Genomic DNA, 72,089 nt, shown 5'->3' on the forward strand with positions numbered 1-72,089 from the left:
CAAGCGGGGTCTACGCCCTAATCCCCAGAACCTGTGAACATGCTAGGTTATGTGGTAAAGGGGAAATAAGTGAGCAGATGAGATTAAGATTGTTAATCAACTGACTTTAAAACAGGAGAATATCCTGGGCCCAGTTAATCACAAGGGTCCTCAAAGGAGAAAGAGGAGATAGTCGAGTCAGTGTCAGAATTACACAATGTGAGGAAGACTCAAATGGCCTTTGCTGGCTTTGAAAATGGAAGGGGCTGGAGCCAAGTAATGTGGGAATCGTTTAGAAGCTGGAAAAGGCAAAAAAAAACACATTCCCATCTAGGGCCTCCAGAAAGGAAGGCAGCCCCGCCCTCATTTTGACTGGAGTCCAGTGAGATCCATTGTGGAATTCTAACCTCTAGGAGTCTAAGAATCGGACGGTTAGATGATAAATTTGTATTGTTTTAAGCTACCAAATAAGGTAATTTGTTACAGCAGTCATAGAAAGCTAATATACATGACAATGGGATATAAAATCACCCAGGTTTGCAAACAATATTAAATAAGTTGGAGTTAAGGAAAATAATTGAATTTAGAAATTAACTTCTCAACAATTTCATGCCACACTTTCCAAAAGGAAATCAACAAATTCAGCTTCTAAAAGAACATAAACAGCATAAAGAGAAGCAGTATTACATGTCAAAATATATAAGGAATTCATCCATCTCAAGCAAAAAAAAAATAATCTGATTAAAATATGGGCAGAGAAACTGAATAGACATTTTTCTAAAGAAGATACAAATGGCCAACAGATGCATGAAATTGCTCACCTTCACTAATTACGTAAATGAGAAATCAAAGTCACGAGATATCACCTAACACCTATTAGAATGGCTATCATCAAAGAGCTAAGAGATAGCAAATGCTGGTGAGGATCTAAAGAAAAGGGAACCTTTGTGCACTGTTGGTGTGAATGCAAATTGGTGCTGCCACTATGGAAAACAGTGTGGGGGCTCCTCAGAAAACTAAAAGTAGAAGCTACCATGTAATCCAACAATCTTACTTCTGGGTCTATATCCAAAGAAAATGAAATTGGGGTCTCAAAGAGATATGTGCAACCCTATGTTAATTGCAGCATCATTCACAAGAGCCAAGATATGGAAACAACCTAAGTATCCATCTATGGGTTAATGGATAAAGGAGGTGTGAGATACACACACACACACACTCACACACACACAGTAGAATATCATTCAGCCATAAGAAAGTAAGAAATTCTGCCATTTGTGACAACATGAATGAACCTAGAGGGCATTATGCTAAGTGATATAAGCCAGACAGAGAAAGATAAATACCATATGCTCTCACATGTGGAATCTAAAAAAGCTGAACTCATAGAAACAGAATGGTGGTTGCCAGGGGGTGAGAGGTGAGGGAAATGGTAAGATGTCAGTCAAAGGGTACAAACTTACAGCTAGAAGGTAAGTTCTGAGGATCTAATGTAGAGCATGGTGACTATAACTATATAAGATGCCATAACAATACTGTATTGTATGTTTGAAAGTTTTAAAGAGAGTAGATCCTAAATGTTTGTAATTATATGAGATTATAGATGTGTTCACTAACAGTACTCTGGGGACCGTTTGGCAGTGCCTAAGTGTATCAGATCAACAGGCTGTACACCTTAAACTTACACAATGTTAAGTGTTAATTATATCTCAATAAAGCTAGTGGGGGGGAAACCCCTCTGAAATAGGTAGTATAACCATTTGTGTATTATAAGTGATAATACCAAGGCACAGAGAGATTAATAATTTGCCCGAGCACTGAATTAGTCAGTATACATCAGGTTTTAAACCCAGAAATCTGGCTCCATAGTCTTTGCTATATTAACTAAGTACTATGACCATGTCCAAAGTATTTGGGAAATGGAAATTTTAAAACAAAGAAGTATTCTCTGAAAATTCAAGTTGCATATTTATGGTTTGTTCATATTTCTGTATTGAAGTCTGTTATATTTCACGTTTTAAACATTTACTTTAAAAACCTACTGAAAAAAGAGCTATAGGGATTTTTATTGTGCTAGGTACAAGAGGAATATGAAAACTGGGCTGCTGACTTCTATCAGATTCTAAGCAATTAATACCTGAAACAATGAGGGAATAACAGATGGTTGCAGGTATGAAAGGAGACAGGCAAGATGAGAGTCAGAAGAGCAGTTTCTTAACCAGAAACCCTTTGTTCAAGATCAAAAGACTATATATATTTAAAGACAGAAGAGGAGCACTTGTGTATAAAGGAAGACAAACTTAAAAGCAAGGGTCCTCGTTATCTGGCAACAGATGAATCTAAATTACATATCAGGGTCTAGATCTGGGATTGGCAAACTTGGGCCCATGGGACACATTCATCCCACTGCCTATTTCTGTAAATACAGCTCTAGTGGAACACAGTAATGCCTAATTAATTTGTTGGGACAGAGACTGTATGTCTACCGAGCCCCAAATATTTACTATCTGGCCCTTTACAGGAAAAGTGTGGCAACTCCTGGTCTACAAAAAGAACCTAAAAATTTGAATAATCCATGTTTTTAAATAAAATTCTGTGAACTCAGATCCATCTAATTTTTTCTTTTTTTTAAGCCAGCATGGCTCTTTAAATGTTATCTCTAATCCCCCTAGTTCTTTGTGTGAATGCACAGGTGTGCGCTTAGTGGTAAATACACTTCAAAAGTCAAGGCCACTTACTGTTAAATTAGAATTGGAAGTATAAATATAAAATGCTCTAAATAAACTGGAGATTAATTAGGAATTCAAAGACATTAACATTACATGAATGGTCAATTAAATAACTAATTATGTTGAAAAATGAATTGCCTGCTCAAGTACAGACCACACCCCACCACATAGCCTTTCTCAGCTCACACAACTGTCCAATAACTCCTAGACTTCGAAAATGATTTGGCATTCGTATTTAATGGCCGGAATAGCCGGACACACATTTTTTAGCATTCAATTATCTATTCATTCAACAAGTATATAATGAATGACAATTTCGTGCCAGGAACTACGTTAGCATTGAGGAATATAGTGAAGAAAGATGGTCCCCAATGTCAAAAAACTTGCCTCTCCCTCCCTTTCTCCCTCCCTCTCTGTTTTATGGTTCACTCTAAAAGCTACACATCCCTATGGCATTTAGTTTTGATCTATAAGAGAATGGACAAAGAAAGAGAAGTTGCTACTGTTACAATGGATGTTGAAGGGAGACTGCATGGCTTGTAAGACATTTGTCTGGGCCCATTGGTTGTATGTCCCACGGCTGGTTCTGAAACTGGTGTGGAGGAGAGAAGCTGGAATTAAAACGAGCAAATTTATTCTGCATAACTAATTATCACCAATTTTTTATTCCAGCCGGTGACTTGGAAACTTTTCTCTAACATTCAGGAAATAGAGATGAGAGGTGGATTCTGATTAGTGTAAGAGTGAGCCCATCAATCTGTGAAAAGTTTGAGACCCAAAAAAATACGCAAGGAGTGCGTGATTTCCATACAGGTATGTCTGATCAAAGAAAGGAATTTCAGAATAACATCTGATATTCAAGTTTAGTTGGTCCCTTGTTCTGCACTATAATGAACTTCTACTGTTTCTAGATTTTCAGCTACCCAACACAGCAGCCTATGATTGTGATTCTTTCGGGAAACGAAGAGAAAATGTCTACTCTACCCTTAGGGTAAAGCCCTGAGAACCAGGAAGAAAGAGGCAGGGGTTGAAAAGTGATTCAGAATATAGCTGTAGTGGAAGATGCAAGCAGCCATCCTTGAGGAGATGGTCAGTGGCAGCAGGGATTCTTAGAAACACTAGAAATGACCTTGAACTCCTCACAGGGTGTGAGATAGGGTCATCAGTTGTTTTATCTGGAAATAAAAGAGAAAGTACCCAAGAAGCCTTGAAGAATTTCCGCTTATTATTATGATTTTTGCCTCAAGTTATACATATTTAAATCACACTGACCTCTCCCAATGGAATGAAAGCACATGTTGTATTTACCTTTATATTTCTCCTGTGCTTAGTGTATTGTGGAGCAGGAGCTCATTAAATTAAGGAGGGAACGGATTTCAGGAGCAGCAGGGAGACTGCATAAAAATGATCATCTTTGTTTCAACGTAAGAAGCAATACAGAATTGGCTGAGGGCTAAATAAATTACTTCTGTCTAGTTGAATTTCCCCAACTGCAAACAGTTTCTCTAAAGGTAAGAGTGGGGAAGGGTGGGAAGTATGTCAGAGTGGGTGTTCAGAATAATTGTGAACAGAGTTGGAAATGGAAAGTTTTTCTGTAGTAAAACTTCAAGCTGGAAGAAAAGAAATTTTTTTTAAAGGAGAGGATATATTTGCTGTTTACATAGAGAGAAAATAGGCGCTCCTAATGCTAATTTGACTTACTCTTCGGATTATATATGATACGAACCAGAGATTTCTAAACATGGCTGTATGATAACATCACTAGAAACAGATTTGTAGGTTTATTGAAAATATATGCTCAGTTTCAACCTCTGGAGATTCTGTTATTCTTGGTCTGAGTAGAGCTCTGAAATTTATATTTTTACTACATTTTCCAGAACACAGGGAGATCCTAGAGGAAAGCTTCTACTCCTATTATCTTTTTAACCCCAGGGCTGGCATGCTTACTGAATTAATAACGTGTTCACCAAGTAATATCTTTCCCTTGCCTTCATAAATTCAAAGTTTACCAATAAAATCAGTTTAATCTAATCTAATTTTCGCCTTGTGTTCCTTTAAATGAATCCCCACATTGCCAGTATTATAGATGCCTAATACACTCCTCACCTCGCCCAATATGCCAAAACTTAGGGAATGGCTAAAATAAGGCTCTCAGCTAAGAAAAACATCAGTAGCAAAAAAAAGAGTAAAGAATAAGTAACTTTTTTATTATGTCATTAATGGACAAGATGATATTAGTAACAGCAGCACATAGAACAGAAGAAATATTGTTTTTATGCTTCAGACTTTCAATCTGTAGCTGTGTTCCTGCATTCACCTTAAATACTATAGTAGATCAATCAATTTTTGGATTGATAGAGACAGGTAGAGATAAAAAATAGAGATAGAGATAGGAATCTTGAAATTTAAAACATGTCACACAAAAATGCCAGTTACAAAAAAGAAAGGGAAATACAGATTTTTCCATTGTCAAGTCTTCAATTGTGGTTTTACCTTAAAGGTAACAATGCCAATTTCAGGCACGTAATTATGTGGTTCCGGTTCCGATGACATAATAAGGGTTGCTTTAGTGCTGTCATTCCATCATCTAGTCATGAGATGCTAAGTTGTGTCATCAGCTTTATTTAGCAATTTAAACTGAGAGGGAATAAGACATTTTTAAAGAAAGCCAAGAATAGGAAAGTTGCTACGAAACTCATTTTCTGATAGGAGAGAGTGGGGAATTTTGGAGTTCACACAGTATCCATAATCGATGTGACACAGAGTTGCAATGATTTGACACTATTTAAGGAGAAAAAAGTCTATTTCTCCCAATTGAAAAAAACACAATCCCAGGATAGGTCTATTCATGTTACATCAAAGTTTTCAGAATTATCGGTATAGCACTATCCGCCTTGTTTCCTTAATTCCATGATGTATCCTTTTAATTTCACCCTCCCCTGCCCCTCACATACACCCCTTTCTGAAAGAGGATGCATTTTAGGATTGATGAGTTTATTTAACGTCGTTTCTTTTCCATGAGAAATAAGTCAGAGGTAGATTTTGCAACTGATGGCATGTTCACATTGAGACAGCACCGCACTCAAGTCCCAAATCTAGTTGTTGGGTTTTTTGCTTGAGACCTTGCTCCACTGATACTGTAAGCCTAGTCCTAAAGAAAGAAAATCCCTTAGAAGTCAAGAGAAGAACTGGGGCGGAGGTGGTGGTGGGGGAGTGGGGGGTTACTCAGGATGATTTCAACTGTGCACTTAGACCAGCTGCAATTCATTTAACAAGTCTTTGGGCAAGCCAGAGGTCACAACTGTTCCATTACTTCATTCAGTTCCCACACGGTCAGAAAGGTACCGCCCTATCCTTGCTAGGGCAACAAACACTGACCAGGACCAGAAAAGTAACTTGAAAGAAGAAAATGTGAACAATTTTAATTAGCCAAGGCAGGTCCCATATTCTCATTTTTTCAGAGAAAGAAATAAGTATTTTGTAGGTGTATTGGAACCTACTCTAATGGACTCCTCAAAGCTAATTGCTAAGTTTTCAGGAATTTTATGAGGCAGCTGTTAAATGGTTGGTAAGACCAGCCATAGTGGGAGTATCTACAACAGAGAAATCAAAAAATGCTATAAATCAGGGCCTTTGATCCCCCAGAGAGCCAATTTACCTGCACAGCACATGCAAAAACATGTTACAGTAGGATGTATGCATTTTAGAAAAATGTAAAAAACATCTTTTTTTTTTAAATCATTTGCTTTAAGACAACTGTTTCTCTTATCTCAAAATTTATAACTTTTCGTTTCCAATTTTAGGAATTATCTATAAAACACTTGAAATGCCATTATGGGACAGAACTAATTATCTTTAAAAGCAACATTTTAGATTAAAAAAAAACAAATTGACCTAGTTTTGATGTAGCCTCATCAACTCAATGTCATTTAAAAATATTTACTTATCACTGTTTCCAAAAACACATGGAGTCTTCTTACCCTAAGTGAAATAAAAACTATTGATCTAAATCAAAATTAAATTAAACACACACACACACACACACACTCTCACAGCTGACATGGGCCATACTGTTCCAATCCAAATACAGTGACTACCATGCACAAGGAAGACACCTCTTTGGGTGTCTGAATTTGCAGGGAAGACAACAGAGCTCCCAGCAGGCATAAGCCATCTAAACATGTCTCCCTGTAGATGCCCCGAAGTACAGAATAATATTCCCTCACTGTTGAAATCTGCCTGCCTGCTCCAATGAAAACACAGGCCTCTATAAACCCTGAAATGGGGATGAAAAAGAAAACGTCTGACTTTATCTAAGATTCCTATACTTTTTGTATGTGAATGCTTTCAGAAAAAGATTTAAAGTTGTTATTTTAACCAAAATGTTTTAAAACATTGAATTTAGTCCATATATGGAACTAAATGGGTCATGAATATCACAGCCTATTTTTATAATTTTCATATATATATATTGAAGACTATATTTCTTGGGAGCATAATAGTATTCAAGCAATTGTGTCTCGTGTTAAAAATGGACCTGGAGAAGTGACAAATCTTCCTTACAGAAGAATTCAGAATAATTTGGTGGAGCTTAAGTCCCTATTCTTGAGTGCGGGCTACACTTGCTGACTTTCTTCCCAAGAGTAGAGTTGAAAAAGGGAGAGAGGAGAAAGAGTACTAGAGTGAAGAAACCAGGCAATACTTCCTCAGTCAGGTGATCAAGGTTAACGTCACCAGTGGTGAGTCCTGTTGATAGCAAGAATACTTGATGTGATGAGAACGGCACTTCACCTCTGTGGCCTTCTTCCAAATGACATAACCCTCGTCTGATCGTGAGAAAAACCTCAGACAAACACAAACTGAAGGACAGTATATAAAATAGCTGACAAGTACTCCTCAAAACTGTCAAGGTCCTCAAATACAAGGAGAGTCCGAGAAACTGTCACACACAGTTAAGGAAGCATGACAACTCAATCTAATGGGCATCCTAAAACAGAAGAAGGACACTAGGGAAAAAATTAGTGAAATGTAAATAAAGTACGGAGCTCAGTTAATAATAATATCCTAATGGGAAAGGGGGGTCAACTGCATGGTGATGGGTAGTAACTAAATTTTGGGGGGTGATCACTTTGTAAACAGATGTCAAATTATCATGTTGTACACTTATATGTTTATATATGTATAAAAATGTATACAATTATAAAAAAAACCAATGGGGGAGGAAACAAGAATAAAACAAACAAATAAATAAAAATAATATACTAATGTTGGCTCTTTAGGCATGACAAATGGACCATACTCATGTAAAATGTTAACAGCCAGGGAAACTGGGAAATGAACGGGCATGAACTCTGTCCTACCTTTGCAACCCCTGTGTAAATCTAAAACCATTCTAAAATTAAATGTTTTAAAATACATTCAACCTCTTAGACAAAAAACGCAAAAGGATATCCTCCCATTCCTGACCAAGCACCCTTACCGGCCCCCACAACAACAAAAATAATGTTAAATGCACCCCATGGATGGTGGCTTACCTTGGATGAGTGGGGAGGACGCTATGGGTACGCATAAGAGAGAGGCTTCAACGTGTAATTACCTGGATGAAAGATGCTGGCTTTTCTAATTTCAGGAGTGGATAGGAGCCTCAAAATCTCTGAGCCCTGGAGTCACAGGGGTGCTTTCTTTCTCATGCATGAAAAAAGGCTCATTAAGCATTTTTGTCACTTGAGGTGAACATCCAGAAAGGGTTACTTTGGAGATGTTGGGAGTAGACTCCAAAAGAGGGGAACTCTGGGAGCAGGAAACCACAGGAAAATAATTACTAGAGAACCCTCACGGGTCCAGGGCAGAAAAGCTTGTCTGCTCAGTGGAACGGGACTCTGAGGGAAAGATTCCTGATTTAGGGAGACCAAGCCCCAAAAACACTGTCCCACAGTGAGTGGCTCAGTATGCGAGCCTTGGGGGAAAGGCTCTTTCATAATTTTACACAGTTTGTAATCTCCCCTTCAAAGCAGGACCTCCAAGGGGACCTGAATATAACCGCTAATTCCACTTGGTCGCACAGGCAGCATGTGGCCTTGTAGACCTGAGGTTTACAGGGGCTTGTTGGTGTTAATTAAATCTTTCTCTCTCAAACCCATATTAAAAAATTAAAAACTGTTTTCCTGTTAGGATATATTTTTGTCCCCTGTGGGACAAGTCAGTGAGCTTTTATCCTCTCCTAATGTAAATCTGCGATCTGTGTCACTCAAATCTTGAATATGAGGAATCAGGTCTAAGTCTCCATTTGAGAGAAGCCTAAACAAGGAAGTGAGGACTCTAGGAAACAGCATGATGAGGCGTGCATTCAATTTTTGCCTTGATTATTTTGTATCTCTTGTCATAGCTACAGTGATACGGCACAAAGAAGAAATGGAAAAGTAAAGGTTGGGTTGAATATGAGAACTGTCCTTCTGAAAAACGACCAAAAGGACACACACACACACACACACACACACACACACACACACACACACACACACACACACACACTTCAGGCAAAATAAAAACAATATATATTCGGTTGGGTTCTGGTCACTTACTGTCCTTATAGATGATTGCCTTCCCTGGTGTAATAATTTATTGCCTATTAGATCACTCTTTTGCAGGCCCACTTTTCTTTCTTTGGCTGCATGGGTGACTCTATCAGTGGTAATGAACTGTGTCGTGGGTAATCACACCATCAAGGCCCATCTACCTTAAGGCCCAAAGCTTGAAACCTTCCCAGCACTCAGTCCTGCATAGAGAAAAAGAGCAATGACCTGCAAAAAAAAACAAAAACAGAGACCTGGGAACCTCTGGAGATATTAGGTTTAAGCTGAACAGTGAGTCATTAATAAGTAAGATGCAGTATAATTATCAATATGAACCACATTTAATAATTAATACCTTGCAAACAAAAGAGAAATGAGATACCAAGTGGAATGAGACAGAGGTTGTTATATTCAGTTCCCCTTGAAGATCCTGCTTTGAAGGGGAAATCACCAACTGTTGAAAATTATGAAAAAGCCTTTCTCCCAAAGCTCCCATAGTGAGCCACTTAGCAAACGGGATTCTTAACACTCAGCCATCTGTGCCCTTCCAGGCTTTACCCATGCTTAATTCTAAAAGCACAACTCCTCCTGTTTAATGATAACTTTTCACCCTTCGGTGAAGTATCAAAAGATTTTGGCGGAAGTGTGTGATTTATAAAAATGAGTGGCAAAAGTAGTTAAAGATAGCCTCTTTCATATGTCATTCTTATTACCTAGGACTCTTAGGCTAGAATTGGCTGGCAGTAACCTCCAGTTTCTGCTGACAATCCCAATTTTTCATGACCTATACTTTGTTGAGTAGGAGAAGGGAAGTAATAATTACTGCACATTCCCCGAGGTGGGTGGACTGTCGCCTTGGTTATCGCATGTAGTTCTCTAAACAAGCCTATGAGTTCAGGCTTATTAACGTCAATTAACAGTCCAGAAGTTTCGGGCTAACAGAGGTCAACCACTTACCCAAGAGCAAAAGCAGTGGATGGGGAATTTGGTTCCTGATCTTTACAGCCTTTAAAGCCTGCCAGTTTTCAATTCTGGTCCTAAATATTCCTGTCAGTAGAATACAAAGGTCTTCTTGATGCTTTGAAATGATTGTTATCTAAAGTAATGTTATGGTTATTTACATAACATTATATCAATGCCCCGTAATATTCAGCAGCTTGTCATGAGTTGGGAGAACAAAGAAAAATAGCACTTTCCAAGTCAGTGATTGAGAAGGGGGTCCAGTCACTGTCCAGCACTACTGGTGGATGGAGTCTGTAATGAAGGGAGAGAAACAGGATTTCGCCATCACACAGAAACTTCACCACTCCACCCACCCCTCCCTGCTGCGCCAGCCACTCAGTTCTACCTGGGGGCTGGAGGGAAGGGCTACAATTTCTTTCTGTAATTTTTCACTTATCAGAAGCAATTCTAACCCTCATTATGAACTATGTTCACTTGAGGCTACAATAAAAATCACAGGTGCCTCCGAATATGCTAGAGAGTATCCAAAGGGGATGAGTTTCTTTTTTCATCATCTTGTGCTTGAAGACCAAACACTAAACAAGATCTGAGATTTTCTTAGGAATGGAATGTTAGTTTAGTCATGAAGCTACGCCCTTACCACTTGTGGTTTCGGTGACCCCAATCTCACTTTCTCCTACAGGGCATCTCCCGGCTGCTGTGAGCACAGTAGGTATTTCATGCTTTTTAAATTGAATATGTGTGCTTGTATGTCAGAGTCAGTTGAAAATACCCATCACACTCTGTTCACCTTGCCTAAATCTTATAGTCAAATTTTACTGAAAACACATTTTTAAAATAATAAGGACAAAAATAATAAATAATAATAGTAAAACAAATATTCTGTCTTAAACAAGTTTTATTACTTAGGCTTTAATGCTTACCTACTTATCATAATCAATGATTTCTCTCTTGCTGAGTTGAAAAATACAAGGCATAAAATGACTTCCAGGGCCGGCTGAGTGGCACGATTGTTAAGCACTGGCTTGGGACGCCAGAGGGCCCCGGTTTGGATCCCATATATGAGGGCCAGTGACACTGCCCTCCGCAGCTAAGATGCTGAACAACAGCTCAACCTGGAGCTGGGCTGCCATGAGTCGCCGGCGACGGCGTAGGCTGCAGCCCCTGTGGCACTGGGTTGCCATGGGCTACCTTATATAGCCAGGAGCCAGCGTGAGCGGCCAGCTGCCACAGTGAGTGGCCATCCAGAAGCCGGCGACTGATCTGCCTCACCTGGGAAGAGCGCAATGATGGTGCCAACTTGGGCCAGGGAAGCAACGTCCTCCACAACTAGACTGAAGAACAAAAAACGACAGCAACTTGTCTGTTCCCCTTCCCCCAATTCCCCAGCACTGTTCCCATCCCCCCAATTCCCCAATAAAAATCTTTAAAAAAAAAAAATGACTTCCAAAAGAATTCAGTTCGGATCCTCTATATATGCAATCTCCCATAAGATAGCTGCCTAATAATAAATTTACCTAATTTCAAGAAATGACCTCCCTGCTCTGTGACCGACTGAAGCTCCAGCCATCTTTCAAAGCTCGGGTCATCACATTTCCTTGCAGAAACCATGGCTCTCACTCTGGTTCTTTCTCCGTTTCCCAAACTATTAAATGTCAGGTTGCGCCACACAAATTAACATGTGGCACAAGTTTATATTCTGTTGTAAGATGATACAAATGTCTTCAAATATCATTCTCATCTCATGCACAAGAACGCGATCCTCTGAAATGCAGAAATGGTTCCCATATTCCTCCACCGCAGCTAGCAATGAGCTGGGCACGTGTTGCCTCCAATCGGTGCTCATGGACTGAATGTCAGTTCTCTGGTTTTCTATGGAGTGTTCTGCTTTTGGCATGTTTTCATCTTCCATTATTTTGTTAGAAGTTTTTTTTATTTCCTTTTGATTTATTTGCTGACCCTGACACACAAATGCTCTTTCCCTTCCTTTTGATCACTCCAAATGCTCTATCTCGTTAAAAATCTATCCTTAAATCCGACCTCTTCCAGGAAGCCTCTCTAATGGCCTTTGTGTAGCCATCTTTCCTTTAGCAGCTGTAATTTAAATGGTGCGATCATGTTCTTAACACCCTATTACTTTATGCTGTTCTTCAGCGTTTTTCATTGTACATCTAATTTCCCCAAGTAGATGATAAGATCCCTTGGCTCAGAAGACGTACCTTCTACATTCTTTGTGTTCTCCACAAAAATAAAGCACATGAAATCTAAGGAAATACAGATTGATCTGATTTCTAATTTATATGCTCTGTCACATTTTGTAGTTTCCTCTGTTCTCAATTAGCTGATCCATCATACACTCCCCTCCCCCCAAAAAAAACCAGTGATTTTTTTTTTAACTTCATAACCTAGCCATACAAGGATTTTATTAATAACTCAGACTTCTTAATAGGTGCCAGCTATTTCTCTTGGATTTCCAATAAGGTGCTTTTAAGAAGCTTCCCAATTCCTCAAGATTTTAAAGCTTCTTTTAAACTTCTCATTTTAATTTTTCCTAATATTTGGCCACAGTTCCGTTTTCTAAAATTAAGTAACCAAATAATAGACTTTTCCCCCATGATAGCGAGACTATTTAGATGAATTCAGTTCTGTTGTGATAATTAAATAAAGGCCTTCCCCATGAATTACTGTATCATTTCCTTTCTGCTCCTGTTCATTCACTGTATTTGTCCTTGTGGGGTCGAAAGTCATGTCCAGACACATAGCCCTCTTACCACGTCATGGAGTCGCACAGAAAAGCCTTATGTTAAGTAAGGTTCCATTTTCGCCCACTTGAGAAATCTGTAGATACATTATTACAGCAAATATGTTTTTATTGTTAAATTAACAGTGTGCTTATATAGAAAAGCAGAAACTATTTTTACTTTCTAAGAATTATTAAAATTGGGGTAACATCTAAAAGTTTTTGTTTTATCTAAAAGAGGTCTCTAAAAAAAGTACATTAGTCAAAAATAGTTAATGCTCATGTGTAAAGCAAAGGAAGAAAAAATAGTGTATAAATGTTAGTGGATATGAATTTGACGGAGATAGAGTTACACTTTTACTATCATCTGTATTTAATATTTTAACATCTTCAATAAGGAATTTGGCTGAGAAATACATATATAACTATCAATCACTGAACGTAGACAATTGAACTTTTATTTGTTAAATGAAGACGTGATGATAAAAAAAAAAACCTCTTCCAATTGCTTTATTGGTTAAAACAGTGTATTCTTTTACTATCAATCTCAGTGATTTACTGATTTATGAGGTTCTCTCCATAGTAATGGTACTTGCTCTATAAATAATATATGCTTTCTTCACAGTAATTTTCCCTCTAAAAGAGAAAAGTGTGAACTTATTTTTAAAAAACACAGAGGAAATAGAATTTTGAAGAAGATAATAGTGAGAAGAATAGTTACTGAAAATAAAATTTTTCATAATTAACTATATAAAATGTGCCTCGAAGGCTTGAGTGCCTATGCTCATTTTTTTAAATGGAGGCACATGCACAGACCATGCGCTGTATCAGGTAAACGTGTCAGGTAAACCCGTCTGCCCACGTTTCAGTTCTCTGCAAGTCTCTTCCCCCCTTCAGCATCAGCTCTCTTTCGCCCCCTCCCTCAACTTCTTATCTCTCAGTTCCTTGCTTTACAATTAATTTGATAAGAATAAAAAATTATGTCCTGACCAATAAAGCAATTGAAAGAGGCAGATATCATTAGAACTTAATTTAACAAATGAACGTTCAACTGTCCCGACGCCAAGCAAGGAACACTCCCGAGCATGGTAACATGCCGTCTGAATTCTGACGGTGTCTGCTGTAGCTCACAGGAAGGACGGCTGCTTATTGTTCTCTTTCAAACTGCTCTTCACTGGCACCCCTCACTGTGCACCATAGGCCTTAGGTTTCCACAATGCTGAGGTGAGTTGGAAAAACAGCATTTCCACAAAGCCTTATGAATAAGCTAAAGACGGACTATCATGTCTCTGTCTCTCAACTGGCGCCATGCTGTTTTTATGCCCCAGGTTCCTTCCCTTCTTTGGTCATCCTTCCCCTTCCTTCTTATTTCTTCCCTTCCTCCTACTTCTCCACCAGCACTCAGCTGAAGCACCCCCTTTTCCAGGGAGTCTTAGCCGACCCTCCCTGGCCACATTCAATCCTCCCTCTTTCAGCCCCTGTGTCCCCATGCGTTCATCTTTTGTGGTGCTCACTACTGCTCTGTGATGGCCTGTTTACATGCCTACATTTCAATCCATCCCGCCACCCACACTGAGAGCTCCCTCTGATGGGCGCTGTGTCTTTAACCTCTGTGCCTCTGCTAGCTGTCCATCGTGGTGCCTGGATTATACATTTGAATAAATGAATGATTGAATGGCTGTATTCATGAATAGCTCTCTTCTTCTCACAGGATAGTCTAGACTTGTTAGCCTGATCCCATATTTGTCCCCTTCTACCTTTCCCTCTTCATCTCCTGTAACTTCCCTCAAGTTGTCTGGTCACCCAAATGGTCCAGTCAGTCAAGACTTATCCCTTCTCACACTGGCTGTGCAGTTTTATACCACAGGACTATGATGGTCTTTCTAATTAAAATACTTTCTGTCTGTAGGCAGAGAGAATCAAGATTGGTCTTGAATGTTCCTACCTGACGCTCCTCAAATTCTGTGTTCCTAGAGTAGCACGAGTTACACTGTACCGTAGCTGGTGGTACAGCTATCCATCTTCCCCTCCGCCCTGAACTCTTTCATGAGAAAGCGCTGTTTGGAGCATCTTTGTACCTTCAGAGAGTCTAAGTGATTTGCCCAAGTACACAAAGCCGGCAAAAATCTGGAAGTCCAGCACTCTTAAAATATTTCTCTGAACTTCCCTTTGTTTTTCACACCTGCTCACTGCTCAGGGACTTTATCACTTTTAATAATAATAACAATAATACCACACACACACACACACACACACATTTTGTATCTCCTTATATATGTCTCAAATTACTCTAGAAACCAACATGAATGCAGGTGCAAAATGTAAAGGCCCTTCTTGGGAAGAATTCTGAACGAAAGCTAGACACCAGCATATAATCCTAAAGGTATGGCAAAGTCTGTTGACATTATCTGTCATTATCACGCAGCTTCCTTTGCTCCTAAATTGTTAAGAGTTCTGACGCACAAGATGAAGACTAGTGAAGGTGGGCTAAATTGTTTTAATAGCGCTACATAGGAAAAACAACAACAACCACCTTGTAATGTCCCTGTTTAAAAACCAGTCTGGGAGGAGAAACTGCCTGTTAAGCTACAAGGAAGCCCAACTACAAACAGCCAATGTCTGGTATATTTTCTAGACTGTCTGTAGACCTCTTTCACATTTGCTGACAAGAATTAAAACTCGTTGGAGGGCTCTGGGGGCAGGAGGGAAGGAAGAGGGCTTTTTTAAGTAGGCCAAGTTAGTGTGAAGTATGGGCGGCCTGAGCTCAGGTCAGGAGTCCACGGCTTTTGCCGTAATCCTAGCTCAGACACTGATCCCTCCTGCAACCTAGGATGAATTACTCAACCTTTTCCCCTTGGTTTCCAGATCCTCTAAATAGGGATAATAATCCTGACCTCAGAAGGCTAGCATATGAATTAAACATCTGAGAGGCCTGATCTCACAGACAGGCCAAATGAAGCACGCTCTTCCTTACAGATATGGCAACTCATTCAACTCGAGTTACCAAGAACAATTTCTGCTAAAGGGGCAAAACATGGCCACTTCTTCTATCCGGGTTCCCTGACTGTTGATGCAGCCTCAAAAGAAAGCCAAACTCAAAAGCAAAAGACACATGGGCTGAAAACAGAAAATAAGAAAAATGTTGACCACCCGAACACCCAGCACCAACAGTTCAAGCGCAAGGCTCTTTGATTTCTGGGAGTTCTAACAAAAGTGTCCTTTTTGATTATACAGAACAATAAGATTCTGTAATCTTAGAAATACAGTTGAAATATATAGAATTGAGTCACTTCAGAGTGACGGGATGTTTTAGAGTGTTTCAGAGCATCACACCTAATTACAGACTCACTCAATTCAAGAGCAATTTACCCAGAAGAATAAATGGAAAGGTTGACTCCAAAGCCAGTATAATGCAATTTTGCTTTCATGCTGGCTTTTGCTTTTCTCAGCATTCTCTCTCGTATCTCACAGTCTCCTACATTCACAATAAAACAGAACGTGGTGGTTATCTGTCCACTGAATGAATTACCTATTGCTGCATCACTAATGATCCCAAAACTTAGTGGCTCGAAAACAACAGTACTTATTACCTCAGATTTCTGTCTGTCAGGAATCTGGGCGGGGCTTCCCAGGGTCTCTGCCCCAGGGTCTCTCACAGCCAAGATGTAATCAAGGTGCCAAGAGGACTGCAGTCACCTCAGGGCTCAGCTGGGGAAGGACCTGCTTCCCTGAGGCCTTGGAACAGGGTGGTGGCAGGATGCCGGAAGGCGCGCCTCACTTCCTCCCTGGCTTCTGTCCAGAGTTTACTCTCAGTTCCTTGCCGCATGGGCCTCTCCATAGGGTAGCTCATAACATGGCTGCTTGCTTCATCAAAATAGGCAAGCAAGAGGAGCTGGAGAGGGAGATTAAGACAGAGAGGGACAGACAGAGAGAGGGAGATTAAGGCAGAGAGAGGCAGAGGCAGACAAAGAGAGAGAGAGAGAGAGAGAGAGAGAGAGAGAGAGAGAGAGAGAGAGAGAGAGAAAGAGAGAGAGAGAGAGAGAGCGCAAGAGAAGTCAGTCTTCTGTAATAATTTTGAAGTGACATCTTATCTCTTTTGCTATATTCTATTCTATAGAAGTTAGTAGCGAGGTCCAGCCCACATCCAAGGGGCTGTGAATACTACAAGCTGGGGCTCACTGGCAGTCATCTTAGAAGACCACCTGCCACATATTTTAAAGATGGCATTACTCTGTGACGACAGCACCAACGCAGTTTACAATGCATTTAAATGTCCTTTCATGTAATGGCTCTCAACGCAATTCTTGAAAATTTGACAACGTAAAGCTTATATCTGCATTAGTTCATGCTCATAATTGAGGCTTTATTAGCATACCATGTCACATTATTTCAAATTTGTATAAAATACACCCACTCTTTATGTCTCTGTGTGTGAACATGTGAATATGCTTGTAACAATAGGTCCTGTATTCCATAAATGTTTCTATATGGGATGTCTTTGAAATCTAATCAGTTAGCTCATTTGGACCACTAATTCAAAGTCATATGCTTGATACTCATGAAAGTAACCTATTAGTTTTGCAAGAGAAAAAAGAATTGTTGCTGGAAGTGTTACCCAATCTTTGTGTTGGTGGGCAGATAGACCGGTAGATACAAAAATTGTGTAACATATATTTGTGGTTGTATAAAGAATGTGGACAGATTAGAGGGAAAAATGTATTATTGCCTTTATTAAAACAATCCAAGTTACATTATCTACCAAGAAAGGATAAACATCATGATTTATATATTCCTTCTCAGCAATAATCATTTGCTTGGAAAGATAATACTTCCTTAAGAATACCCAGTCAGCTTTCAAGCTACTATTACTAAATACATATTTAACTAGAATGCTACCACCATTAATATGCTCATTGAAAGAGCCCTGCTATAGTTGTGGCAGATACTTTTGTTCACTACCCATTCCTTTTACAAAACTGTCTTCCTTTATTCTCAAATGTTTTATATTTGTTATTTACAAACACATCGTTATTTAGATCATCCTCAGTTTAGTGGTCTGAGGCAGATTACAAAAGACATATTTCCAGTCTGTGTCATCAAAGAGAAAAGATGGAGAAAAATAGTAATTTTTTTTCTCAAGCTTTGTATCTATGATAAATTAGCTGCTAACTTTGTGAAGGAAGATTCCTTTCCTCAAGGGGTTCAAAGCACTATTTGTGTGTGAGTCTAAAAAGCAGATGCTCACTGTCAATCAATAGTTTTAGCTGTTAAAATTCAGTGCAACTTGGACTGTGTTAATTGAGGAAAAGGAACTAGAAAAAAGAAAAAAATTAAACTAATGATTCCGCTCTTCTATTCACAAGTCAGACCATGTCTGAAATAAACTGTTTATAGTTTTAGCATCGAATTTCAAGTGGGATATTGATACATTAGAATGACTGTTCAAAGGCCACAAGGATAACCGTGTTCTAAAAGATGGTTGTATTAGTTGGCTAGGGATGCCATACCAAAGTGCCACCGCACACTGGTGGTTAAAACAATAGAAATGTATTTCCTCAGTTCTGGAAGCAAATTCCTGAAATCACGGTGCTGTCAGGGTTGGTTGTAGAGAAAAGATTTGTTCCAGGCCTCTCTCCGTGGCTTGTAGATGGCGTCCTCCTTCTATGCTCACATCACCTGCCATGTAGGCATGTTTCTGTGTCCAAATTCTCCTTTTTATAAGGACATCAGTTACATTGGATTAGTGTCCACTTTAACTAGATTACTTCTTCTATAAACACCCTATCACCAAATAAGGTCACATTCTGAGGTACTTGGGATTTAGGACTTCAACACATCCATTTTGGAGGGACATAATTCAAACCATAACAGATGTCTAAGTTTAGTGAGAAAAGTGTTAGGAGGTATATAATAACTTTTTTCAAATTTCTGAAGGATGGGGCTGAAAATGAGGAATGAGATTTCTCCGGACTGCTCTAAAGAATCAAATGGAAATGGAATATATGAAGTTAGGGAAATTAAGGAATTTTAATATAAGGAAATTCATTCTTTGAGGGGCTATATAACGTCCTACAAGAAGGGCTTTGGATCTTATAGTCATTCAGGCAAGAATGTGAAATCTCATTACTAGTAACGGTTAGCTATGGACCTTAGACTTGTTTTTTTAATTTCTCTCTGCCTTAGCTTTTACCCTTTAGTAAAATGGAGATAATAACACCTACTTTATGTGGTTGCAGTGAAAACGAAATGAGATGATGTATATTCAACATCCAGCACAGCACTCAGAACAGATGAGAACCTCAGGTAGGGTAGCTATTAATATCATTATTATTTCTATTTGGAGTTTTCTAATGATCGGAAGGTGACGAGATAGTTCTAAAGAATTAAAATTGTGGCTAGAGGGCCACTTTTCACAGATATCATTACAAGAATTCTTACACTGATTAGAAGTTGTATAATGGACTTTTAAGGTCACTTATAAATTATTATTTTATAGTTCTAGAAGGTAGATAAGTTGGAAGTAGGTTCAGCAGCCCCAGTTTTACATTGTCACCCCTGAACAAAAACTAGAGTTGTTATGGCTTACTTTGGTTATAACATTCCTCGACCACTTAATTTCATAACTTATAGCAATAGTGTTCCTTGTCCTGTGTTTAATTAACATTTAAAAATATCTATACAAACACCAACATCAAGTTTAATGTAATCTTCGATGTCAAATACTGTCACAAAAAGCAACACTGAATAGTCTACGGATGCAGCTCCCTGGAACTGAACGTAGTTCTCTAAATGCAAGTCCATTGTGGGTTTACTAAAACAAGTACAAATTAACCTCATCATTGTCTGCTCATTTTTTGATTCCTAAGTCACCGATATATACTCTGGTACCCTGTTGTATGCCGAGAGGCTTTCCTAGGCACTGAGAATACAAAAGTAACAAAATAGGGATTCTCTCCATCTTCAGAGAGTTTTCAGATCAGTGGTAATAACATCTAAATAGGCACTTAATTTTTGCACTGATGCTAGGTGAGGTACAGATGATTGACGGGGTAGAGAGGATGGACACCTAAGCACAATTTTGATGGTCCAGAAGGACTTGGCATTGGAAGAGTGTCTATGCTTAGACCTACAGGGTTAGTAGGAGTCCACAAGTGAAAAGGAGGGGAAAATAGGATTCTAAAAAAGAAAAAAAGTGTGCGTATCAGTGCTCAGAGTCAAGAAAGGTCATACAGCAAAGGAAGAACTCCAAAATGCACCAGAGGTGAGAAGGAACATGGGTGGTGGAAAATAGCCCTAAGCCGAGAGTTGGAAGACCTAAGCTGGTCATTAAGAGGCAGTGCCCTGAACTCCCACCCATGAATGCTGGATGTACTCCCCTTAACAAAAATGCCAGCCTGTTTTAAGGTCCATACATTATTTAAGATCTTTTATGCAAACAAATACATTTTAAAAGATCACGGTATACTCTTACCATGAGATATGGAAACAATTGTGGATTACTTAGATGTTGATCTTCTAAAAGCCAAGTCTCTTTTCCTCATCTTTATAATAACTCATGATGCCTGGCACTGTGAAATTGTACAGAATTGGCCCAAGAGATGCCTCTCTCTTCTGCTCTTAAGTAGAAAGTCCCACACCCTCAAAACTATCATGTATGACATCCAAAAGCTTCCAAAAACAGACTAGGAGTGATGAAAATACTATTATTCACCCCAATTATTTTTAGTTCCCTTCCTAAAAGAGGATTATATGTCCCTAACTTTTGCCATGTGACTTGCAGTGCTTCTCTTTGGGAAAGCCATAGTCCACTGCCACCTCATTTACATTTCACTTGACCATGTAACTTACCAAGGCCAATACAATGTCAGTAAAGGTCATATATGCATCACCAGGGCAGATGCTTCAAGTGCCATGACATGGCTCTGCTGCTCTTTCTCCTGCCACAAGCCTGAAATCAGGCCTTTTCCTTTAGTCTGGATCCCAAATGAAGAAGATACGTAATGAGTTTATGGTGCCAGGTGGGTACGAGACTTACCAGTGGCAGGATCACTTTGTAAATTATATTAATGTCTAACCACTATGCTGGACACCTGAAACTAATATAATGTTGAATGTCAATCGTAATTGAAAAATTAAAAAAAACTTTAATTTTTTTAATTAAAAAAAAAAAAGATACATGGAGAGGACACAGCTCTCCTAGAATCTACATGGACAGATTGAGACATAAACTGTCAGTGCTGTAAACCACTGAGATCTCGAACTTATTTTTTATTGGAACATAACATAAAGATTTCAGATCCAAGGAGATAAAGGATTTGTTTTCATTTCCTTCCTTAAGACAAAATATGGGTAGGCATGGTGGCATAAATGCAAAACGTAATTGCCCTGCCCCCAAGGTGGTGTAGTAAGTGCACCTGGCAATGCCCAGACCCAGTGTGTGCACCAGTCACAGGCCTGCCTCCCTCGGGCACAGCTCCCCAGCCTGCACTGGCTCGAGGACAATAACAACAACTCCAATCTGTCTTCAAAACACTGCAAGGAGGGCCATTTGCCCTGCTCCTCTCACACTCATACACACTTTGGGCAAGAAAGAATACCACTGGGCACATTGCCTTTATATACACAATCTGATTTCTTCAAGGCTTTTCCTGTTTGATTTTCCAAATTCACCTTCTCATCTTCCATGGCAACAGGACAAGACAAAATGGTTCTGTTTAATATTCAAGAACTGTTGCTCCCAGACAACGCAGTGCTGTTCAGCAGAAAAGCCGTATTCAGCATACAAAAAAAATCACTTTAACTCTTCCCTTTTCACCTCTTTTGAATTAAATATACCCTGACCAATACCTTTGCCAAACCCCCGATTTCATCTTCCTGACAGCCTAGGTTACAAACACACATCGGGATGAAAAATAAAGTGTATGGCTAAACCATTTACTAGCTACTCATTTCTTTCTATAAATCAACAAAATAGCAGGATTCTGAACTAGATATATAACTTGCTTGATAAATACCATTTGGAGCTAGAGTCCTATACATGGAAAGGAACTCCAAGAAGCTAACTTTCTTTAGCTTCTTGTCTTGTGAAGTAAATAAACACATCATGCAAATTTTTAAGAAGAAGAATTCTAAAAGATGCTGGAAACAAGTATAATACTGAAACAATGTGCTGAAAATATACATACAGGTTTACTCTGTACCCGGGTGACAAATAAGACATGGAATTTTATTAAACAAATTATCACATGCCATTTGTGACCCATGGTTAGTCTGGCATCCTTACGTAGTATAAAGCAAATGTCTTTGTTTGATAATAAAAAGCCACCCATTTTTTCCAAGTGTGATTTTTAGAGTCATGCCATTTGGCACAATGTGTTTGAAGATGGTGTCTGGCTATGCTCAAAGCCCAAAGACTTATCAAAAATAATTTTTCAAGTGTGCTTGAAGATGCTAACATAAGCTAGAGCCCTTAGTTCCCAATACACTGTTTCAATCTAAAGAAGAGATGCTTCCATAAGGAACAGAGCTGTTCAGGAGTCAAAATCCATCACCAAGGAGAATCAAATGTCCCTTTGCTCTAAGGCTAAAGCCAACTGAAGCAAAGGTAATGACAGGAGAAGCCTCTCTCATTACCTGGCTTAGAAGCCCCTGCGGCTGCTGCACTATTTATATTTAACTCTTACCAGGATCCCAGAATACTCCAGGAGTTTCTGAGGCTGTGAGTCAAGACTGGGAAAACAAGAGTTCCTAAATGCCACCAACACTACCTCTGTTGGGACAGTTCTGGGCCAAGATAACCAGTGGAAATCAGACAAGTTATTTATTCTTTCCCCTTCCTTCCCTAACAACAAGAAACCAAGACACTCTAACCGGTCTAAGAGCCATTCTGTTGGCCCAGCACTTCCTGGAATACCTCAGATGACCCCAGCATTGTTTTAGAACTTCAGGAAACATCCAGATTTCAACAACTGACAGGAAAGGATACACACGCACTGATTACGGGCCGAACTATGTGCCCATTAGCTCAGGTTTATAGCCGAGGAAATACTCATATAAACTCGGTCTCCCCCAAGTTTAGGGGGACAAAGTGTCAGCCTTCATTCTTCAACTGGCAGTCACAACCAAATACGTCATCGCTTTGATGGGAACAAGGATGCCCTCCATCTCCTGGGGATTCTTTTTTTTTCCACTGTTATCACTGTTTATTTGACAATAGTTGGTTTAGTCTACAAGTTTAAGGCAAACATACTAATGCACTTGCTTTTTTTCAGAAATCATACTTAGAAAGGTTACATAAAGTCTGTCCCAAAACTTCTAAGAAATATTCATTAATTAAAAATAAGTCTGCGAGTCCAGCCCGAGCTGAGCAGCCGCTGAGCTGCTAACAGGTAGCAGGATGGCTCAGCTAAAAAACAAAAAAACAAACAAACAAACAAAAAGTCTGATTAAGATGCTTTACCAGGATACATGAATGAGCTAACGTGGTATACAAATATTTTTTAAAAAACAAAATTCAAAAAAGGTAATGCCAATCTTTATCTTGTTTGAAGAACACATTTTTGAAAGGGTTAAACTTCAGAAATTACTTAAGGTAAATAAGATTGGCAGCCATAAGGAATACTATTCATAAAATAAACAGTTATAGAGGCTACTTTAAGAAAGACTGAACTTTGGGCTTTTGAGGAGGAGCACACGAGGAGCGACAGCTACCCTGGGGAGCACGCAGGTGCAGGAGTGTGGCGTTCACCAGACTGGCACACCTGTGGATGGCACCGCTCCATTGTTTCTCAGAAGAAAGGAGAATAGATGCACTTTGTCAGCTGTTTCTCTTGTTTCCAGTGAGCAGTAAATGCCTAACATCATTAAGAAAACAAAAATACAATCTGAAGGAAGGCAGCCCTTTTTAACTAGAAGGTGGAGTGCGGCTTATGTGTCTCCATTTAACACTGCCAGGCAGTTCTGCAGCAACTGTAGGTTACCCTTCGCATGCTTCAGCTCTAACTCTGCCAGTTCTACTAAATTTTTTCTGAATGCAGCAACCCTTCTTGTCTTAAAATCTATGAGTTCTTGTTTTTCAGATTCAGATATTTTTTCAAATTTCTGACAACATAATTGTCGGGAGGTTTCAGCCTGTGGAACATCTTTATTTTTCGCTCTTGCTTTATCCAGTGCTTTATTAGCATTTTCATAATCCACTAATGACCTAGATCTTCGATAGAGGAGATCCTTAGCAGCTTGAGATTCTCTTAAGTAATATTTTTAAAGGTCAGAAAGTTTGAGGTCTTCATTAGCAGACACTCGTGCTTCTGTTTTTCTCGTTTTATCAAACAGTTCTGAAACTTCGAGGAAAAACTTGCATATATCTGTAGAATCCTGAGTTCCTAAAGCATATAATGAAGAACCAATTCTATTGTAATCATCTGCAGCACTTTTGTGGGATCTTGTCATCCTATCAGATTTAGCAGATGCATCCTTAACTTGGTTATGATATTCTAGAAGGAATGTTCGTTCATGCTCAAAGAAATCATCCACGTTCTTTACTCCTGAAACAATTACTCCATCTGCTGATTTAACCAAGTTTTTAAAGAAATCTTCAAGTTTCTCTTTTTTATTTTTCCCTCGCACACTTAAATCTTGACTATATTCCAAGAAGACATCAAATTTAAATCTGTCCTTAAAATAGGATGTGCTGCCACACGACACAGGAATACCTCATGCATTGCCACAGTCTTCTTGAATATTGCCAGATATTCAGCTTCCAGTTCCTGTTTCATCTTTGTGAATTCCTCTTCGTCAGGGACCCTTCTCCTTCTCCCAGCTTCTGTAGTTTTTCCCTTGAAGCATCAAAATCAGGTCTGGGTGCTGCTGGTGGGATAATGTAACCTGCATAGTCTTCGTTTTCAATGAAGGACTCATGAAGCCAGATAAATTCCTCATGTTGTCGAACAATGGAAAACTCATTTTGTTTAAAATTTGGCAATGAACTCTTTGTGTGAACAGTGAATTTTACTTTGTCTCTCTCACTAAGAGCATCAGAAATGCCCACCTGCAGAGCAGCATCACTTTGAAGAGCTACATTTATTGCTTTAAGTCCGCGGTCCTCCTCCGAGAGGAAGTCGGGGCCGTCATCCAGGCCATCATGGCTGCTCAGAGGTGAGGGCCTCTTGGGGATTCTTTTACTTCTCTTGTGCCTTCTTATGTCAGTTTCTTCCCTAATCCACCACCAAAATCTATGGCCATGATAAGAATGCCATCTAGATTAGTTGAGGCATTTGTTCATTAAACAGCCAGTTCTCAGGAACACTTGAGATCTTGCTCCTTGGCATATGTCATCAGTTTTGGCTCAAATAAACTTTTATAAAAATCTCCCATCCCCTCCCCAAAGAAAACGCCAACTCTCAGCTAAATGAAGAGTCAGAGATCATTAGAGGTGGCAGAGCATGGAATTTTTGAAATGAGTACCTCCCATACGGCCTCGAATATCACCTTGGCCATTTATGACTCTCTAGGCATGTGTTTTATACATCATTTAATTAAAACAGCTTTGAGAGAAGGTCATTCAGGTATTTGGATGTGGGCTAACATCTAAAATGAACCATGGTTTATTATTCTTCTTACTGTCTACTTAGTCAGGACAGTAAATGGTGGAAGGCTATGGCCTCATCTGAGAAAGTGCAAAACCAGCATTTTTCCTCCATTCACATTAGAATGAGTGTCTTGATATGGAAGGCTCTAAGTCTTTAGGAATAAATGGTGATTTTGTGGGTACAGTACATCTATACCTTATCCTTCTAGCTGGAGCATTACTCTCTAACACAGGCAGAGAAGACCAGCAGTAAAGCGAAAGCAATGTCTGCAGCAGGATTCTGTTCAAATGAATTGGATCTATAAGACAATTTTATCAAGCTTGTTTTAGTAGAAGTGGCAGCTTTATGCTGAAAAACAAGAGAAAGTAGTGAAGGATACTGTGAGGCATCGTAAACCTGCAGGATTTTTACAAGCCAACATAAATGTTGGTATAATGAGAACAGATTTACTTGTCAGAGGCTCTGATGTCAAAACTGGAGTTGTCTATGTCTTCAAAAGGAATACTTTTTTAATACATTCTCAACACAATAGTGCTCAACAGTAATTGATCCACAGAAATGCATGTAAATGAGTATCAAAAAGAAGCATCTACCCTTGGTTGTCAGCAATGCCTGTGGGTGGTGAAAGAAGAATAACTTTAAACACTGATATTTTTGAATGCTAACTTGTGCAAGCCCATCTCAAATCAAGTTCATTCTCATTATTCTGGAACTAATTAAAGGGTCATACACAGAAAGACACAAAAGTAATTCACTTGAAACTCTGAGCAAGAGTTTTATGAAACTTCTCCACAAATGAGAACTAAGGAAATTTAGACCCCATAAGGAAAACAAATGAAACCCCATCATTAAAATATCTTCGAAAGGAACTGAGAACTACTAAATGGTTAAGATTCAGAAAGTAAAAAGGTTAATGGTGGAATGCCCCAAGAGTATACTTTAAAACTGTTAACGTTCAATGAATATATTAACCTGGGGGAAAAGTGGGTTGTGAAATTAAGAGTTTGCAAATGTTACAGAAGTGTTAAAAGAATTCCAGAATGAGAGTATTTTAAGAGCTGCCAGGGGCCATCTGATTCCTTTCTATGATGCCTTCTGGGTGAAGTCTGGAAGTGGGCCTGATGGAGCAAGCTTCTGAAGTCTTAAGAGACCACGGATGAACTTCCTAAACCAGGACCAACCAAAGTATTTTAGAGGAAAGAGCACTCTAGTCAGAACAGTATTAGAAAGAAGACACATTTGAACTATTTGTTGCTTCCTGATAAATGTAATCACTGAACACTGAGGAAAGGAACCCAGTCAGTAAGGGCTAGGAATCTAAAAGAATTTGGAAGCAAACAGGCTTAAGAAATGAAAATTGAAGAAAAAAATAGACATAGTTTGTGCCAGTATGTAAACCAGTATTACAGGCATAGGGTGAACACCATTTCTGAACTTGATAAGCAAACTTAGAATTTTATTTTAAAATGTAAAGGGATTTCAGGCACAAGGTCCTATTATTTCCCTCAAGACCAATACCCCCAGCAGCTCCAAATGGAGCAGCAAAGTGAAATTAACCAATTCCCTTGAAAGGCTGTAGCAAGTGGTTCAGCTTCAGGGCGCCTGTTAATTCCCCTCCTCCAGGGGCTCCGAACCAGGCCTGAGAGCAGGCAGGGAGGCAGTGTGAAAAGAGAAATTAACAAGCTTTTTAAAGTATTGCTACCCCCACCTCTTTCAAGGGAATTGGTTAATTTCACTTTGTAACTCCATTCAGATCAATTCAAGTTTGAGAAAAGCTCCAATTAAATAGAGGGAGATGGGGGACAAAGGCAACTGGGTAGGAAACGGAGGGAATGAAGAGAATTGAAATCAGTGACCTACATCCAAAGCATTCCCCCAAAATACTGAAAGCACTTTATACATAAAGATTAGAAATAGTTTTTAAAATCTGGCCAAGGTAAAAATCAAGCAAACCAACAAAAAGGCTTTTTTTTTTCATTTTTATTAATTTTATTCTTCCTGAGAACCTTGATAGAACTTCTGAAATTCAAACATTTTCTCCTTTACCTGAATCACGGTGTTAACAGCTATGTCTGAACCATATAACACATTCACTCTGTTCAAATCTGGATGACATGAATATTTCTGCCCATTTCTCATGTGAAATAACAACATCAAGTGTTTTAAAATTGAACAAGAGAAATAAGCCCCTAGAAGGGACATCTCATAAGCACTGCCTTGAATTACGAAAAGGGAAAAAAATGGTAAAGAAATGAAAGAAACTAGTAGAAAAAAATAAATGGATGGTAAGTGGAAGAGGCTTGAAGGGAAGAGATATATGAAAATAGTTAAGTGCGTATAAATTACCTAAGGACATGAAGTATCATATTTTTTAAGGTATTGTGAAGGGCATAAGTCAATACGTGTGTTCAATTTACAATATTACTAAATAATGGACCAATTCTCACTAAGAATATGTAAAATCTGTGAAATAATGAAATACAGCTCTTAGCCTAGTATAAGGCTAAGTTCAGTAAAGGACTAGTATCTTAAAATTACTTGACCATTGCCAATAGGCCACTTCTATTCATGCTTCTAAAGAGTTTATACAATTTGTAAAACTCTTTTTTTACAAAATAATCTTTCACATTTGACTTAAATCAACCAATAATGCAAAACAAGTAAGGATACATGGAACAGTCTTTTTGTAGACACCATGAAAAGATAGAAAAACACAGTTTTGATGCCAGATTACAAAAAACATCTAAGTTCACCAATTTCTGAGTAGACTTTACATGTGGCCTTGGGCAAATTACTGGGCCTTCCAAAGAAAGAAATGTTAACTTTCAGAAAACAAGCATAATAAGATCCACTGTAAGAGAATGTTTGATTATAGGCCATGCATGTAAGGTGCCCACAGCAACGCATATTAAGTGTTCAACAAATGGTAGCTTTTATCATGACTAAAGTTAAAGATAGATAAGAATAAGGCTGAAAAGTAATTTAAGAGATCATCTAGACTAGTGGTTCCCAAAACTATTTTTGCATCACTATAACCTATACGGAGCATTATAAAAATGGAGCATTATAAAAATAGAGATTTGATCAGAATCTCTGTAAATGCTGTCCAGAAATCTATTCTCAATCCAACATATTTGTATTAGTGATACTTAGATAAGTTGTCACTTGCAGGTACCTGACAGTGGCTGCACAAAAACCAGAACCCTATGTTTCCTATGACTCAGTTTGAGCTTGCCTGTTTACACACTATATCTCTACAGTCAATTACAGTGTTATATTCATGGTGACCTTAGGAGTCTGATTAGTCTTTTTTGTTGTTGTTGTTTTGTTTTAACATTGTTGTGGTCTGATTCTATACATTGGTAAATCCCACTATCTTTTTTCTTAACTCTAGATTCTCCCTGGAAGACAATACCCAAGCACATATTTTGCCCACTTTCTATAGATTCATCCTGTTACTTTGTCACTGTTTTGTTTATAGAGACAGCGCTAACTCAAGAACCCAGATATACCAGCCTCAATGAAAGCACATAGTAAAGATATTTAACTTAAAAGTACGCTTGTACTTCTAAACAAGATAGAGTAACAGGGACCACATTTATCTTCCTGTCTGAAACAACTGAAAATCTAGACAGAATATATACAACAGTAGTTCTTAAGACACTGGACATCAGGGGTTCTGCACTGAGGGGTTTCAGAGCATGCTACCCCCAAAATACGTTGGTTTGGCATATTGACTATTTTGAGCTAAAGGTATGTGAAAAACAGCTGATGTGAGAAGGGCATGCTGACCTCCCCTTTTCTTTCTAAAGCAGGAGATAAAACCCAAAAGGAACAATTTTTCCCTGTACCAGGGGGAAAAGAACATTCTTTTTTTTTTTTTTTTAAATTCTACTTTATTGGGGCAGCTCAGCTCCAAGTCCAGTCACCATTTTTAATCTAGTTGTGTGTGTGTGTGTGTGGGGGGGGGTGCAGCCCACCATCCCATGCGGGAATGGAACCAGCAACTTCGTTGTTCAGAGCACACCTCTTTCCAACTGAGCCATCTGGCCGCCCAGAAAAGAACATGCTTAATGTGAGAAACAGGGTGTTGAGGCCAAGAGAAACCTGTACAAACAAATCCTGTTAAAGTAACCCTCACCTTCTTTTAGCCTCCACATCTATGCTAGGTACTTTTCCACAATTACTACTCTTTGTTCAACCTAGTATATAAGTACACAGGCCTGACAACCTTTTGGGTCTTTGTTTTCCTATTGATGCCTCACAAGTACATGTAAAAATAAAATTTGTAAGCTTTTTTCCCGTTGATTTGTCTTATGGCAACTTAATTCTAAGGCCCAGCTGGAGACCCTATAAAGACAGAGGAAAAGTTTTACCTCCCTGCACAACAAACAACAGTGATCCCTGCAAAACGGGAAATAATTAATTACTCACTAAAGAGAGTTTCTAAGCCACAGGGTAGGGAGGAGAAAGCTGGGACAATCTAAAATGAGCTCAAGTCATACAAAATATCTTCTCTGACCACAGAACTAAATTAGAAACCAACAACAGAAAGACCTCTGAAAAATTTCCAAATACTTGGAAACTGAACAACACTCTCCTAAATAACTCATGGATCAAAGAAGAAATCAAAAGTGCAATTAGAAAATATTTTGAACTAAATGAAAACACACATATCAAAATTTATGTGATGCAGCCCAACAACATATGAGGGAAATTTATAGCACTAAGAGGCCTATGTTAGAACAAAAACAAAAAAACAAAGGTCTTAGTGTTCACCTGCAGAAAAAGAAGAGCAAATTAAATCTAGAGTAATCAGAGAAAAGAAAATAGCAAACACCAGAGTGGAAATCAATGAAACAGGAATCAGGCAAACAATAGAGAAACTGAATCACTGCAACCCAAATCTGGCTATTTTAGAAGATTAATAAAACCTATAAACCACTAACCACATTGATTAGGGAGGAAGGAATACATAAATTATCAATAGCAAAAATGAGAGAGACGATACCAATACAGATCTTATGGGTACCAATACAGAATCATAGGGAAATATTCTGAACAACTTTTTGGTGATACATTTGACAACTTAGATAAAATGGAAAAATTCCTTGAAAGGCACAAATTGCCAACACTGACTCAAGAAGAAATAGCATGAATAGCTCTATATGTATTAAAGAAACTAAAATTGAAATAAAAATCTTCCAATAAAAAAAGTGGTAGAGAAGGGTTACAGTGGGATATTAGCATATTTTTGGAAATTAATGGGTGTGTTCATTACCTTATTGTGGTGATGGTTTCAAAGGTGAATACATATGTCAAGGCTTATCAAACTGTACATTTTACATATGTTCAGTTTATTATATATCAATGAAAGTGATAAAAATGAAATGTAAGAAGTACCGATTGCACGTAGTAAGGCTGTGATAGTTGGTAGGCTCTTCCCTCAAGAGGACACCAAAAATTGACAATTAGAAACCTATAGCTCTTGTCTTGGAAAGTGTCAAAGAGAGAACCTTCAATCAGAGTAAAAACCCCTCAAGTTTCAAGACACTGTGTATTTTCTAGAAGTGTTTTTTTCCTTCTTTTGGTCAAATACTATTATTGGAATTTCTAGTAAAACAAAAACTCTAATATTTTCATAAACCTTGTGCTTACTAATGGAGAGAGAAGGAAATCTATAATAACGGTGACTGAACTCGATCGGAGAGGCAGCACACTTCTATGGCAGGTGTGCACAGTCTGTTCACGCCTCAGTTATTTATCACTAATAACCTTGCCACTTTTCCCATAGGCCTCTAGTGAGAATAAAGGAAATTTTCCTGCAAATAATATTTAAGGTTTCTAAGACTCATAGGGTGGAATGGAAAACAGCGTTATTCTCTTCTCAAGTCTGCCTGTGCACACTATGCCTGTACATCCAACCTGTTTCCTGCCCCCCGCTCCCCCACACACACACACTCCCAGCTTATATGACATCTAGGAAAGGTCCCATGGTTTTTCTGATGAAGCTCACACAATGACAAAGCCTTCGTCAGTACCCCAGTCAGTTCTGGGACATTAATGATTATGTCCTGCCCAGTTTGCTACCAGCCCTGCATTACATTTATTTAATTCAGTGCAAAAGCTTCCCACCTGACTCACACGGACCACCCACGGTGGAGGAAGCCAGAAGGAATGTCTTCTTCCTCTTTTCTCCCGTTTGAGTCCCGGTCTGTCTTCCCTCAGCTTCCTGTGTGGATTTGTTAAGGTCCCTAGGATCTACACAGAGGACAGAGGATAAGAAAAGGGGCAGGAGCTCTAGTACAACCGGCCCCCATGTGGCTCTCTTGGGGTTTAAAGCCGACTGTTTCCCTTTTGGGAGCATTCCTGGTTCTTGGGAGACCCTCATCACACAACGTCTGTCACTAGCAGTTCTCAAGCAGGTTCCTGGGGTGATGGCTCAGGGCACTTCTCTAAGCCCTGGAGCATCTGGCTGGGTGTTTCCAATACCTTTCTGCTGAGCTGTCCTCGCCCTTTCAAGAACTCCACAGGAACATCTAAGATGAGCCTCTGCTACTTCTCTCGGATGACTCACAAGCTGTCCATGGGAATCTGCCTAAAGCTCGCTGTCTTTAGGACATGCTGTATTCATTTCCTGCCGGAGCAAAGAACCACAAAACTGTGTGGATTAAAACCACAGAAATTTGTTGGGTCACAATTGTGGAGACTGGAAGTCTAATATGAAGGTATTGGCAGGGTCATGCTCACTGGGGATTTTGGGATCCTGTAGGGAAAGGCATTCCCCACCTCCTCCAGCTCCTGGTATTTGCCAGGAATCCTCGGGTTCCTCGGCTTGTAGACATGACATATCACTCCAAACTCTGCCTCTGTCATCAATGGCTGTTTTCTCCCTATGTCTTTATCTCTTCTCCTCTTCTTATAGGGACACTAGTCTTACTGACTTAGGGCCCACCCTACCTCAGTATTACTGTACCTTCACTTGATTATATCCACAAAGACCCGCTTTCCAGGTTAGGGTACTCGCACAGGCATAGCTTTTGGAGGGGAAGCAACTCAACCCATAACACATACCAAACACTCCAATGGCAGCCCTGCGCTCCTCGGCTCAAGCTGATGCCACCTCTCGGATTTCTCAGGCATGAGACGAGCACTAATCCTCAGTGTCCCTCAAGTTCTCAGAAATGGTGTCTAGGGCTCCTCTCACTGCATCTGAGGTGAGAGGAAAACACCTCCTTCCCCTCAACACCCTCTCCCTGTCAAGTCCCACGGAGATGGTTGAGCATGTCCTTTTTGGAACATGGGTACAGTGAGCACCTGTTGTATTAGGGCCTCAGTCAAAACTGAAGCTGAAGTAGTTCAGTATTTACATTCACAAGGGCAAGAGAGGTTTAGCAATACTTCTTCTGTTCAAGCAGATGCATACCAACCACATCTGGGATCAGAAATGTCATGTTCAAAGGTTAAAATAAAGAGCATGCCATGCCCAAAGTAGGAGTTTCTGCCTTCCTGCTTCCTCAAAGGGTGAAACCAGATGACCTTTATTAAAAAGTCCATAAATATGTAGTGTGATGAGTAATAAACCCAAAAGCACAAGAACTGAAATTAATCATGCAGAAGACTAAACTTAGCCTGTAGCCTAAACAGCCATCCCTCCAGATGATTTTGATTAAATAAATAATAAAGTCAGTTAATTTGAGGTCTTTTGCCTGCTTAGTTGTAGGTGAAATTCAGATGAGAATAAAAATGGCCAAAATGAGGTACAAAAGAGCAAAAAGTGCAGGTAGAAATGTAAAGGATGGGAACCATCAAGACACTGAATAACTGTTCTGAGAATGATTACATACATTTAAAATAATAAAAGGTAAAGAGCAAAAAACGGCTTCATTTCACAGGACTCATGAAGAACACTAACTTTTGTAGGATATATTTCTCATGAGAAAATTATTAGCTGCACATATCAAGGCTGAGGTTAAATGACTGTTTGTAATCATCCTTGAGTTGTGTCATGGCATGTGTATGATCACACACTTGTAACACGCACTGCCATCCACTGCACAGCTCATAGTCCCGCTGATCTTAACTTTCTCTACCAAGTGCCTAGAGCTAAATGAACTCTACTTGACAGAGGGTCATGTTATTACTTTGTTTTTTAACGTTCCACCAGATAAAGATAACATCTTTTATTTTTCCTGCCAATATGTGCCTCCATTTGGGCTTATAATATAATTGCATATGTCCAAACTACATCATGGATTCAAAAAGCTACTCTGTACTATTTTTTTTAATTGGATACATGTATCATAACACCTCTTGGCCTCTCACCTCTGCATTTGCACCCATGTGACTTAAACTGATTCTCTAATATATGCTTTAGTCAATGGCATCAAATCATATTATGCCCTGCTTAGTCAGGCCAGCATCCGCAACTTCCTGTGACACATACGTGATTAAAATTATAAAATCTTGGGAAACCCCAGTTATGAAATTCTCTCACTTCCTTATTTCACCCACTCCAACCTCTGGGTCTTTGAGGCTCCATTCTCCCATTGAATGTGTTACCAACAATAGGCCCGGCCCTCTTTAGTTTCTATTTTATGAATGAAAACTTTTCAACTTTGATTTCTGCTGTAGCTCCATTATCCCTGTGGCTTTGAATGGAATTTCAAAGCACATGCAGGGTTTGAGGGACAAATACTTCAAGCAAATCAGGGTTCACTGATGTGAGACAAAATGGACAACCCTAGGAAATTTGGTAGGAAGAAACAATTTTCACATCTGTCTGTCCACAATCCCCTTTTCTAAGCATCATTTTCTCCCTCTTGTCTGCCTGCCACTGCCAGCAAGATGCTTCCTATTCTCCAGCTCTCTGATGGTCAACATGACGGTCAAGGTGAAAATGACCTAAACTGATTTACAAGAAGGTATTATATGTCTAGTAAGCTACACCTTAGGAATAGTTACATTTCTAAATAATGCTACACAAAGGGAAGAAGCCTTTTAAAATGGGAATAAGTACAAAACTCAATGAATTATAAAATGGGAAGAAACACGAATGCTTCTTCCTTGAGTCTCATTGCATCCAGTTGTTCAACAAATATTTTTTTTGAAAGCTAATATGTACCCTCATGGTGTTTACATTCTTTTATGTTATCGCAATCTGTTTGGTACCAATATGAGTTGGACATCTGTCTATTTTTCTCTAACTGGTAAATTGCTTTCAGGCAAGAATCACAGCTCTTATATGGTTCTGTAATAACATACTCAGTACTTACATGTAAATGTTTGACAATTTAATTAACTCCCACCCAGCTTGTTACAGTTAAGGAAAAAGTATACTGGAATGTGACAGAACTTTCCCAGTGGCATAATTGGTCAATGGCAAACATCAGATGAGAATCACTAGCATATTAGGCATTAGTATAACAAAACCACTTTTTACATAATCTTAAATCTTCAAATCATACATTGGTGCCCACTAACTGGTCCATCTAAATGGAAGAATGGCCTTATTTTTTAAATAACATCTGATTCAAATTTTATTTTTATCACTAATTTATTTGAAAATTATTAACTGATACTTTTATTATGTGCTTTCTCATAATTATTAAGCTAACTCTTCCTGGTCCTAACGCATTAGCGTTTTATCATACCTATGCAGTGTGCTATGACAGGCTCAGTGGCAGGACAAGCTAACCTATGCTCAGAGTACGTTTCAAAGACAGGCCTTGGTTTGAAGAAGAATGACATTAATCTAGAATAATGTGAGAAGATGGAGACCAGACTGGCAGAGGATGTAAACACAGTTGTATGAGAAATGGCTGGAGAATTAGGGGATTTGAAACCTTGATATAAAGGATTTCAGGGTCCTACCAATGCTGTTTTCAAATCTTTGAAAGTATTCAATATGGTAAATTAATACTTTTTTTGGTGAATATCTTCAGATACAAGAATAAAGCCAAAGTTGAAATGAAAGGAAACCAGATTATTATCAGTTTAAGTATAATTAATTTATTCAATCAGCTGGACTCACTCAGTAGGCTACAAATAGAAAGCAACCAGGAAAGAAGAAAAGAAGGGAGGGAGAGAGGGAGGGAAGGAAAAATTTCCCCTCTGTCCGTTCAAACAGACATTCCTCTTTCCCAGCATTCATGGCACCTAGGGCCAGCCTCTCAGCCCCATTTAGTCAAAAGAACAATCTCATTTGAATACTTTTTAAAGTCCCATCCAAGAGCACAAAAACTCTGGAGTTTGCCTATTGGAAGCATCTCCCTTTGCCTATAATCTGGGCTGGAAACCTGAAGTCTAGGAGTGATTGGCCTTCTCTCTCTTCCTACCTCCTGCTCTTCTCCTCACTCACTGGCTACTCTTGTGATGGCTCCAGGGTCAGACCCAGGTAGGGACAGAGGATCAGGGGGAGATGGTTTGGTTATATGAGATGGTAGTTATCGTCAGGGCACTTTGCGGGGTAAGTTGTCTCACTGGTGTTTCTGCAGACTCCTTGGAGCTCCACGTGTACGGCGCTTCCCCAACTGCAGGTCACTCAGCTTGAGCAAGTCCCCTGCTCTAGCTAGCTGCCTGTGACTCCTCTAGTCAGTTCTTTTGGGAAGGATCCCTTTTGGGCTGACCCACCTCAGTTCCCTTGAGTGGGCTTCCACACTAGATGTAAGGACATAGCTGGAACCAATGCTGCTCTTTCCCAGAGATTCTCTTCCCTTTGCCACCAGGAAGGGGCAGCTCGCACAAAAGGCTCCCACCCTTAGACTATTTAAGAATAATTCAAGTAACATGTCTTCAAACATCAACAGCTTAACCAACACTTACGTCATGATCTTAGAATGACCCCTCCCTGAAGCCGCCTCACTTACAATGGGGAGCAAAGGACTCAGTTCTTCCCCCTCTCAGCAACACCTAGGAAGTGCTCTCCAAGGAAATGGCTTCCCCAAAGTCTATCCAACCTCCATTTTTTAATACAGGCCTGTGGGTGGTGATAGCTAAAGCAGGCAGATCCAGGTTGGGATCACCCCCTTTGCAAGTCTAGCTCCTCCATTTAAAATGTTTTGTTCTCCTACTGGGAGCCTCTGGAGACAATGGAAAAAATTCCACTGAACATCCTGTTGCTCACATGAAATGATTTTTAATTACATGAAAATGAAATTGTCAGCCTTGTGAACACCTAAAGAGTTTATGCAGAAGCTACATCTCAATTCTAGACTGTCAGAGCACAGGTAAGTCTCCAGCAGAGATTGGAAAGTCAATCATCTCAAAGGTACTTTTCAGATTGTAGGTGGGTACTACTAGACTTACCAGGGGGATCACTTCATAAGGTATATAAATGTCTATTCACTATATTGTACACCTGAAACTAATAAAATACTGTAAACTAATAAATAGTGTAAACTAATACTGTAAAAACTAATAAAATAACTGCAATTGAAAAAAAAAGACAATGAGCACAGGCTGCCTCCGTATAGAATGAGCAGAGTGGTTCTCCTAGTTTTTAAGGACAAACAAAGAGAATAACATCAACAGAAAACCAGAATATGATGCAACTCAATAAATATCTCTACATATCCTACTTGGCCATCATTTATTTGATCTTGTCTCACTCTGTTTGAATTGGCATGTCATGATAGCACCAAGCTTGTTATTTCAACCTTAACATCAAATCCCTAGAGAAATAAAAGGAGAGTTCTGGGTTCAGATACATCATGGACTCAGATAATCAAAAGAAGTTTAAAAATAAAACGGTAACAACACTGGAGTAGTTAAGTCATGTGGAAATATTCAACATCACTGTTTAAAAATAATTATTAATAATCACAATAATAACAATTAAAATAATGCTGTTCTTTCCTTCCTCCCCTTCAGGTTCCTTCATTTTAATTGCACTTTGGTATTTTCTTTCTCAGGCCAGATATTATCTAATGCAATTTGGGTTGTCCTTGCCCCCCACGAGGTTGCTTTGGCTTGCTTTCTGTTCAGTAATTGAAAAGAAATTTTTCAACACTTAGGCTGGCTTTTTCCAAATCCTCGTGCTCTGATGGCACATTTTTGCTCTGAGAAAACCTCGATGCATTACTTCCCTGAGTGGTCCTAAGGAATTCACACACACACACACACACACACACACACACACACACACACACACACACACAGAGCAATGTAGATTTTCTAACACTTGCATAACAAAGATGGAGAGGCAGTTCTTTTTCACCCTACATCCAACCTAAACCCCTCAGATATTTTTGCTTCTAATGACCTCTTCAGCTAAACCTCTGTGGAAGATTTTCTTCTTCTTTTGACCTCTCCCTTCCTTCCTGCCCTAGTACCTAGACTGGCTTCTTTCCTCCCATCTCTCAGATTTTCCTCAAACGTTTACAAATCTCCTGCCCTTTATGTTTGGAGCAAGTCTTCTCTACTCTGTGCCTACTGCACACTTGGCACCATTCAAACAAAAGGCCCTGAGAATACCATTTAGGCCCTACCTCTGATGACTAGAACATGCTCGCCTGGCTTACCCGCCCTCATCCCCAGCGGTTTATCCAGACATCTCTCTGAATGAGATGTTCTCCCTCTATTTAGTGAAATAATGCAAATTTTCTTCATGAATTGTTTCTCTGTCCCATCAACTGAAGTTGAATGGATAATTTCTGGTCTTATTCTCCACAGTAGTCACAGAGATAATTCAATCAGGTGACACGAATACATGACACAGCCGGGTCTGACCTCAGCTGTGGAAAATGAGATGAATGGTGCCACGGCTGTGGTGTGCTCTGTGTTTGAAAGGTCTTGAGTCGGCAAGCCCTGAAGTCATCAGCAACAGGATGCTTTTCCTTTCCAGGGCTTATGAGTCTCATGGCCCTGGGGATTACATTCTACAAGATTAATTTTATTTCCAACCATACCTCTAGAAACTAGATGGAAATAATGACAACAATGATCCAGATAATTATACCTTGAATTTATAGGGCACTTTTCTCAGGGATCTAAGACTCCCCATTACTTCCCTTCCCTAAATATCATAATCCAAAAAGTCATGATTATACCTATAAATGCAGACTTATTTCAAAAGCTTAAATACTTTTTTTTTTAATGGTTTACCCTAAGTACAGAGCACTAGCACATTCCACCCATAGCCCACTCCAGGAGCGATTAAATAGGAAGCTGGTGGCGAATTATGGTTCTTATGTTCCCACCTTTCTGAAGTCCACTTTCTGCCTGAGTAAGGCATTAAGACCTGTGTCAGGTATCGTTAGCGGAGGTGTTCAGAAACTGTCAGGCTCTAGATGATCACAGGCCACGGTTTCTTTTAAGAAGCACTCTCCACTTTCTGCTCGGCGGGAACTGCCTCCCATGGCCTGTTCTCGCAGCATCGCTTGTGCGAGGGGCAGGCCTGCTGCTCGCCTGAGCTTAATGACCACCCTGCGGCTTTTCTCTTTAGTTTACACGTTCTAGTTATTTCCCCGCCACTTTATCCCCTAGCAGTTTCTACAGGCAAAGAAAGAAGAGCCCTGCAGCTCTAAATGACACGTGGACTGTCTCCTTGACACGTGGGCACGCGCGCATGCGTGTTTCATCAGCAGCGTTGTTGCAATGCCTTTAAACCACATTGGAAAAGGAAGAACCCAAGGTAAGGGCATTTCTTGAATCCAAATCATCTCTCCAAAGGTGTGGGGTGGGAGGCATGTCCATATGGGGTGCTAAATGATGTTAGTGTGAGGGCTGTCTGCACAGGACAGGCTCTACTGCTTTAAACTGATGTTTTGCAATGTGCAGGTAGGCGTACAAATATACATTAAGAACCTTCATCTACATCCCTTAAATACTGCCTTTACTAGGAAACCACAGGTCTTGATGTGGTTAGCGGACCATAATTTTGGCCCAGCGAGGCTGCTCTTTATGTGGAGAAAATGAAAGCCCTTTGAAGATTAATAGGTCTGTGTGCCTTCATTCGTTTTGCCAGGGCACAGCCATGCTGATTCCTGCTCTGTAGCAATTTAAGGAGAGCAAGTGTCAGCCTCACCTGTGAGATATGAATCATGATGCAATCTTCCCCAGATTGCCCCATTTCTTCGGTCTCCCACAGCCCCTCCAGGGCACTATGTCAACACTCGTCTCCTCCACACACTTCTGAGAAAAGTCCAAGCTGGACGTCTCAGTAAATGTAAAAATATATGAAGGGATCAGACGTCGTGCCCAATAAATTAGCAACTTTTTCCTGGGACATTTTTTTCCTTAAGTAAACGCAATGCAAAAACAAAACAGTTTTAAAACCGTTTCCCCAACATGCGTCCATCCCTTGGTTCAGGCCCATCCTCAGGAGAACACAGCTGCCCTGTGTGGCTTCCCCTGCCTGGGTCCCCTAATGAGGTCCTGCTAATCGCCTGTTCCTCCAAGTGGCTCATTTTTTACGACATCTGGGGCTCACAGATGTGTGGCTTTTGGGTTAGGATTCTTTTTTAAAAGCCATGTCTAAAGGCAATCCATTGATCAGAGAGTAATATCGTGACTTCTTTCATCATTTCCCAGTCAGACTTGGGCTGCAGGTGGAGTCCTGCAGTTTCTTTGTTTAACATTAAAAATAATTTCATTTTCCTGCCAGAAGCTGATCTTACTGATCGTGTTGCTGCTTTAGAAGCCTGGAGAATCATGGTTTTGCCCTCACTTTTAGTGGTGAGGGATGGCAGATAATCCTAATTAAGAGAGAGCGACAAATGGGGAGAAAGACTGTAATATAGAACAAGAAGAATAACCACTTGACTGTAGTCACTATTTCCATAACCTGAAAGAGAAAAGGGAGACCTTCCAGGCAGTAGGAACTGCTCTCAAGCACGGTCTCCACAGATGCAGCTACGTTTACTCAAATCTTCTTTTTTCTGCAGCTCAGCTGAGAATTTCAGTTTAATCTAGTGCTGCAAAACCAATAGTTCAGTAGAAAACATCACAGATTCTAAAGAGAAAATTATTTGTATTCAAGAAGTAAAAACGATATATTTTACTATTTCATTAAGCCAATTTGAATTCCGAAGACTGGAAGATACTTTCCCCTAGGCATTCTTTTTTCTTGTCTTTTCTTCAAATCATCAGTTAAAAATCTTCTTGTTGAAGACTCAGCATTGATACAGGAAATGTCAATGACTGCAGTGCTGTGACCTGGTGCAGTTGACAGCCAGCCTCTTGATATGGGTGTCTAATAATTGAGTGCTTGTTAATTACAGCACTGCGTAGTTACAAAGAACAGTATCCAGGGTAGCAGAATATGAAAGCTAAATCTAAACACAGCACAGACAAAATCCAGGGATCTCAATGATTCATAACCTATTTGTTTATATGGCTCCCATAACAGATAACATGTCCTATACATATGCAATAAAAAATAGGAAGTCGGTTTATCTCTAGAATTAGATAGAAAAGGCACGGGCTTTAAGGTCAGACGAAACTCACTCCATGTCAACACAGAGAGACCACACTGCCTGCTGGATATTTCATTGTGTTCACAGCTGTCATGGTATAGCCAACTCAGTAACTCAAAAATGGAGGCAACTGTGGAAAAGATCTTAGCCAAAGAAATCCTGAACACCATGCATCTCTCATTCAATACTGAAATTTTACAGAAATACTCTCCAAAACTCAGAATTGAGAGGACCCTTGTAGGGCCTAAGGACTTACCCAGAACAGTGTCAAAGGTCTGACATCTGAATGGAGAGAGAAATTCAGGTTCTGTTTTGTCTAGAAAGGAATAAAAGAGAATTTCAATTGAGCTCCTATTGTGTATCAGACATTTTATATACAGCTCATGTCTTTCTCAGTGCAGTGCAGATATGATTATCTCCATTTCACAGGGGAAAATATTGAGGCTAAGATAATAGTATTAACATCCACATATAGTAGTAATAATATTTTTATTACTACTATAGTTAACATTTGGGGGAACAATATGTCAGTTACTATACTAAGTGCTTTAAGTGAATTCCCTAGTAAGGTCAGATATACATATATGTATGTATATATATATATATATATATATATATTTTTTTTTTAAGATTTTTTTATTGGGGAATTGGGGAGATGGGAACAGTGCTGGGGAATTAGGGGAAGGGGAACAGGCAAGTTGCTGTCGTTTTATTCTTCAGTCTAGTTGTAGAGGACGTTGCTTCACTGGCCCAAGTTGGCACCATCATTGTGCTCTCTCCGGGTGAGGCAGATCAGTCGCCGGCTTCTGGATGGCCGCTCACTGTGGCTGCTGGCCACTCACACTGGCTGCTGGCTACACACAGTAGCCCATGGCAACCCACTGCCACAGGGGCTGCAGCCTACGCTGTCGCCGGCGACAGCTCACGGCAGCCCAGCTCCAGGTTGAAGGTCAGATATTTTTATCCTCATTTTATACATGAAGAAATTAGGGCTCACAGAGTTGGAATAACAGGGCCAAGTTCACACATCAAGATGATCAGGTCACGATTAAAGCCTCAGCAACTTCCACTAGACCACAGACACCTTATGAGGTAGAACAATATACTTGACTTGCTATAAATCTTAACACTTTATAAGTTACTGGTTATGGGAAATGTAGCGGGTCTCTCTAAATTACTGCTAGCAAAGGCAATCATTGAAAGCTTATAGTAATCACTGGGAAAATCAAGACAATAGGTACAGCATGAATTCTAGCGTCAGATATTTGAAGTCGAATCAGTGGTGTAGAAGGAGGTAGCACTGCAGTTGTTAGTGGCAATTTAGAGAGGCTTACCTGCATCAGTATAACAAACAAGGAGCTTTGGGCAAGTAACTTCTCTGAACTTCTTAACAAGAAATCTCACAGTGATATAAAAATTATTGGGGCACCAATAAATAGCTATAATAAATTCTTGCACTCGTTTTTGCACTCGTTTCTCTTTGTTGTGTAACCATTTATTAAGAGCACAGTTAATTATTGACGTAATGATTAAAAGTTGTTTTCAAAGAGCAGGTCAACCAACGCCACATTTCTTCTTTGATTATTATTACCATAGGAAAATTATGAAATACCTTAAAATCTGTAAGTTGATAAACAAAACAATCCTATGAAAAAGTTTGGAAATAGTCTCATATTGTCCTAAAACACCCGTAGGATTTCAGAGTGATTTTTGCCCAACGTGTTTTGGAATGTAGGTTTTGGGGTTTCTGGAGCTCTACTTAGTGACTGTGTGATGGGGCCAGGGGCAATTAGGCCTCATCCATGTCAGTGTGCACCTCTCCTTTTCCCAGCATCCCTCACCACGAGGTCGGCCATATGATTGATGTCAGGCAATGGAATATGGGCAGAAGTGATGGAAGGCCAGGCTCCTAAAATATGCCAAGTAATTTTCCAAACCCCCACTCTGTGCATCTGGAACTGAAAGCCTCAAAAATGGTGACGTCACATAATGGAAGGACTCAGATCCCTCAATGGTCACCAGGAGTAAAGTCACCCAGTTAGGAACCTCTACATCTATATGTATCCATGAGAATTAACCTTGGTTGGGCTATTTCACAAAGAATTGTTTTAATATCAGCAGCCGGCCTTATTTATAGTGACCTGGGATCTGGAAAATTAAGATATTACCATCTATTGGGTTGTCGGAAAAGGCATGATGCATTTTTGCAACGAAAAACAAAGAAAAAATACGTCATGACTTTTCCGACAACCCAATACTTCATGAAGTCCTGTTAGGATGGAATGAGATACTAAGCTCTAGGTGCATAGCAACTATCCCTCCTTCTTTACATGATTTTGAATCTGTAGCCTATAAAATGAGGTTTTTTTGTCTGTTAGCTAAAAATATAGAAAGTTGAATGTGTTTGATGATATATACTTATACAAAAAAATACACATGCATTTATATCCTATATGCACATAAACACACATCTCACCCAGTCCATACATTCCTCCACTGTTAAAGTATAGAAAGTCGGTCATCTTTAGGATGGCCATATGGTGGTTACAAGCTATAGAAAAAGAAGGCACTAAAACGTGAATTTTAGGACAGTCTTTTGATGTGCGTGCCAGACTCCCCATGAGCATTTTTACTCCCTGGAGCAACAGAAGACTACGATTCACGTAGAAACACAGAATTCATGTGATTGTACGTAAATCAATTTACATGTGATTCATGTAGAATCACAGAATGATAAACCCACAGAGTAAACTTAGTGTAGCTCTTTATATTAAAAGCCCAGAGCCAGTGTTCAGATCTGTGTTCCAAAAAGATGGCTTCAAGTAGAAAGCTGTTGTGACTGATTTCTAGGACTTTCAGGAGCCCCTCCATACTCAATTAGATGCAAACAGCTCTTTCTAACAGTGGTGGTTCCTGTGTTGGAAGGTAGGGAATGGGGGATCAAAATTTTAGAGAGATCCTAATACTTTTTCACTAGAAGTTAGAAGGACAACTAGAATAACTAGCATGGTTGAAATCAGTTGTGTCTATAGAAGGAATATAAATGCTCAAGTCTAGTGCATTAAATGCTTAAGCTATGTAGATATTGGGTCAGATTGGTTCAAGAGAGATATCTACATTCAAAGTCATGATCTGTCCTAGCACTCAACCTCTTTATGGTCCTGAAGGAACTGAGTCAGGGATCCCAGGCAGGCTAGAATGCAAATTCCAGCTGCCATGCATTATTTACAATAACTAAGACACAGGAACAACCAAAGTGTCCATCAACAGCTGAATAGATAAAAGGAATGTGATATATACAATGAAATAATAATTAGTATAAAAAAGAAGGAAATCCTGCCATTTGTATTGTAATAACAAGGGTGAACTTTGAGGGCATTATTCTCAGTTTAATAAGTCAGACAGAGAAAGACAAATACCATTTGATCTCACTTATATGTGGAATCTGAAAACAACAACAATAACAACAACTCAAAGAAACAAAGAACAGATTAGTGGTTGGCTGGGGCAGGGGGTGGGGAATGGGAGAGATGGTGAAGGTAGTCAAAAGCTACAAACTCAAAGTTATAAATTGTAAGATAAGTTCTGGGGATTTAATGTAGAGCATGATGACTATAATTAACAATACTGTATTATATACATTTCAAAAATGCTAAGAGACTAGACTTTAAAAGTTTTACCACAAAAAATTATATTTATGTGAGATGATGGATGTGTTAACTAACCTACCGTAATCATTTTGATACACACACACACACACACACACACACACAAAATCACTTCATGTACACCTTAAACTTATACAATGTTATGTGTCAATTATATCTCAATAAAGTTTAAATTAATTCCAGCTGCTACCACTGGCTCATGCCTTAGATTCAAATGTCTTTCTGAAATCTTATACAGATCAGGCTCTCTGTTCAAGACTTCATCATTTTATACTTCATTACTACACATGTTTCATGGCTTGACTTGTTAGCATGACCTCTCGAGGTGTTTCAAATCTAATTTGTAAGGGTGGATGTAAGCTGAAAATATATCTGTGCCTCTGGCCTCTTGATACCTTTTTACTTCTTGTACCATAGTCTGTCCCATCTGGTACTATGTAGAAATTAAAGGAAGTGGGGATTCTAATTCTAGGTCAAAACCAGATCATTGCATGAGAAGACGCAAAGCTGGAGACAAGTAACATGGGAAAACAGCAGAAGCTTTTTCTCATAATGGGAACAAAAGCCTACCATAAAAGATCCCAAAGGTGCTGTCCACTGAGAGAAACAAGATCGGAAATCAGGGGGCATAGTCAAGCACTCCCTAGATCAAGGGTGGAGTTTAGGGGCCAAGCCACACACTCTTCCCAATATAAACTTCCTCATTTGGCTTTGAATTTGGCTGCCTGCCAAATTCTTAAAATTCTATCCTAATAATATATATACATATACATATATACCAATACTTTGAAAAATTATTTGAATGTATCAGATGCCTTTCTAGCTTTTTACATGGTTGATTCATGTGTATATTATACAAGGTCTGACAATTATGTTCGCGACCTCATCCTAGAAAAAGTGCTACATAACTCATTGCTGAATATCGCTATGGTCACCTTTGAAGTCCTCCCCTTGGGAAGCTATGCACCAACACTAGTGCCTAGTCTACTCTTCGAAGCAATTTTGGAGCTCTTTTTCTGGATGGCCATCAGAGCTGGCCATCATATTACCCTTGATGTCCTCAATGTTATCAAAATGTCCTCCTTTCAATATTTCCTTTATCTTTGGGTAAAGAAAGAAGTCATTGGGAGCCAGATCAGGTGAGGAGGGAGGGTGTTCCAATACAGTTATTTGTTTACTGGCTAAAAACTCCCCCACAGACAGTGCCGTGTGAGCCACCAATTGTTGACAAAAAGTACAGGTCATTTTCATCTAACTTTTTCACACAGTCTTTTCATCACTTCCACATAGTAAACTTGGTTAACTGTTTGTCCAATTGGTACAAATTCATAATGAATAATCCCTCTGATATCAAAAAAGTTTAGCAACATTGTTTTGATTCTTGATTTGGACTGACAGAACATTTTTGATCATGGAAAATTGGCTGACTTCCATTGTGCACTTTGATGCTTTGTTTCAGGGTCGCATTGGTACACCTATGTTTCATCACCAGTGATAACTCAGCCCAAAGCATTGTCTTGCCTCTCCAAAAGGTCTTGGCAAACTTCGACTCTCCTTTGCTTTTGTTCATCGGTGAGCCCCTTTGGGACCATTTTTGCATACAGTTTTCTCATGCCAAAATTTTCAGTTAAGATTTTCCTAACTGTTCCTCTTTCGATGTTTATTTGGTCTGCTGTGCTTCTCACAGTCAGCCAACAATTTGGACACACAATTCGATGAACTTCGCAATGTTTTCGTCAGTTCTGCTCATTAAAGGCCGCCCTGACCTCTCTTCATCAATGATGTGTTCTCTCCCCTCAGAAAAATGTTTACTCCCTTTGTACACTGCCATTTTCTTCATGGCATTATCCCCATAAACTTGGACTAACATGTCCCTGATTTCACTTCCACTCTTGCCAAGTTTAACAAGAAATTTAATGTTTGTTGCTCTAATTCAAGCTCAAACATTCTCGCAACAGCACACAAAAACACGCAATAACAATAATGAACACCACTCAGCAAGACACTGCCACACATCAACACAAACACAGCTGTGAGACACTGATACACCAAGGTTATGAAACCTGCCCGAGCTGTTTGTACAGCGCTGCCAATGTAAGCTCATGGTGGCAAGTTCGCAAACTTAATTGTCATACTTCATATACTTGCCTTTGACAGTGAGGTTTTTTTATTTCCTGTATTTTTTTTTTTATATCTGGTTATGGCTTTTTGTTTTCTGCATAAAGAAGACTCTTTAACCTTTCTCATAAAGCCTGTTTAGTGGTGGTGAACTTTCATTTTTGCTTGTCTGGGAAACTCTTTATCTCTCCTTCAATTTGGAACGATAACCTTGCCCAGTATAGTATTCTAGGTTGTAGTACCCTTTCTTTCAGCACTTTAAGTATTTACTGACACTTCCTTCTGGCCTACTGCTGAGAAATCAGCTGATAGCCTTATGGAGTTTCCCTTGTATGTGACTTAATTTCCTTCTTGTTCCTTCAAGATGACCTCTTTATCCTTAACTTTTGCCACTTTAATTACAATATGTCTGGATGTGGGCCTTTTTGAGTTCATCTTGTTTGGTATTCTCTGTGTTTCCTGGACCTAGATATGTTTCTTTCCCCAGGTTAGGAAAGTTTTCAGCATTATTTCTTCAAACATACTTTCTGCCCTTTTCTCTCTCTCTTCTCCCTCTGGGGTCCCTGTAATGAAGATGTTAGCGCGCTTGATGTTGTCCCTCTGTAGTGAGTTAAAATACCAGGTGTATTCCCTATGACCAGTTAGGTCCATCAAATTATTTCAAGAAAAACATGAAGGAAAAGAACACTTTGTGATGCAGTCTTTTTTTAAATCCTGCTTATCTAATCACCATTCAACTAAGACATTTCTCAAGTAATTAATAATGTAGTGATGAAATGTGAACGATTTTGGCTGGGAGACTTAAAAATGAATGTGAAGGCACTACATCTTTTATGTAACTTTAAACTGGGGGAAGAGGAGGGAGGGAGGGAGGAAGGGAAGCAAAACTCTGTTGAAGTTGTGTCTCAGAGGGAATGAGAATACTATTTGTATTTACAGAAGATCCAAAATATATTTCCAAATAGAGATAAAGCAAAGGCAATTTTGATTCTCTTTTCAGGTCATAAACACTCTAACATCAGGTTTATATTGTGGGTCACTCCTCCCCGCCCCCCAGATGATAGGTCCCTCCTGGAAGAATACATTGGTCACTTTGCACTGCCAGATGTTCCTAGAGGCTACCAGAAAAAGGGGGGGGGGGCGCAAGACAAGGGCTATGTCCTATTCTTTGTAGGACTAGGGGTGATGAGATTATGTTCTTCCACAACATGGAAGACAGACAAGGGAGCAAAGGACCTGGCTTCTTGGTTATCCTTACTCAGATAACACTACCATCTAAAAAGACAAAAATGTAAAGTGGGTCAAGAAGAAATGCTTGAATTACATAAGTAAAGGAAATTAAAACAATTCCAGGCACAAGGCAAGCTAGAGATACCCTACTATAAAATTTCAGGGTGTCGCACCCTAGATTATGTCCTTAAACCAAAAAGATACAAAAGCACTCTCTATGAAAATAATCCTGGAAGCTGTGCTTTGATTAGATTGAGGTACCATGGTCATAAATAGCATGTGAAAAAGCAAATATTTAAAACATTTGAAAATTATTTGTTGTATTTCTTAAAATTGAGCCATGTGACATAAGTCTCAAAATGCAGGGTAACTGCCGTCTCTGTAGCAAGTCTGTTTGAACAGTAACGCCTATATTTGGGCATCTGCAGAGAACTAAGGAGTAATCTGCCACAGCTGGGTAACTGAATAATTGAAGAAGAACTGATGCATGGAACTATACACGTTATTTTCAACTAGCAGAGCTCAGGATATTTTTCTTTGAGAACGAAAGTGTTGAGTTCTGGGTTATAATTGTATTTCTCACAGTAAAGGAGCTCACAGAGCCTTCTGTTGTGATGGAAGGAAGCAGATCCGAAAATAGATAGTCCACATCGCAGCACTGCACCGCCACTGGACGATGTAATTTTTAACCAACTTTTTTTTTAATTAAAATAAATTTATTACAATAAAAGATACATTGCTATTAACCTCCCTCAAAATACTCCCCCTCGCTTCAAATACACTTATCCCATCGTTCTTGCCACTTTCTGAGGCAGTTCTGGAAGTCCTCTTTCGTGAGGGTCTTTACTTCATCCTCCATCATGACAACGCTCTGTGTCACACATCACTTATGATATGGCCAATTCTGCCCCGGGAATGAAGAATGGATTATAGGGAGGATTCTGGTGCCAGAAACTTGGGTAAGGCTCCTGGGTCATGGTGCGCATGACAAAGGGTCTGGCTTTATTGCTGTCAAAATTGTTTTCTGAAGAGTTCATTGTCTAGGCTGCTCTAGTGTAAGTCTGTGACTGGGACCCTCTGTGGTGGCACACTAGCCTGCTTCTAGCCTGACCTCTGCAACCCTCTTAACCAACTTTTAAATACCGTAAGCAAAATTCACCTGAGGCCATATACACAGTGAACTTTGGGAGAGAATGTTAATTCAAATATGTGCTCCGCCATAAGTAAATATCCTGAAATACATCAGCTTCCTGTTCACATTATCTGCCCCTCCCAAATATTAAAACCCAAGTTATTTCATGGCATATTCAAAACAATACTGTTTTCTGTCTGCATATACATGATTGTAGTCAGACTCTGTTGCAAAACTCGGTCCTTGCAACCTTCCATAGCATAAGCTCTCTAAAAGATTTGTAACCACTTTATTAATTTAAGAGTAGTTGTTTCGTTCCTGGGTTTTCTTGGATAAACTGACTTTCCACCAAGTATTATCGAGAGAGTTTGCTTCCTGGATCCCGCCTGAATGAGTAAAAGGTACAGTTCTAAGTAGCTGGTTGTGACCCACACCTAGGTATGCCTCTGAAACAACCTTAGCACAATTTTAGCTGGTAGATACTCACCCAAATCCTTCTCTACTCTGTGAGAAACTAGTAAAGGAAAAACCACAGGCTCACCAGGGACTCCTAAGGAACTTCCAGATTTTTGTTGGTCATTTCCGAAACAACATATCATTTTTAGGAGTTGGAAAAATGCGGACTCTTTGCATAAATGGACCTTGAACTTGTTTAGATGCACTAGCAGGAAATGTAGTTTCTGACAAAGCCCTCATCCCAGGTCAGTGTCTATCCGGAAGGAAGGTCATCCTCTCTGCCTAAGAACACAGCTTGGCAGGGACGCACGTGAGGAAGTGAGAGAAGAGGATGGACAAGTCACCCAGCCACGTCAGCCAAAAGTAGAGTCAGCAAGATGGCAGGTGCCATGGGGAGTCAGGTTGCAATTTGTTCCATTTTTATCCCACTATTTAATTTTTACTTATTGTTGCACAGTAATATCCCTAACTCTACACAAGGCATCAGTGTTTTAACAACAACACTATTATTAATACACTAGCATGAGATCATGTAACACTAGTCTGTGAGCTGAGCTTCTGTGCTAGATGGGGACCTCTGTGAGCCATTTTTGCACGTGCAGAACCTCGCTCGGTGTTCAGCAGACAGCGGGTACTACAGAAGCGTGGATTCATTTGAAATTTTTAAATGTCTAGTGTCTATGTTTTCCCCACCACGAGCATTTCCTAGTCACTGGAAACTTAGAATAATGAGGTATAAAACAAATATTTAATGCTATACCCAGTGCCACAAGATTGATTATACTGTAGCTTCGTTTTTTTTGCACCTTTCGTTTTACTTGTTAAATAGATATGAGTAAGCACCACAAAGAAAGACACGTTATAATTTTAGACATATTTAAAAATATGAAAATCCTCATTAGCCTGAGCCAATGTCCCACAGTTTGGGAATAACATGAAATACTGGGAAAGTCTTAGGCCCATTCAGCGATGTGTTCATTGTGGGCACACAATAAATCCTGTTAGGTGCCTGGCTGCTAATGGAATAATGGAGGGTTTGGGCACTCGGTGGCAATGCAAGCCTAGTTAATAATGAAAATGAATTTGTGGTCAACATGGGGAAAATACCAGTGCTATTAAGTCCTGGATAGCTGTAATTGTGTCCAGGCTTCATTTCCTTAGTTCCTTTGGGCAGATTCAGAAGCAGAGCAAATGCGCAAAAGATTCAGTAATATGATTCTTGATTTCCCACCCCCTTCTTTCAGATCCAAAAAGAAGTCTTGCAAAGATGCAAGATTCCAACTTGACCTGCATTCATTACCGTCCTTTGCCCAGTTTCTCTCTCTGGGGGTGTGGGGACAGCTGACGATTTAGATTGCTTCCTATCCAGCTGCACAGAGCTGAAAAAGCCTGTAGGAGGAGGTTGGTGAAGAGAAGCTTCCAGTTTCACTCAAGCAACAGATTGCAATGGCTCAACAGTCCAGAGTAAACGATCAGGATCCTAAGCTTGAAAATCCCCATGAACCAAACACTTGTGGCGTTAGCAGAAAATGTGCTTTCTTTAGGGATGACTGGCAGCAGGGCTGCTGTCAATCAGGCTCTAAAAAACCTCTCCCCCTGGGGATGCCACGAGCCCCACAGTTCTTCTCAGCCATGAAGATGGCACCTCGTATACTGTCAGTCAAGGTGAAAACTGGAAAGATGAAATCACTGGACCAGTCTTGATTTGAACCTCCCTAAAGTCTTGGAAGTGATCAGGTAAGATGCCTGCAGCCTAGAGCAATGAAGCAGCCCCCAGCCCAGGTAAAGGATGAGCGGTGGGGCAGGATAGAAATGTGGTTGTTCTTATCACTGAACTAATTAATTGGAGAACTTGGGTCAGGTGATGCTTCGTTTGTTTGCAAATTTCCATGATGTCGAACAGCTAAGTAGAGCTCATGGGATTAGGACATTCTCTAATTTTAACAGACGTATTTAAAAAGCAGTTACTCAATGACCAAAGAGAAAATTTCCAATAACCCTCATAGGCAGTGGAGCCCTGAAGAGCTTTGCAAGTCTTGATGAGGAATTCCATGACACAGGAGGTCAAAATCCATTCAATTTAGACAGCCCTGTAGGCAAGTGGTCCAGAGAGTGGCTTTGAAGTTATACCAAAAGACTTGGAATCCTAGCTCTTTTCTAAACAACAGTAATTTACCCAGTGACTCTGTAAATTATTTAACCTCTCAGACTCTCAGTGTTCCTGTCTATAAAGTGGGGATGATAACAATGTACCTACCTCACCAGTTTTTTAAAAAGTGATGTACTTGGAAGAGTATATAAGCTTACAAGCACAGAGTAAGTACTTAATAAGCATTAGTTACAATATCTAAATCTACATTTAACCATTACGGGAGGAGAAAAATGGAAAGAAATAGTGGCTAGGTTCTTTGGTCTTGTTGGAAGATAAAAAAAGTACATTTGAAAGTGGTTTTTTAAAAGGAGAAGAAAAAAACCCTTAGGAGCATGAAAGGGAAAAAGACCAAAGGCTGTTATGGTTACAGATTATAGGCAAGAAGAAGGTCCCTGAACTATGGCAATAGAGTTAAATGTGTTTTTTTATGAACATTTAAAAATTTCTGTGATTGAATCAGCCATCCATTAAATTTTAAATTAAGAAAAACCTTTTAGAGAAGATAGTCATCTAGACAACTAAAATAGGGACTAAAAAAACCCCTATTAATTTGATTTTCACATTATTGCTAAAATAAAACTTTAGCGGCAAGAAGACTAGTCTATGTACATCAAATTTTATATAAAAAAATTAAGCTTAGATTAGATATTCCTAATAAATCTAGCAAATTGTCCATATAAAAACATACTATTGCTTTCATACAAAAGCACATCTAAATAGCTATTCCAAAAGAAACAGTATAAAGAAAAATGTTTGCTTTTAAAATACACCCCAAGGTAGCAATAATGTTATTAGTTCCATTTGAGACTTATTTACATATTCATTATATGACTGATGCAAATAGGTCGATTTCCTCATTACCATATTAGGATTTGCACAAACTGAAAGTATTATGGAATTTGAGGCATTGCAAATCATTGACTGCCAACCCTAATTTTTGGGTTTTAAAAACTAAGGTCCACAGCACAGAACCAACTTGCCTAAAATTATAAATAAAACAATTCGCATGTGTGTTTGTCTCACACAGAACTTGCTCTTACTCAGGAAGGCAACACGACACAGAGCTGCCAGCGCCTTAGTCTCCTGGGGCTGCCATAACAAGTGATCACAAACTGGGTGACTTAAAATAACAGAAGCGTACTTCTCTTCACGGTGCTGGAGCCAGTAGTCCAAAATCAAGGGAGGCAGGGCTGCACTCCCTCTGGAGGCTCTAGCTGAGCAGCCACCTCTTGCATCTTCCAGCTTCTGGTCAGTGTCCCTTGGTTTCTGGCCTCCTCTCTCTCTGCCCCTCTTTACAGCACCTTCTCTGTGGGGGGTCTAACTTCAAGCTTCCTCATTTAGAGCATGCCCAGATAATCCTGGATAAATCCTCCTCTCAGAATCCTTAATTGAATCACCTCTTTTGCCATATAAGGTAATATTTACAGGCTTCAAAGGCTAGGTTATAGAAATATCTTTTTTGCCACAATGAGATACCAGCTCACCCCGGTCAGAATGGCTATCATCAATAAATCAACAAACAACAAATGCTGGCAAGGTTGTGGGGAAAAGGGAACCCTGGTGCACTGTTGGTAGGACTGCAGACTGGTGCAGCCACTATGGAAATCAGTATGGAGGTACCTCAAAAAACTGGAAATGGAATTACCTTATGACCCAGCAATCCCACTCTTAGGTATTTATCCAAAAAAACCCAAGACATTAATCCGAAAAAATATATGCACCCGTATGTTCATTGCAATGCTATTCATAATAGCTAAGACTTGGAAACAACTGAAATGCCCATTGGTAGACGACTGGATTAAGAAACTATGGTACATTTACACAATGGAGTATTACTCAGTTATAAAGAAGAAGGAAATAATACCATTTGCAACAATATGGATGGAACTAGAGAACATTATGCTAAGTGAAATAAGTCAGTCAGAGAAAGACAAATACCATATGATCTCACTTATACGTGGATTCTAAAAAAAAACTGAATAAACGAGAAATGTAAACAGAAAGAGACTCAGAGACACAGAGGAAAAACTGAGGATTGCTAGTTGGGTGGGGGTGGGGATGAAGGAGAAGGGGAAGGGATGAGACAATACAAATTGGTAACTACAATATGGCCTCAGGGATAGAAAAAGACAGTCTGAGGAATATAATCAATAATGTTGTAAATATTTTTTAGGGGGCCAGATGGACTCATGTCTTGTTAGGGAGACCACTTCATAGTCGGTGTAGAGGCCTGACCACCGCACTGTATTTCTGAAGCTGATGTTGAATAATAATGTATGTCAACTATAAATATATATACATATAGTCACAGGACATGGAGTGTGGAAATGGAGTCAATGGAATTGTAATAGATAAGCATGATATCGGGGGTGGGAGGGCAGTGGATGGGGAGGGGGGTTATTTTGTGGGGGTGAAAAGGATAACTATTGCATTGTTCTGTACACCTGAAACTAACAATAAAATTTAAAACAAAGAAAAAGAAAAAAGAAACATCTTTTTTGGAGGGGGAGGTGGGGGGGTTGCAGAGCAGGACACCATTTAGCTCACTATAGCCAGGCAATGTTAATGAGTCTGTGGACACATCTAAAATAGAAACCCCATCTTTAAGGAGCTTCAGATGATAAAAGTTTAAGAAATTATTGTCCTTTACCATTTGCTCTGCAACACACTCCTCTTAATTAATTGGAAGGTTAATATAGAACTGCAGAATACTCTCATTAGCAGACCATTTTTATCTAGATCTCGGGGTTCTAGTTAACCTTGACATGTAGATCCTAGCTAAACATGGCAGATTGGATACGTCCAACGATCTCTGTTCATTCCTGAAACTCCACTAGGAAGCCAGTTAAGGAATAAAACAGGGAAAGCCATACAAGGTCAAAGATGACAGCAGAAGACAGCAAAGCAGAAGAGATATACAGTCATGCCTTGGAGATGTTGCAGGTTTGATTCCAGACCACTGCAATAAAGTATCACAATAAAGTGAGGCATAATCTTTTTGTTAGTAGAGGGTCTTGCCTTTAATTTGTCGAAAAATGCAACATTTGTGGAGTGCAATAAAGCAAAGCCCAAAAGAATGAGGCATGCCTGCAAATTTTGGAAGATAGAAAGAGGTGACTGACTTAACAGAGCAGAGTAAGACAACCCTAAGTTTGCAAAGGGAGAAGTCAATAAGTTGCATATAGGTTCACACCTCAAAACTCCAGAAAAGCTGAGGAATTAGTCATTAGTTGCCCTTGAAGGCCAAGTAGGTGTAAAGGTTCAATAATGCCTCATCTGAAATTCTTAAATCAAAAGTTTCTGAAAACTAAAATTTTCTAAAAACTCAGAAGCAAAACTTGACATTATCTGAACTAATTTGCTATCAACATGACTTAAAATATGTAAAGCTAATTATAGTCTATTCACACCTCTTAGTGTGAATATTCATGTGCCATTGCAGAAAGTTCAATATGTTTGATTAGCGAGGCTTTCTGAGGTCCTACTATATAATATATACAGAAAGTGAAAAAAAATTTTGGAAAGGAATTTTTAAGAAAGGAAAACTGTATTAAAATTGCAATACTTAATACATACCTATAACAAAAGATGAATACAAGTCACGTTTGACTTCTGCAGTTACAAGAGGTGCTCAAAGTAGTTACCATCAGCACCCAGACACTTCTGATTATGGCAAACTACTGCTTGAGCAACGTTGACCAAAGTATCCACTTGCATCATTTTTTGGCACCCCCAGTATTATGCACTGTATTATTTTCTGAAATCCTAAAAAAAATCTGCATGGGATTGCCTAGGGGCTGGCACAGAGGGAGGAAAAATAAGAGAGGTGGGGGGTTGGGCTTTTCACTCTTTCTGAAGGCTTTAAGCTCCCTTTTTGGCTCCTCAAGCCCGGCTTCTGGAGCTGTCTGTCCCCCTGTCTGTACCACATTGCTCACTTCCAGAGTTCTGGCTGTGTTGGATACAGGCTAGGGGACATCAGTGGGCTAAAAAAGGAAAAGTCAATGCTGGTTGGGAGAAAAATCACAGTGAATTTAGGAGTCACGAGTGTGACAGAAATCAATAAAATCAGAAATGAAAGAGAAGACATTATAACTATTATAATAACAGAGAAACACTAAGGATCATAAGAAACTACGATGAACAATTACATACCAACAAATCAGATAACCTAGAAGAAATGGATAAATTCCTAGAGACATACAATCTACCAATATTGAATCATGAAGAAATAGAAAACGTGAACAGACCAATTACTAGTAAGGAGATTGAATCAATTATTAAAAACCTCCCCACAAACAAAAGTCCATGATCAGATGGTTTCACTGATGAATTCTACCAAACAAAAATTTAAAGAATTAATAACAATCCTTCTCAAACTCTTCCAAAAACCAGAAGCGAATGAAACTCTTCCACACTCATTTTACAAGGCCAGCATTACCCTGAGACCAAAATCAGATAAGATCTCTATAGGAAAAAAAAGTTACAGGCCAAAATCCCTGGTGAACATATATGCAAAAAAAATGTCAACAACATAGTAACAAACCAAATTCAACAGTACATTAAAATGATTATATAGCATGATCAAGTGGGATTTATTCCTGGGATATAAGGATGGTTTGCTATCCACAAATCAATGAGATATACCACATCAACCAACTGAAGGGATAAAAATTATTTGATCATCATTTCTACTTCTCAATAGATGCAGAAAAAGCATTTCCAAAATTCAACGTCCTTTATGATTAAAAAACCCCACAAGCCTATCAACAAATTAGGTCTAGATGGAGTGTGTCTCAAGATAAGGTCCACATATGACAAACCCACATTTATCAGACTCAATAGTAACAGGCTGAAAGTTTTCCCACTAAGATCAGGAATGAGACAAGGGTACCCACTCTCACCACTCCTATTCAACATAGTACTGGAAGTCCTAGCCAGGTCAATTAGTTAAGAAGAAGAACTAAAAGTCATTGAAATCATAAAGAAAGAAGTAAAATTGTCTGATTGCCGATGATATGATCTTGTATATAGGTAATCCTAAAGACTCCATAAAAAGACAGAACTAATAAAAATTCAGTAAAGTTTCAGGATACAAAGTCAACATACAGAAATCAGTTGCAATTATATATACTAACAACCAAAAGAAATCAAGAAAACAATTCCATTCATAACAGCATCAAAACAATTTTAAAACCTTAGGAATAAATTTAACCAAGGAGGTGAAAGATCTGTGCACTGAAAATTATAAGATGTTGATGAAAGAAAACACAAAAATGGAAAGCTATCTTATATTCATGGATCAGAAGAATATTATTAAAATGTCCATTCTACCCAAAGCCATCTATAGATTCAGTGCAATCCCTATTAAAATTCCAATGGCATTCACAGATATAGAAAAAACGATCTTAAATTTCATACAGTACTACAAAAGGGCCCTGTACAGCCAAAGCAATCTTGGGGGAGTGGGGGGGAGAGCTGGAGGCATCACACTCCCTGGTTTCAAACTATACTATTTTTTAATATGTGTGTTAATTTGATATAAACAAAAATCAAATTAATTTTAATAGAAACTAGTGATTGTGTTTGCAAATAAATAAAATTAATATAATGGAAATTTCTTGCCTGTACAAGTTTAATATTTTCCTTCCTCTGCTTTTCTTTCTAATCTGCATTTTTTCAATCTGAACTGCATTTTTTTTGCCAGATTAATCTTTCTAAAGTACAGCTCAAATCATGTTCTTCTCAAAAATTTTAAATGGCTAAACTCACAAATTTGGTAAGCAAGTTCTCCACAACTTATTCCCCAGCTATTTTCCTTTCACTTAACCAACAAATATTTGTGGGACAACTATTGTGTGTTCTGTTGGAAGCAATAAGGATACAGTGATGGACCAAATAGACATAATTCCAGTCCTTGAAGCACTTAAATTCTACATACTTTTTGCTAACATCCTCTCCTTTTTTAGACCTTTATTCTAATACTTTATTCAGGTTTCCTTAGTTTTCACTTAATGTTCTTTTTTCTGTTCCTGGGTCTCATCTAAGATACCACATTACACTTAGTTTTCAAGCCTCCTTAAGCTCCTCTTGGCTGTGACAGTTTCTTAGACTTTTCTTCTTTGGGATAACTATATTTGTTTTCTATTGCTGAAGAAGTAAAATATCACAAACTTAGTGGCTTAGAACAATATAAATTGATTATCTTCCAGTTCTGTGGGTCAAGCGTCCAATCCAGGTCTCGCCAGACTAAAATCAAGGTATCAGGAGGGTTTGTTCTTTTCTGGAGGCTATATAAGGGACACTCTGTTTCCTTATCTTTTTCAGTTTCTACAGGCTGTCTACATTCCTACCACAATGACCTTTGATAGTTTCGAAGAGCACTGTTCAGGTATTTTATAGAATGTCCCTCAATTGGGACAATTCAGACAAACGCTTGTCTGATGTTTTCCTCATGATTGGACTGGGGTTATGGGTTTGGGGGAGGAAGACCGCTCAGGAAAAGTAACAGTGTCCTCACATATTCAGGGCACATGCTATCAATATGACTTAATCACTGTTGATGTGAACCTGGGTCACCTGGCTGAGTTTGTGTTTGTCAGACGTGGTAGACAGAATAGTTACCCCTTAAATATGTCCAAGTCCTAACCCCTGGGACCTGGGAATATGTTAGGTTACATGACAGATGGAATTAGGTTTTCTATTCAGCACACCTTAGGGAGGTTATCCTGGGTGGGTAGGCCCCCTGTAATCAAAGGCAGAAAAGAGAGAGAGAGAGAGATAATGAAGGCAGCAGTTCAGAGTGATGTGCTGTGAGAAGAACTGGGCCCATTGTCACTGGCTTTGAAGTGAGAGGAAGACGGTCACGAGCCACGGGACCTGGGCAGCCTCCAGGTGCTGGAAGAGGCAAGGAACCAGGTTCTCCCCTGGGACCTCCAGGAAGTAACGCAGCCCTGCCCACAGCCCTGATAACACCTTGATTTTAGCCCCACGTTAGACTTCTAACCCACGGGACTGGAAAGATAATAAGGTTTTATCGTTTTACACCACTACATTTGTGGTAATTGATTACAGCAGCAATAGAAACTAATACATCAGGGTTTTCCACTGAAATATTGTTTTCCCCCCTTTCTCCAGTCTACTCTTTGGAAGGAAGGCACTATGTACAGTCCATAGGTGGAGTGGAGGCACACTCCATCCACTTTCTCGAAGGTGGAGCAGCTACGGAAATTATCTGGAATTCTTCTGCAGGAGAGATTTGTCTATTTTCCCCTTTTATCTCATCATTTATTTATGTCAGTATGGACTCATGGATATTTATTTGATATTTAGGATTATTAGAGTTCCATTTACATCCCCTTGGCCAAAAATGGGTCCTATGCCCAGCCTGGACCAACTGCCAGCAAAAAGCTCTCCATGACCAGTTTTGACTAACTGTGATTCAGTGCTAAGGTTGTCCATAATGCCCATCCCCCACCCCCAAAAAATCAGTATTATAATACTGCTTAGTATTATAATAATAGTACTTCTTCAACCCTAATATTGCTATAATGCTTTTTCTCTTAAAATTTTATCCACTCTACAGATAAAGAATTAAATGGTTTCACTCTTATCCACTCAGTGTTTAATGCACTCTGTGGGAGTCAAATTCTCCAGAAGGAAATTTGTTCTGAGCTCAACTAAATTGGAAGGGAAGGATGGAGATGGGGGAAACCAGGACAGAGTGCAGAAAGTGGGGATATGCATTCACAAGATGAGAAAGAAAATATGTGGACTTTTGACAAAGTAAATACCTTTAGAACATCTGCTGTTCGGGTGGGGGCGGGGGGGCGTGTTTTCAGTACTCCACAGGCTTGTTGACGCAGTGCTGGCAGTAAACAAGAGCCCAAAGCCGCCTGACTACAGCTCATGCCTTTCAACAGGGGCCAAAAATGTAATTGCTTGAAAATGAAACGTCTTTGAATTCCTTAGCTGCAAGATATCTTTTTTGTTCTCTCCATTATAGTTGTTGAGTCTTTATTGCTCCCCTGGAGGATAATTAATGAGCTACAGAAATGATTCTTTCCCATGAATCCATCTCAGGCAAGCTCTTCAGACGACAATATCATGTTCTTGGGATTTTATCGTAATCAAAGTAGTACAGGGTTTGAAGACAGAATTCCTGAGTTTGAGTCCAGTCCAATCTGTGTTACAACATTCTCTACCGCCCTTCCCTCTCTGTTTCTCACCATAATACAATCTTCTTAGGTTCAGTATCACTTATTTTCTCCTCTTGTTTATTGTCGTTCTCCCCCACTAGAATCTAAAATACAAACTCCTGGAGGCCTAGGATTTTTGTCTGTGGAGTCACGGCTGAATTCCAGGAAGCAGTACAATGCCTGGCACACAGTTGATGCTTACTAAACATTGACCAAACAAATTTCACTTTGTTACTGAATCTGTAATGTGGACATCATCACAGGACCTGATTTACTGCCTAATTATGAGGGGGGAAATGACAATGCACGTGATACTCTGGAATATCCCAGTCAACCTGAATTCAGAAACTTCCCATTGGGAGTCCAACGTCCACTTCCTTCCCAACAGTGCATATGGCAGATACAGAAATATGGGGTAGAAATAGAGCATTAAGCAATTTTACCCTTTCTTAGAATTTACTCTTGTTCCCTAAAATTCTTTAATTTTTTTTTTTTTTAATCTACAACATTGTCTTGGGTTGGAATCTGTTGAAACGTTTGTTTGCTTTAACCTCCTGCTGCACAAAGCAGGGGTTTAGGAAGAATCGTTTGCTGCTTATCATTTAGTTAAGTCAGCCAGCCAAGTCAACAAATAGGATAATTGTTGCCTGGCCTTTTGCTGCAAGTGGTGAAGGATTACAGATCAATAAGGCATTTGTTCCAGCAACTAGTCATAATATCAAGAAATTTTTCTTCCAACATATCCCAAATACCTTATGCTGCACTTTGCAGTTTATCCTTCTTACTCTTTCTTTAGTGGAAATGGAAGAAAAATGGATCTCCCTTCTGCAATGAAATACTGAAGAGAGTCTGCAAATAATCTCTTTTGAATTTTCCATTTTGAATGCTGAGACCAAAGAACAGAAATTTGCAAGGTTTCCTTCTCCAGTACTCTGACATTGAGAATGAAACATCAGAGTTAAATAAAAAATACCCCTGAATGAAGTCCTCAGGGCCACACGAGAGTGTTAACAGTGGTTCTCTCTGGGTCACAGAGAATTTTTGTTGTGGCTGGTATCTTTATTTTTCCCCACAGAGAGCAGTCATTATTTATATATGTACATATTAATTTTACCAAAGAATGTTTTTCCTTTAAAATGGCATTTTAAATTTTGGGATAATAGAAAATTCGGAAATGTCTGCAAAGTCTGACCAGCATTAAGTAAAATGGGAGAAAAGATAAACAAGGGCTGGGTGAGTGGCGCGATGGTTAAGAACTGGCTTGGGACACCAGAGGGCCCCGGTTCAGATCCCACATATGAGGGCCAGTGACACTGCCCTCCACAGCTAAGATGCTGAACAACAGCTCAACCTGGAGCTGGGCTGCCATGAGTCACCGGCGACGGCGTAGGCTGCAGCCCCTGCTGCAGTGGGTTGCCATGGGCTACCGTGTGTGGCCAGCAGCCAGCGTGAGCGGCCAGCAGCCGCAGTGAGCGGCCGTCCAGAAGCCGGCGACTGATCTGCCTCGCCCAGGAAGAGCGCAATGATGGTGCCAACTTGGGCCAGTGAAGCAACGTCCTCCACAACTAGACTGAAGAACAAAAGGACAGCAACTTGTCTGTTCCCCTTCCCCCAATTCCCTAGCACTGCTCCCATCCCCCCAATTCCCCAATAAAAATCTAAAAAAAAAAAAAAAGATAAACAAGAGTTTAAAACATGAAAAATAAGTAACCACAGGTAAAACAAAAAATATGCAGTCAGAAGTTCAATAAACACACTGTTTGGCAACAGTTAGCTCAAATCATTTATAAGCAACTTCTCTTGGCCCTTCTGATATTTTCCCATAAGCACTAAGATAGCCCTGTGCTCAGGGACTGCCAGGCTATTGGCAGGGGACAAAACACAAAGTACATTTTTTACTAATAATATTTTATTTCAAAATGCCATTGATCTTAAACTACCTCCCCAATTGCAAATTGGGGGCTTTTCTAGTAATTTATAGGGGGAAACTGTGAAGTTTATCTTTAAAATGAAATGAAATAATACCTACACTTCCTACTTTGGGGAAATTTTATGTTAACTCACCCCGACAGGCAGAGATGACAAAACATTGAGAAATATTTAAAGATTTCTATTTCTCTTCCTGATAACGACAAGGTTCATTTTGTGCTCTCAGAGGGGAAATCAAATCTGATTTACCGTCAGCTACCTCAGCGCCACAACCCACATTTCACATCCTTTAAACAGCCTCAGCATAGCAATGATATTCCCGTCCCTTCACAAAGGGCTTGATCAACTGCCAAATGCCTGAAAATCATCAAATGCTTTCATTTAACGCTCCCTGTTTCTTTATCATGATAAAGCATGCTGCGTAGCGTGTGGCAACCCATCATCATTTTACGGGCAAAAAGAAACTTGATTTTGTATACAACCTCTCTTCGAAAGGACAAACAATGGCAGTGAAAAGACTACAGCTACACAGATTCGTCCATGTGTCTCACTTTTCCTCCTTTCTTTGTTTCGCTCAAACAAGCAAAAATTTCTCACTCTTTTCCTCGGCCCTGTCTGAGAAAAACCAAGTCAGGTTTTTAGAAAGTCGGGCAAGCATCCGAAAAGGAACACTGACCACCTAACTCTCATAATCCCCAAATTACTATTCTGGTCTTGAATCCCAAGAAGACCAGCAGTGAGCTACGAGGAAACGTTAGTGAACAGGCTATGAATTTAAACGGCCAGCAGAAAAGGAATTAAAAGTAAAGGGAATTTAATCTTCCTACCAAGCTCCTAAGCTGTAGCAAAGCCAATGCTACCTGCCTCGACTGAAGTGCTGTTTGGATGAAAGACTGCAGCTCTCTGAGGGTGGGTGGGGGGTATATTATTTTTTGTTTCCAGGGTTTTCCAAGAGCTGCATTTGAGTTAGTCAGGATTGTGGTGCCCACTCCCAGGGGCACACCCCTATTCCAAATCATCATTGCAGACCCTTTGGGTTATACTCTATCTCCTGTGGCAATGGCCATAAATTCTCAATGATAAGATTTGGAGGTGGAATGAGAAAAGCCAAAGACAATCTACTGTGTTCTAGAGAGATACCAAGATAAAGGATATAACTCTATCCATCAATGTTCCCCTTTTGGAAAACTGGGGCGAGAAGTCAGAAGAAATGTTTGGAGAGCCAGGTTAGCGAGGCCAGGAAACTCGAGACTCATGGCTAAGGGAAAGCAAAACAAAACAGCACAGCAAATGCTAATCTTAATACAAGTTATAATTAATGGCCCATTTTTTTCCCTCTCCGAAGACTAAAAATCTTGGAAAGAGTTATATCAAACTTGCTTGGCCTTTCTATTCCAAATCATTACTTCTCTCTAGAATCATGTATTCCCCACCAAGACACGGATTCTCTTGCCATTCCCTAAAGACCTAATTTATGATTTTTCTATTAACCATTCAGCCTTGTTGTTGGTCCACTTTTCAATTATCCTTATTATTTTTTTTTAGGCAACAGGAAACACGAAACTATTTCACTATCTCTGATGAGTCCAAGTGTATACTGAGAAAAGGGGAAAGGCTATAAGTCACCTTATAAAATAGGCTTTTTCTTCAGGAGACACTAACCCCATCCACCTCTTTCAGGTCTGCAGCCCACAGACTACCTTCTACTAAACGTGACATCACAGAATTTCACCCTTGGGAGGTGTGCAAATCTAAACCAATCTGTCTCGCAACAGGGGCCACAGGGCTGACTGCTGCCATCCCACGTCCCACTGCACTGTTGGTGCAGCCCATCCGTTTCCGGCTGACTCTGTCTACGATTTTGTACCCAAAACCCTGGGAACCTGCTGCCACGTCCCTTGAGGCACCTGCTTGACGACCCAACTGTCTCTCTTGCCATCGCCTTTGATCATCTTATTCTTTCCAGCGTGAGGCCCACACTCAGGCATTCACTCCGGTCCATGAGCACAGGAAGGAGGGGGGCCTGTCCGGTCCCTGGGCCGCTCACCTCGGCGGTCTTGCCCTAAATGGCTTGGCCCTGGCTGGAGGGTAGGAACATGTGTGAGGAAAACGTGGCCTGAGGACATGCTGTTCCGTTCGGCTATCCCCTTTCATCTCACGGTGACTAGGAAATACAGAACTCGAATTATCTGCTCAGATTACCAATCATTATTCTGCAGAGGAAAAACGGAGAGGTAAAAATGATGTTGCCATGGTTGGGCAAGAGAAATGCATGGTCAAACTTGGGGTACAAATTGGAGTCGACCAATTTTCCCAATTGCTGAAAGTGTATACAGTAGATTATTTTTTTAAAAAAGTTAATCATTCAGGTTTTTAAAATACGCAAATTGCCTCTCAACAGATTTGATAAATTGACCCCTGAGTCTTTGTCCGGCCTCTGTTCCCTTAGTTTAAGGACACTTCCATCTCCTGGATTCCTCCTATCCTTCAAGTTAATATAAAACTTCATCTTCAATATCTCTCTCTCCCTCTACTACTGAATTTTTCAATGTTCGGATTCCACTCTTTGGCTTACATTATCATGAATATGTTACTAAAATGTTTATTTTGCAGAAAAAAAAACTGTTTATTGTTTACAATCCTCTCCCTCCCTCCTCACTGTTCTTTGGCAGGTAGCTTCTGAAATAGATCTTTGTTTTGCAGAGGGGACTACGAGGTGACCTTATGGGTGACAGAAGACAGTGAAAGCAGCATGGGCATAAAGAAAGGATATGTTGTGGACGAGGCGGTGTGTGTGTGTGTGTGGGTGGGGGGGGACAGGCAGTGGTGAGGGTGGAGATGAGGGTTGCAGAAAGAGAGGGTAAAGAGATGAGGTGGTGACTGCCGAGAAAGAGCCTTCAGGAAAGCTGAAATATTTCAAAGGAACTGCGCGATGTATAACACACCCTTTTTTGTCTCGCACATAACCTTGTTCACAAATCCCTATTATTCATCCATGTTTCTGGAGATGGATTTGTATGAGGGTAGTTTTTGTTTGTTTGGGGTGTGCATGTTGAAACTGACCTCCATTGAGGAAAAACGAGAACACACGCGATTCAAGGTCTGTGTCCCATTCAGACCTACTCTCTCTGCTATGCACTGGATCGCCACCTGCCTTCCTCCCATGCCCACTACAGGCAACGAAAGCTCAACGTGGCCCACACTAAACTCAAAAACGTGTTCGTTTTCTACCTTTTCCATTTCAGTAAATGACAGCACTGTCCACCCACTTGTGCGCGCTGTAAATCTTAAAGGACAGCACCTTCTCTGTTGCTCTCCACTTCAGAGCAGCCATCATGTTCTTCCTCCTTAATGCATCTTGACTCCATCCCCTTCTCCCCATCTTTTCTGTCAGTCCTGACCCAAGCTACCATCATTTCTCTCTAGAACTCCTATTTTAAGACTTTCTAACTGGTCTTTTGCTTCCAGTCTTACCCCTTTAAATGAGAATAATCTTTCAAACATATCATACCCTAAGAGCAGGGCTTCCCACTATTTTTAGAATCAAATTCAAACTCCCTATTTTTACTGACAAGGTCTTTCATGATATGACCCCTGCTTACTTTTCTACCCAGTCTCACTGTGATATTGTGATTTATAAGAAATATATATTTGGTCATTCAGATGACAAAAATATATTCCTCATATACTGGGGGTGCCAAAAAAATGTATACACATTTTAAGAGATGTTAACACTTTGGTCCACGTTGCTTAAGCAGTATTTCACCATAATCAGAAGTGTCTGTACACTGACACTTGCGCACCTCTTGTAATTGCAAAAGTCAAACGTGACTTGTATTCATCTTTTGTTATCAATATATAGTAATACAATTTTTTCCTTTCTTAACATATGTATACATTTTTTTTTATACCCTCTGTATATTCGGCCTTTGTCCACAATTACTGACTCACAGCTCCCAAAACTCTTGGAACTCCCTAAGAGTTGAGAATGCTAAAGGTGTCTTTTGCTATGTTAATGAGGTGGCTTTGGGAAAGCACCTAAGGTTGAGGCTGGCTGCCAATGGAGCAATCAGGTGCTTCTTAGACAGTTAGAACTTTGAGTCCCACCCTCAATTTCCAAGGAGGGGGGAGCTGAGGGCGGGATGCAAAGTTGCCAGTGGCCAATAATTTAATCAATCATAACTATGTAATGAAGCCTCCATAAAAACCCCAAAAGACAGGGTTCAGAGAGCTTCTGGGTCGGTGAACATGTGGAGATTTGAAGAGAGTGGCGCACTTGGAGGGCATGGAAGTTCCCCGCCCCTTCCCACAGGCCTTGCCCTCTGCGTCTCTTCCATCTGGCTGTTCCTGAGTTATGTCCTTTCACAACAAACCGGTGATCGATTAAGCAACATATTTCTCTGAGTTCTGTGAGCTGCTCTAGCAAATTAATCAAACATAAGGAGGGGGTTGTGGAAACTTTGATTTATAGCCAGTTGGTCAGATACAGGTAATAACCTGAACTTGTGATGCCCATTCTGAGTTCCAGGGGGCTGTTGGAACCTCCAAGCTCCCGCTGATGGTCAGAAGTATAGGGAAGAGCCTGCGCTTGAAGTGTGTGTGTCGGGAGGGGAGGAGTGGCACTGTAGGACTGAACCCTTAACCTGCAGGATCTCAGGCTGTCTCTGGGTAGATAGTGTCAGAATTGGGTTGCGTTCTCATATACTCTGCAGATTTCCTGAGCATTATTTGTTGGTGTGGGGGGAACGGTACCCCTATTGTTAATGGGTTCAGGAACCCAATTTTCTCACATGCCTTCTTTTCTTTCTTGGTATTCTCAAGGGGCACTGGTTACTTTTGTGTTCCTCTAAATGCTAAGTAACTTCCTGCCACTAAACATGTTGTCTGCTTTTCCTGAAAGCCCCATCCCCACTCAATCCCTGAACTTCACCTAGCTGACTCTTCCGTTCCACTCACACTGCAGGTCTCTGTTTGCATATCACTTCTGCAGAGAAGCTTCCCTGCTCCTGCCTCTCACCCCACTCGTTCATCACTCCCAGACTGATCAGGTCTCCCTGTTATATGCTCTCATAGCACAATATACATTTTGGTCATAGCACTTATTTCATCTGTAATTAAATAACCTTTTCTGTAATTATTAATGTCTGCCTCCACCACAATCTGAATTATATGATCCATGATACCAATGTTGTTGGTGTTATGTTGGTGAATTGCTAACTATTTAATATTGTGGCAACAGTCATTTCTGAGCTCACCATTTCTGTGATAGATTACTTTAAAGTTAAGTAAGATATTTAAAAATTACAAGTTTAGATATAGATCATATTTACATTTGTGATTTTTATTTCTGTATACTTTGGAAGAAAGACTATACCTATGATATTTAATATAAATAGGAAATTAGGCTTGAGGGTGAGACTAAAATAAAAATTTGGGGAACTTAAAGGGGAATGGTCTTTTTTCTTCAATGGATATGTCCATCACTAACAAAAGCAAGATCTCCCACCTGCAAATGTAGCCCCTGCACCTCTAGAAAGAAGGAACTAGTATCCATTTTAATTCAAATGTCACTCTCATTGCTGAGGGAGCTCACATAAAGAGTTCATTAGTGCCACCTGGGGTGACAAATTTATGGTTCCATCATTACATCTGCTAATAAATGAACTGATAATATGAATCAGGTTCACTAAAATCTCTGTTCCTCTTGAACTATGTTGTAAAAAAATCAAAATCAAGATGATGTGCTCCATAGTACTTCAGATGCAATAAAGCCTAAAGCTCTCGCTGCAAAATGAGAAGTATGTGCAGTGAGCTATCTTATTTAATCCAAAATGCTTTGGGGGCTAATAGCCCATGGCATACTGCTCATCAACATGGGCCAAGAGAAAAAGACATGGTTGAAATCGGTGGGCCGAGTCTTTGCACTCGTGACTGTTTCCATCTCTAAGAGAATCAGTAGAAGCACTTCTACCTACAAATATCTTCGATGTGTTTCCCTGGGAAGCCACTTCAGTCCCTCCTTCCATTAACAGCTACTACTTATAATTCTTGATTCCCTCATTTGATAGCAATTTAATGTGCATTCAATAAATGTTCATGGCTGCCTTAGGCTCTGTGGAAAATTGTAGTATAAAATGAAATTGAAGGGGTTCAGAGCAGACCTTCCCAAGATGTGCTACTTTGGCATGAGGATTATTTTGAGCTGAAGGCAATCGAGACCTTGCGGGCGCAAAAGAAACTTCTACCTCTCCCTTAAAGAATTTAAATTAGAGGCCTTGCCCATAAGAGTTATTACCAGAAATCACTTTTTATGACCTATCTGTATGGCAGGGCAAACATCTAATTACTGAACATCTGTTTCTCGTATCATCCTGTGAGTGACCTTCCTCGCCTCTGAAGCCCCCAGGATATCTTACCTCATCCTTAGCTCAGATCCATGCTTCTTTTTAACTTTCTGTCTCTGAGCCTCTCATCTATGTGGGGTCTCTGACTCTGTCAAATATATAGGGTTCCCATATGTACATATGTAATTAAATTTGATTATTTTCTCTTGCTAATCTGTCCCATGTATATTTATTTATTAGACCAGCAGAAAGAGCCTAGAAGAGGAGAGGAAAATTTCTTCTTCCCCCACAAAATATCGAGTCAAGCTTAAAAATAATTAGCAAGGTGATATTTATAACTTTCATATATACATATACATATATATATGTGTGTGTGTGTGTGTGTGTGTGTGTGTGTGTACACACACACACACACACACACACAAAACTAGTGAACAACTATTTTGAAAAGTGGAGAATCTTTAAATAGATCATATGTTGGGACTTAAGTGAATTTGAAAATGAAAAGAAGGTAATTATGAGATAAGTTAAGTCTAAGAAATATTCTTAGAGGAACATAAAGGAGTGTGGGATTTTACCCATGCTTCTACCTCGCCTTGCTTACTGTACTGGGTTGAGGAGAGCTGAAGAGAACAAGTTGGTTGATGTTGAAAGCAGGAAGAGAAAATATTGATAAGGTGGGGCCACATTAAGAAAGATTTTGAAATACTGAGATGAGAACATCTGAATAACTTTAAAGGGCTAAAGTAGTGTTATATTCTTAATCAGAGTGACATAGAAGTGGTGCTAGAAGGAAATCACAGATTAGGGGATAGATTTGCAAATGCTAGTGAGACTTGTTAAGACACTGTTGTGGTAATACAGGTCTAAAATGATGAGGGCCTTGATTAGTCTCTAGAGAACGAGAATAAATAACATAGTGATTGAGAGAGACACTGAGAAATAAGAATCTAGGATGCAGTGACTGAGGTAGATATGAAAGAGAAAAGATGACTTGAAGGTTTTGATACTTGGAGTTTGGAAGAATGGTATTTTAATCAACAGACTTGGAAAGTCAGAAGGGGACATCAATTTGGAAAGGACTCAAATGTGGCATTCAGGATTTTGCAGCAAAGAACAGAGGGTCAAATGGAACTGCCAAAATTTTAGAGTTGAGAGGTTCTTACGGTGCCAAGGGCTCACGTTCCCAGCAGGACTCACAAATCCCTTCTATAATATTCCTAACAGAAGTGCAAATACTTTCTGTATTTGGGGACATTACTAGGAACTTCTCCCCTATATTGAATTAAAATTTACTCTCCTATAACTTGCAACTCACATTTCCATTTCTACCTTCTGGAACCACAGTGGACAGAACTAGTCCATGTCATAACTGTTCACATCTACGACAGTCACTGGATCCCCTTTAATTCCAGCATTTCAAGATTAGCATTCCCTAGTCCTTTCAGGTATAGCTCATTAACATAATTTATACACTTCTTATTTATTAATAGATTAATAAGGCATCACAAATATCTCCCAGCTATGAGAATTACTGATTTGCTATTTTAGTCTTATGGCTGGGTTTTATAATACATTGTTACAAAAAAGGACAAGCAACTTCCTTTTCCCTGACAGTAAAAAACATAAAAACTACATTCAAAACTAAACTGTCGAATGTCTAAAGAAAACTCAACACCAGCAAGTCTGAAGAATTTGTGGTTGGGCTTCTAACTTAAATGAAAGAATAAATTCAAAATCATCAAATTCAATTTCCCCAAAGATTGTGATTTTTGACTTGTTTTCACGCCATAAATTTGGCAGGTCATAAGGATTTTAGAAAGAAGTATTGGTCTTAGCGTCTGGTATTTTTAACAATGTATTTGCTTCTAAATCTTGAGGTGCATTCATGGAAAAGGAAAATCAGTTTAAGTATCTATTATCTCTGAATGGAGACTGGATTTGATGAAACCTGCACACAACTGTACAAATGTGGGCCTACCCAAATGCCTTCTGCTCTGGCATTACGCCTCAGAAAATAAATTATTATTATTTATGATCATCATAATGTGTATTTACATAATAAGTTTCTCAGAGGAGTTGAAACCAACTTTTGCTTATTCAATAGCACCTCTCATTTGTAAAAGTCAGAAAACTGCAGCTTTGTTGTTTCAAGTGGGAAAATGTGCTAGAAAGACACGGACCCATCAAAGCAAAAGTCAGTATTCAATGTGCCAGCAGTCAGAAGATACTCGCGACTCTAGAGAATCAACCGTCATGACGTTTAATCATTGTCAGTTACTAGTTAGTCTTGTAAAATAAACATCTTAGAAACTTAAAAAGCAATGCCAAATACTGCAAGTACCTGTTATGTGACCTGCGTCTCATGATATGGAAGAAGTGGCCCAGTCTCAAGTCAGAGAAGACATCAGAATAAGAAGTAACTTGAGACTAGTAAGAGAGAATATAATGACTTGTTTCGGGGAAGCAGCAGCATTGCTAAATTATAGGATAAGAAATAAAAAGAGCTCTTGTTTTATTCCCTACTATGCAACCAACCTGAAGCGAGTTATTTATTCCACCTGTAAAATGCAATAAAACTGCACACAACCATCCTATCCCAGAAGGATAGGTGAGGATTAATCACCTGCAGGCATCCAGAGTTTCACAAATGATGCTGTGATACACAAATTGCAGAACATTCCTTTCGCTCCTATAACACAGCCTTGCCCCCTTACACACTGGAGGGTACCTTTAGTTGTGCAGATAGTACAACATGTATCCAACTCCTATCTTCAGTATCTCCTAAGGATTAGCTGAAGGCCAAGACCCAAATATTACCCAACAGCTGCACATTAAATCATACATGCTTGAGATGTACAAGGACACAACTGACTTTCGTAACATGAAATTACCCTTGTAGGTACAAAATTATAATATTATTTTATAATTATAGGTATATCCTCTATATTTATGAGACATTACAAAATACCTGACCTTCCCCATGTAGGTTAGCTAATTATTTGGTTTCTAGCAAGAGCAAGTTCATTAAACCTGTATTTCACATAAGCGTGACTAACACTCCTTCATCCTCCCAGTTTCTATTACCATGTTCATGACATATTATTTAAAGTTCATCTTCAAGTATGAATTTAGGATTTAAAAATTTAGCCGAGTGCACTCCAGTGACTGTTGTTTATAGTTTCACACTCTGAGTGTAGAAAAAGTCATAAATGACTTTATATTTATTTGTATATATTTGTTTTATCTCTCTCTGCTAGACTGCCAGCTAGTTTGGGGAAGGGAAATTTATTTTTTTTAATTCATGTTTGTAACCATAGGTCTTAAAAAGACATTTTGTACATGGTAAGCAAATAATAAATATTTGTAGCATGCTTGAACAATATTTGGATTGGAATGAAAGATATGGATTTTGTATTGTATTGTGAGTACAATGCTGTCAGTTTATATTGGTCAGGTTTTCCCACTGGTTATATTCTGATTGATATGGGTGTTAAACAACTGCAAATCTAGAACCCCAGCTTCCAGCCAATGAAGCTATGTTTACCTGTTTTCCTTGTGATGATCACTTCTAAAAGAACCCAGCATATCGCAGGCATATGATGCTGTGCCATATTCACTGAGAAATTCAGTCCTTTCAAAATACAACAGGTAGAATCAAGGCATGGACTTGTTTATAATTATAGCAGATTTGGAAAGATATAGAAATAATCCTTTCTCCTTTAATTATAAACATTCATTTTAAGGAGAAACATCTCAATATTCAATTATACATAAAAACACTTTAGTCAATAAAGATGGAACCTTGAAAGTTATTCTGTAATGTAAAACCAAGAGAACATTGTGTTGCTGGAGAAGTCTTGATGCATTTTTGCAATG

General features: G+C 39.5%; 1 pseudogene; it reads right to left on the bottom strand.

Annotated features, from left to right (window-relative positions):
• Positions 1-23,775: 23,775 nt before the first annotated feature.
• On the bottom strand, positions 23,776-36,399 carry LOC109394186 (sorting nexin-6 pseudogene; annotated as a pseudogene).
• Positions 36,400-72,089: the final 35,690 nt, after the last annotated feature.

The sequence above is a fragment of the Hipposideros armiger genome, unplaced genomic scaffold (assembly GCF_001890085.2).
Source record: "Hipposideros armiger isolate ML-2016 unplaced genomic scaffold, ASM189008v1 scaffold_415, whole genome shotgun sequence".
NCBI classification, from domain to species: domain Eukaryota; kingdom Metazoa; phylum Chordata; class Mammalia; order Chiroptera; family Hipposideridae; genus Hipposideros; species Hipposideros armiger.